Below are 72,089 nucleotides of genomic sequence, written 5' to 3' on the forward strand. Positions count from 1 at the left end.
CTTAATCACCCTCCACATTCACCCTCTATCCTAGTAAGTCAAATTGTTATTTGTTGCATTGTTTATACATAAGGTGACCTTAGTACAGACGTCTAGGACAGCCCAAAGAACTTCCACTAAGGTGATTTTCAACACACAAGAGATGGGCATGTGTTTTTTAAACCAAGCTGAAAGAGCTATTTGATGAAATTATTGTCTGGCTTTTACTTGTTCAATCACTATTTGAGGACGTGCTTTGAGAGAATTTGCTAATAAGGCAACTTCTTACTAGATGGATCCCACATTTAGCAAGAGGATTTTGTGTTTAGTAAGGAAACATTGTGGTTAGTAGAGAATACACAGTGGTTAGTAACTTTTACAAGACTAGCTGTTAGTTAAGGAGAAGTCTCCTACCATACCTAAGAGTTTATGGATGGTAGCCGTGTCTCTTAAACATGGGAAAAAGGAACTTTTATTTATCCTAGGTATGTTAAGACTTTAGATTAGTTGTGATAGGATTTTATCTCCCATCAATCTGGCTTGTGGTGTAGAAACCTTACATTTACGACCGTGAAGGATAGAGTCCTCCCTCAATTCTATTGCTTCTCTGGATTGGAGTAAGGTGTTTTCAATGGAGCCCAAGAACAAAAGAAAGCCTAACTATCAAGTCAACATAGTCTTTGGGTTGGGAACCTTATAAGCGTTATCACCGCTACACGGAAGGACATTAAGAAATTCAATGGCGAAATATTCCACACATGGCAGACAAAAATTTCATGAAGGAAAATTTGTGTAGGGTCATAAGATTATCCCTAAATAATCAACCTAACTTTGATCCAACACAAGCTAGGGTTTCATTTTCACAGATCATCACTTCAAGCTAAAATGTACAAACACTAGGCATTATCATCACAGACTTGCATGCAATTATGTACACTATGAGTGCACAATTTTTAGCCTAGGATATTCTAGACAAAAATTTTGGGGCAAGTACAAAGAAGAATTAGTCTTAAAAGATATTTATGTAGGCTTATAATGGAGAGCGGGGAGGACATTGCAAGTCTTGCCATTAGACTTAGAAGCTTAGTCACACAACTCCCCTACATCAAGTGATGTTAAAGAAAAAGACAAAGTTGCACTATTACTAGAAGCACTTCTATCCCCATATGATCACATTGTCACAATCTTAAAAGATAAAGAGGCACCAAATCTTCAAGAAACTTCCAACTCTCTACAACAAGAGGAGAAGAAGCACAAAAACCAATCACAAGGAAATGTATCTAGCTTTGACTTCCAAAACCAAATGTTTCACATGCGAGAAGCTAGGCCACCAAGCAAAGGATTGTTACAAAAAGAACAAATCCATTGTGGAAAGATAGTGCCTCCCCCTATAACACTAGTCTGGTACCTAACAGGACATAAACGTGTCCTTTCTGGATTTTGGGAAAAAAAAATCCCAAAACCATAGTAGATCCACTCATTTTGAAAAATCCTTTTATGACCTTATATTTCAAGAACTACTACATATGGCAAAAATGAGAAACTTGTAAAATTCCTCATCTCTTGGTCACAACAAGCCTCCCATGCTGATGGACCATTGCATTTTGCCCAAAAAAAGCCATTCCTTACGGTTGATTGCATATAAATAAGAGTGGGGATTTTTGTAGGACATGAGATAAAATGCCCCGTTAACTTCAATGGGTTGGTGATCAAAACATATGGTTGATTTTTCCTCACTATGTTTTTTTGAGGAAAACAAAATAGGTACAAAAAAGTTGCATTTTTGCCATTTTGCGGACCTATCATCAAAGTTTCTATAGTCACGCTCAATATTGATACTATATACATGTTTTCTTAGTTCCTATTGGGCCTTTGGATTCAAACGGATCCATGGAGCATGTCAAAAGAATAATGGATCTATTACTAAGTGGAACCTTGAGGACAATGATAAAGTGCTAAATACAGCAAACATGACAAAACTATGTTTAGCATTATGACCTCTAGAATCCCATAGAAACTACTCAATATCTAGCCAAATTTGTAGTTTATGATTAGATATGGTTACTACCTACAAAATACACACAATTGACCTAAGATACTAGCAATATTGAGAAAGCTATACTTGCTACACTAAAATGTCTTGTATTCTCTAGCAATCAAAAAACTCAACCATCATCGTATACTATGCTATATAGCATATTAGGTCCCCCAAAACTCAAGGAAGACTAGCTTTATGCTATATATGCCACGTACACAAGCAAAATTGCATTTGGATATCAAGAAAGCCACCAAAAAAATCATAAAAGTGCTCAATTCTTGTAAGTTGGTCATAACTTTCAATTTTAACGCTTAGTTCTTCCTAGAAGAATCAAAACATGTTGAAAATGATGAAGGCTTATCCTTTAGTAATCCAAACCTCACAAACATGAAGTTTAGAGTGGTATAATTGCCAAAATTTGAAGAAAAAAAACTAAAAACAGGACTCGTTTTGGTGAGATAGATATTCAAAAAAAAAATCAAGTTTTTTTCAGCTCATAAGGAAACTTTGTGTATATATAGCACCTAGAAATTCATTTTCATACTCTTCAAATAATTCAAGCAAAATGGTCACTTAATAGGACACAAAAGTGTCCAAGGACATAAAAGTGTCCGTTACCATTCTAGTGATAAGGTGCTACTTTAAGGACCAACTAAAAAAGAAGGCCATCACCAACAAAAATAAGACAACCAAGAATGAGGTCAATGTTGCAGATGATGAGGATGTTGAGGATCAGTTGATCTACCCCTTTTTTTGTCGACTATGATTCAAGCATACTATAGAGCACATACAATTCCTATACCTCATTCTCTTGTATCCTTTATGAAATAGCCCCAGAGTTCTTGATCTTGGTTAAGAGCACTATTTTCGGGGGATTGTATCATGTGTATGAGTCAGTTTGGCACGTATGATTTCCCTATGATTTATGAGCCACCTTTCGTCTCTTATGAGAATGAGTATGAGCCTTGATAGAAACCTATGAGCATGACATGAGCCATTGTTAACATAAGAGGGTTTATAAATAGTTTAAACCCCAATGATGTAGATGTGATTTAGCCTATGAACGATCTCTTATCATATGCACATTGGCATGACATTACACTCAATGGCATCACAAGAACTAAAACCCGAATGAGGGTGCATGTACTTGTTGGCTCCCATATGCATATCCCCCTTTTGTAGCTTCAACCCATCATTGTAGACGATGATCTCACATGGTGTTTGGCCTCTATTGGAACGGTGATACCTTCTTCATTTCCACCTATTCTAGTGTCAAGCTCTAGGCTATTAATCAAGATCTTTTGTAGGGTTTTTATTTAGTTATATAAACAAGATTTTCTCTTTAATTACTTCTTGTAAAATTGCTCACAATTATCCGTCCTTGGAAGCTATTGAGATGAAGCCCGTTCGTCAAGGTGGAAGAGCATCAAAGATTGAATGTCCTTAGCCTTTTTTAATCACTGCGAAATCAACCAAAATTGGCACAGTAATTGCATTCTCATATACAATTAAAAAGCATATGCAGTTGTAGGTACACAAATTGATTGGTAACATAATATTAAACAATTTGTCATCAATAAACATTAAACTGTACTATAATAAAATTCATAAGCAGTTGTATAGGTCAAAAACTAAATAACTCTGGGGTCGCTAATTTAACGATCGAAAGGCACTATACATCAACTATTAATACCGTGGGCAAGCTTCTCAATTCCCTCTGGTCAATTAAGTTGTTTAATTGTGAGAGCAAAGTATTTCATGTTCGAGGGCTGACTAGAGGCTACACCTAGAAGACCTTGTAGTTGAAGTACGATAAAAGGAATTTCTTATGAAATCATCGCCTGAATTATTCCCTTTGTTTGACCCCCCAAAGTTTTTTCACATTGATTCAATTTTGATATGTGTGTTTATTTTGTATGTCTTGGGCTTTTTGCTTTTCAAGGAAAAGCACCCACACTGGGAACCTCTAGGGCTCTAGTACCATAGGCAATACATATGAGTGAAGTACCAAATCAAGCTGGGTTTTCTCTTCCAGATTAAGATTTTACATTGTGGCACTTTTGATTTTTTTGTTTGTTCGTTTTCAGCATTTCAATTTTGTAACTTTGGGGTGTCATATGACACTATTACCCTCCCTAGGCTCATCACACTAGTAAACTCCCTTTATAATACTCAAGCTAAAGGTCAATAGGGACTCCCACTAAAAAGCACTAGTAAACTCCCTTTATAATACTTAAGCTAAAGGTCAATAGGGACTAAAGCCACTAAAAAGCACTAGTGAACTCCCTTTATAATCCTTAAGCTAAAGGTCAATAGTGACTAAGCCCACTAGAAAGCACTAGTACATTGCACACAATGCTTCCTTAATTGGATTAAGAACCTAAAGTAACCTTTGACAATTACAAAGGCATTTTCCATGGTATTAGGAGAAGATCTCTAACGCCTATCTTAGTCAAACTAGCTTAGTCATACTGCTTGATTCTTAAACCTAGACAAGGAATCATGACAGAAAATTATACTAAGCAAATGTGATGAATATTATGCTATCAATCACAGTTAAAGCAGACAATCATGGATGCTAAAAAAGACAAGAGGCAATGCTAATGGAAAAGAAACACCTGTTCGTGTTGATGATCCTGCTCGATTCAAAGAGTGAGCGAGAGAAAGATTCCATGAAGTTCAAAATCCTAAACAATGGGAACGCGTTCTTGTACACTAGAAAACACAAGGAATACCTATAAGAGGCTTATCAGTGGGAAGAGGCACCAACCTTTATTGAACACAATCAAACAACATAAGGAACCCTAACCTAATTATTTGCACCTCCATAGAGAGTCAAGGGAACATGATATTGAATAGATGGGTGGGTAGTCCTAGGTCTAAACCCCTATCCTCGTCATCGTCGAGAAAAACAAAGTCATCATCCGTGAGACCATACATACCATCTATGTAATTATGTAACTCCTCTTCATCATTAGAGGCACAAATGTTCACTAAGAATGTCACTAGACGTCTACAATCATCTTGGTCAAAAGGGTAAACTTGTGTGATCTGAGAGATGTCCTCTACTAAGTATAGATCAACCGTGGTCAAGAGACGTATCAACCATTCTAATTCCTCAAAATTCTTCACACACGATCACATATCTACCAAATCCCATTCACAAGCAAGCGCCGGGTAGACTATGTCAAACACTTGTGAAAAGTAAAGAGGGTACCTCTCACCCAAGGTAGGAGTGGATGACTCTAGCGTACTAGCCATATCTGTACATACAGATGGATGATGGTTAGTGTAAAAATATTACAAGGGTCATGTCAAAAGGTTGTGTCCTTGTGTATAATGTGTTTTTATGATGTTTGGGTCTTGTATAGAATTTGTAGGTTTCCATGTTTCGTTTGGTGGCTCTTGCTCTTTTACTTTTTTATTTTTGTTTCTATGAGTATAGGGCTATTATATACATTCCCTAAGATTGAGAGATTGAGAGGTAAGGGAGGAAGGTTAAGAGGGGATCAAGTGAATGAGGGATGTCATCAAAAACTCCCCCCTTCCTTGGGTAGATCATACCTTTTGGAATGATGTCGTCAACTTTTGAAACTAGTTGTTCCAAGTTGTAATGGGTGAGGATTTCGACCAGTATTTTTTCACCACCCTAGACATTTCATCTAGTTGCAAGGGTGGTAAGGTACTCTCCCATGATTTTACTTGCAACGTTGTTGTAGGTGGTGAACTTACAACGGGAGGTGCAAATTTTTTCTTGCTTGTATGGATACAATGGTAGGTGGAGGTTCTGTTGAAGCTTGTGTTTCTGTAGAAGAACTGCATGAAGAGCAAGAAGCTTCATTTTTTTTCTATGATTGAGCCGAGCGAAACAAGTCGTTCTTGCTTAGGTACCCAAACTAACTCCGAATCAGGTGTATAGTATTTTGTGATCTTTCCCTTCACACGATCTTTGGTTGGCTCTATCGTTTTACAGGATTTGACTCACATGGGTCTATAGGAGATAGGTTAGAACACAATTTACGTTTTGGTACTCAGATTTGATCATTCCCTTCATAGTAGCCTTGGGCTTCCAATAGTCGTTTAGGAATCCAACGCAACATTTTCTTGCATTTCTTGGAGCGAGTGGGCGTCTCTTACAAGGTTTTTATTTTTTAGCATTAAAATTTGTCGCTAAAGAAGCTTTAAGGACCCATTTGCATGTTTTCTTTGTTATATTTACATTGAGTCTTGTGCGTCTCATAGTTTGTTTCAGCTACAGAAGTTGAAGCTCTAGAGGGTTGGGCTATAGTTACAGATGGTTCAACGTCTTGGACATGCAATGTTTTGGGTTTTATTTTCTCAAGAGGTGATATCTCGAGGACTATCACTTGAGTGGCAAGGCTAAGAGTTGGTTTCTGTGTTGTGACACTCTCAGTCCCCCAATCAATAGTCTATTTGGTCGCTATCATCCATATGAGTCCTAGGTTTATATTGCCTTCCATAGTTCCAGCAGGCATGACCAAAAAGTCTTGAGCTACAACCCTGTTGTCATAACTAACACAAGTATGTCAGAATTTAAAAATCGTAGTTTTTTTCTTGTTGATACCCTTGATTTGGATGGTACTCCCAGATAGAGATGGCTTTCCTACACTGACACCACACTCCATATGATAGTAGATTACATTTAGCACCTATGTCCAATAAGGCGTTATATAGCACTTTCCCATAGGCGCTATTTAACTTAATAGGGTATCCTAGAGGTGTGTCAGAGTCCAACCAATCATCCTCTATTTCAATGCGAAATGCATGCCCGGAGAATTCACTATATATACAAAATAGGACGCCACCTATGAGCGGGCAACTTTGATAAAATCCCTATATACGACTCATATTAAGGAATATGACCCCCCTTTCTACTCTTATACGATAATCAATGCAAAAAACTATCATACCCATATCTTATATATAAAATTTAGACCTCAAATGATCTAACTGGGTAAAATTATTCAAAAAGAGTGGTAGCATAGTGACTGGCAACGTACTATTGAACTACTGCTGTTGATAACTAGATGTACCCTCAATGTGTCTTAGTTTGACTTTCAAACTATGCGCCAGTTTAGCCTGCACTCTAGCTACTTGTCCAATTTTGACCCATCTCGATTACTCAAAAAACATGGTTATAAAGTTGTGTTAGGTTCTCCATGTAAATTTGCATCAATACAAACTCTTTATAGCTTTTATCCCTCAACAAATGAACTATAATCACAAAACAAGCAATTGATACAAAGTAGTGTTAGTTCTTGCATGTTCTTTGTAGCTATTGACTCACAATTTTGAGGAGAGAATCTTTTGGGAAGCCAAAATTTTGAGACACAAAAACTTCCTCTTATTTTCCCCTTTTCTCACACCCCCTCCCCCCCCCCCCCCCCCCATAAATATGATACCCCCTCCCTTATTTTTAAGCTTGGCATATAAATTATTGGGGGCCTACCCCTAACTTATACATTTATGTAACTTGTTTAAAAAACCCCTCCCCTGCACTTACGTGGTGCGGTAAGTTTTCCATGGTGAATCCCCCGGGAATGCATATGTGACTCCAAGGTTGGCCTCTCGTTGGCGTCTAATATGTTGTTGTCGCTCCTTAGCCTTAGCTTGAGCTTGTATCTTTTTTAGTTCTGCTTGTGCAATGTCAATGGGTTATGGACTACACCACATGACGCTTTGAAGGTATTCACACCAATTAGCTACCAACTTCCGATGAGCATCACATGCCCCCATATAATTAAACCATTCTGTGGTAGATTTCTTTTCATTTATTCTAGCACGCACATTTTCTCGATATCGTCGCCTCTTATATCTCTTACTCTTCTTGTCTAATTTTTTATTATGGCCGATCTCCAGTGAAGACTCACTAGATGCAATATGTGGCTCTTGAGTGGTGCCACCTTGGATTCCCGTTGAGAGCATAAAGCGTAAACAGAGACACTCTCTTTGTGATCATCCTCTACCACACTACCAGAGCGTAGGTGCATGTGATCTCAACACTCTAGAAGTGTTCGGGTGAGTGTCCGTGAAAGCCGCTCACCTAGTTTTTTGGGCGTTTGCAACCCAAATTTATCCTCAATTATTTTATTTTATTTTTTTTATCCCAAATTTTATAATGTACTGTACTACACTAATACTGATTCTAGGACTGGTACTGCTACTGATATTAGTACTATACTATACTGGTACTGGTACTATACTATACTGGTAATGGTGCTTTTTTCCTTTTGTTTTTTTTTGTCTCAGATTTTCTATTGTATTGGTACTAATACAGGTACTGGTACTTGTACTAGTATCGTACTATATTGGTATTGGTACAGGTACTGTCCTGGTACTGGTATCGTACTATACTGGTACTGGTACCGGTACTGGTAGTACTGGTACTGGTACTGGTACTGATATTGGTACTGGTACTGGTACTGTGTTGGCACTGGTATTGGTACACACACTGTCTAACATGGAAAACTGCACACTCAGACTTACTACACTAACAGATGTGCTAACACCTACATATTACAAACTTAACAGATCTAACACAACTCAACAAAAATCAGAAATGACAGAAGTGAATAGCTTCATAAGCTAGCATTGAGTGCTCCTCAAGCTTAGTGCAAGGTAGACCCTGGCAACGACGCCAAAAATGTGCGCTTTGCCGCACATGTCTGTGGCTGGGAACTTGCCAAAACACCGTGTGCGAGCCACGAATGGCTGTAAGCACACAACTAGATAGTCTTAGCAAGCTCAAAGGGGGAGGGATGAGTTACTCACCGCTCAATGCTCCCATCGTGAAGGATCCTATGCCGCAAAGAAGAAGGACCGTCGACGCCGCCGTTGATGCTGCCACAATGCTCTCTCTCTCTCTCTCTCTCTCTCTCTCTCTCTCTCTCTCTCTCTCTCTCTCTCTCTCTCTCTCAAGCACACACACACACACACACACACACACACACACACGTGAGCACACGAAGGAGAAGGAGATAGAGGTAGAGCAAGAGCACTTCTTAGCATGCACCTCCCAAAATGATGATTTTTAGGTCAAATGGACCTTTTATAAGAGTTTGATCCATTCACACATGGGCGCCTACTGTGGTCGGTCGTTGCAAAACTACTGTAATAATAACATAAGTGGTGCGTCTCTCATCGGTGATCACTTACACACCTATTGGACCGACAAGCCCAGTCCATGACTCAATCAAATAAATAGTGAGGCGTCCGATGAAGGTGATAGGGTGTACGTGAGGGTTAACAGTTCACAAAGGCATTGCCTTGTGAGATCAACTTGGCTTTAAATGTAAGAGGCATAAACTTGGGTAGCATTAAAGGTTATCTAAAAAATGTATACAATCATTAGGGTTTCTACATTGAGCCATATGAAGTTGCAAGAGTTAAGTGAAGCAAGACATTACTAAGATAATATGAGCTTGGTCAAGCATGCAAGCCAAGGTTTTCATGCAATCTAACCTTAAAGACTTTAATGATGCTTCCAAAGGTTTTTCCCAAAAACTTAAAACCAAACACAAAAGAGATATGGCATGTCATGAGCTAGAAGATATATCTATCATTAAGAACCCTAAGGATATGTTGATTGTATGCCAGAAATTCTTCCATGACATCCTGAATGTTTTAGGTGAAGAATCGTCTACTAGGGCTAAAGCTTGTGACACTTTGCTTGATACTATCGAGACTTGTGTTAAGGAAACCAGTGCAAGAAGACTTGAATAAATTTTTGAAGAGAGAGAAATTTTGGATGCCTTACAAAAACTGGGTAATGAAAAAACCTGAGGGATATGTGGCATTTATCAAATGGACACCTAAACTACGTAATGAAGACTCTCCAAGGAGACAACCCTTGAGATATAAAGCCATGCACTCTTGACTGCACAACCATCTTGTAGAAATGGCCTCCGCTCAGCAAGCAACAGATGTGCGAGAAAAGGAACAATCAGCATTTGTCATGGGCATGTTCTATTGTAACTAAGTTGTGGAAGTGTTGTCAGCATTGTTGGTTTACTCCTTGGGGCGTTAAGGTCACTAAGTTCAATGTCACCTTTTATCATGTAGTTTGTTGATGCAGATATGGAATTTTGCTTGATGTTATTCTTATGGCTTATACAAGAAGCTAGGAACTATGTCATGTTTGAGGATCAAATCCACTTCAAATCCTCATTCCCCTATAAACTGATTAAGGCTAGGATACTGCTAGATATCTCTGCTAAAAGCTGCCCTAAACTAAAAAAAATAGAAGTGCTTTATGATCTTTTCTACTATGATAAAACTCATATCTAGAAAACCCTTGAAATTCAACCTGAGCACTAATCATCATCATATGCTCATCATTCAATCAAACTTGAAGGAAATTGTCTATTGCAAAGCAACATTTCTTTTTCAAATATCAAAACATCAAATCTATTACACAATGAAGGCTCCTAGATGCATATTTTCCATTTCTTTTGTTTAGTTTCTCAGCTTTTAACCTTCAGGAAGAGCTAATTCCACATCTGGGATTGCCACACATGTAAGTTGTTTGTTGGCATTTATGCCTAGAATGTCAAAATTTGACTTACATCGAGGTAAATGAAATTATGACCAGGGCATCCAATAATTTTACAAAACAAAATAGCACTATATGAACTAAACAGATACTTGCAAAACAAGACACATTCAATATATGACCCATTCACACATGGGCGCCCACTATAGTCACTCGTTGCAAAACTACTGTAAACATAAGATAAGTGGTGCGCCTCTCATCAGTGATCACCTACAACCTATTGGATTGACAAGCCCAATCCATGACTCAATCAAATAAATAAATAAGGCGTCCATCAAAGGTGATAGAGTGTTCGTGAGGGTTAACAGTTCACAAAGGCATTGCCTTGTGAGATCAACTTGGCTTTAAATGTAAGAGGCATAAACTTGAGAATCATTCAAGGTTATCTAGAAAATGTATACAATCATTGGGGTTTCTACATTTAGCCATATGAAGTTACAAGAGTTAAGTGAAGCAAGACATCACTAAGACAATATGAGCTTGGTCAAGCATGCAAGGCAAGGTTTTCATGCAATCTAACCTTAAAGAGTTTAATGATGCTTCCAAAGGTTTTTTCCAAAAAATTAAAACCAAACACAAAAGAGATATGGCATGTCATGAGCTAGAAGATATATCTATCATTAAGAACCCTAAGGATATGCTGATTGTATGCCAGAAATTCTTCCATGACATCGTGAATATTTTAGGTGAAGAATCATTTACTAGGGCTAAAGCTTGTGACACTTTGCTTGATACTATCGTGACTTGTGTTAAGGAAACCAGTTCAAGAAGACTTGAAGAAATTTTTGAAGAGAGAGAAGTTTTGGATGCCTTTACAAAAACTAGGTAATGAAAAAACCTGAGGGATTTGTGGCATATCTATGGAGCTTCACTTTACATTTTTGGGATCAATAAGTGCTCCTCTTATCAATGCATTTTGGATTTCCTAGAACATGGATCCTACTATCAAGCAAGGTGTTATCAAACTGACCCCCAAGAAGTTATTCCCTAAGACATTAGATTAGTGGAGATCTATTATTCTGATGGGCATTCTATACAAAAGCATGCCAAAAGATATCTCTATCAAATTGAGCCCCATCCTTGGAAAATATGTTACAAATATCAATTTGGATTCGTGAGTGGCAAGTCCATTTACAATAGCATTCTAACTATCAAATTGGCTATTGAGGATGCCCTTAGGTCCAAGCAAGATATTGTCCTCATGCAGATATATTTCAATAGAGATTTTGATATAGTTCAAATGGGACATCATGACCAAAATTGGGCTCGGTCCGAGGATGAGTAATAGCATTTACCTTTTAGAAGATATTTCTTGCTCTAGACTTAACCTTAATGGTAGACTTTCAAAGCCTATCCCCATTGCTAGACTTATAAGACAGGGCTGTCCCATCAGTCCCTTATTATTATATCCACACCCCCTTTGTAACCGATGTTGAGGACACACATAAGGATTGGGCCCTTCTCCATATTATTGCAAATTGGTGAACCTTCACTACTTAGCAATTTTATGTACTACTTCCCACATCTGTGATTTATGTAAATTGCAATAAAGCCTAGTCTTTGAACTATAAACTTGAATGGTGGCTGGCCAAATTATCTATTGTGTGGCACCCTCCCTGTAGTTGTCTTACTACAAAAGAAGACCGAGTATAATGGTAATGCCCAACTTCTCGTATATTTCTCGGTCTTCCAATTTGTCAACTTCCTCATCCTCAGCTTGTGTCATCACTCGGGTAATAAACCACCGGTATGCGCACCTTTAGCGGGAGTCCCCCTCTTAACTTGTTGTATTGCTTGGGCTACACTACCTGTGTACACTACTTGTGGGCTCTCACCCACATGCCTCTACTCCTATTGGGAGGGTACAGGCAAGGGGAGCCTAAGCCTTAACCAGCCCCTTTTCTGAGTGTCCCTCTGGCAAAGGCCTCAAGGCCTTCCTCATCTGCACCTCTTGTTTCCTCCCCCTTTAGTATTGTAACCAAATAAGGGAAGAAACACGAAATTGATGATGAAAGAATGAAATTTTACCAAATGGACACCTAAACTACCTAATGAAGACTCTCCAAGGAGACAACCCTTCAGATATAAAGCCATGCACTCTTGGCTGCACAACCATCTTGTAGAAATGGCCTCCGCTCAGCAAGCAACAGATGTGCGAGAAAAGGAACAATCAGCAATTGTCCTGGGCATGTTCTATTGTAACTAAGTTGTGGAAATGGTGTCAGCATTGTTGGTTTACTCCTTGGTGCGTTAAGGTCACTAAGTTCAATGTCATCTTTTATCAAGCAGTTTGTTGATGCAGATATGGAATTTTGCTTGATGTTATTCTTATGGTTTATACGAGAAACTAGGAACTATGTCATGTTTGAGGATCAAATCCACTTCAAATCCTCATTCCCCTATAAACTGATTAAGGCTAGGATACTGCTAGATATCTCTGCTAAAAGCTGCCCTAAACTAAAAAAATAGAAGTGCTTTATGATCTTTTCTACTATGATAAAACTGGCATCTGGAAAACTCTTGAAATTCAACTTGAGCACTAATCATCATCATATGCTCATCTCATTCAAGCAAACTTGAAGGAAATTGTCTTTTACCGAATACTAACAATTTCTTGAATTGCAGTAATTTGAGTGTATTTGCAAGCATTCAAAATGCTTCACAAAGTCTCTAAAGTTATTGCGAAGCAACATTTCTTTTTCAAATATCAAAACATCAAAGCTATTACACGATGAAGGCTCCTAGATGCATATTTTCCATTTCTTTTGTTTAGTTTCTCAGCTTTTTAAGCTTCAGGAAGAGCTAATTCCACATCACACATGTAAGTTGTTTGTTGGTATTTATGCCTAGAATGTCAAAAATTTGACTTACATCGAGGTAAATGAAATTATGACCAGGGCATCCAATAATTTTACAAAACAAAATAGCACTACATGAACTAAACAGATACTTGCAAAACAAGACACGTTTGCCCAAATACAGACTTCGTTCAGTGCACAAAATGGTTTTCAAGCGAAAATTCTCTACATAACAGTGAACCTTGACGCAGGCAATTTGAAACAGAAGTCGATGTGCCCCTTCATGAAAAGACCCATTCACAAAATAAGCAAAGGCACACAAAAAGTTTTGTTTCGTTTTTTCATTCCAAAACGCAGATGTTTGTTGAATTGCTGAGCAGTTGAGAGCTTCTTTAGTACCAGCAAAAATCTATCGGAACATTACTACAACCCAAATGAGTATAGATAAGAAGAAAACACTCACCAACCTTTGCTTATGATGTCCCACTAGTACATTTCTAATCGAGCTGTTCTGCGATTTTAGCGAATAGTGCAGGCATGTTTATGCGTGCACAAAGACATGACTCATGAATATCTCAAAAGACTGCACATACGATCAAGTGCAAAATACCAATACCACCTGTTGACTAGAGTTGGTGAACACAACTATGACAGGACACCCCATCCTTCTAAGGTCTAGGGTTATCACTCATCAGAATGCCATTGCAGGCCGGTGCAGGGGGGGAACTGGCTCACAGCAATTTGTAAAAATTCTCTACATCAACACAACTGCTTGGTTGCTCACAGCATGAACATCGAGGCACACATGTGAAAAACGTCTCTCTTGACCTGAACAGTGAATGCTTTGGAAGACGAAATTGTGCACCGGATAGTACTGGGCCGTGATCATGCTCTTGACCAATAGCCATGTAGCTTGTGCTATTTGCGACCATCATGGGATAGAAACCTTTCACTAAAGGTCCATTTTCCAGCCTCCCCAAGAAGGCCATCTCTGGCACCACCACTGGCCCTGCTGCTGCTTGCAAACAGCATGATCAAGACTTGGTAGTGCGTGGAACTTGTCCATACTTTTCTAGAACTCCAGTCATAAATGCTCTCTCTGTCTTTTTCAACCTGCAGAGAAGTGGACAATATTAGGCACTGCTTTGTGGCAACCAAAAAAACTTTGCTACTTCATAATCTATGAGTGAATGCTTATTCACTTTTGCACTCGACAACACCCAACTCCTTGAGAGATGCGGATCCAGCTCTTTCCTAGCCGGAGGTTGTTTTTGACATGAGCTACTGGGGAGCACTTTGACTACTCCTTCACAAAATACCTTGGTGACTCAGAGGCAGATGATTTCGCACACAACCAAAGGTGATGAGGTTATTTTCTGTTCCTCTGTGTGGGAGACATCAGCAGGAGTGGTCGCTGGACAGCATTGGTGGCTGCTATAGGAACCAGGTCTTGGAGTTTCAAATCATTAACTGACCTGGGAGTGACAGACTCGATAAAGACCTTCTGGCATTTGGCAAGCTTCTGCTCGTCAGTTCCAGATGGTTCAGGGTTGCATCACCTGGTTATTTGCTTGATTGTTGGCCCACTCTGTGCTCCTTGCTATGAAATCATTTATGAGGATCTTTTGCCTAAGCTAGAGCCATGGCGCGTTCAAGGGATCTTGGGCTTTGGTTCGGCAACCTGCCTATCATACTCGTCTTCGGAGGCCAATTACTCCCCGTCCAAGCCACGAATTCAACAGTGTCCCAGAAAGCACCTCATTCAACCGTGTAGGGCAATGTGTGGTACATATCAGACAGAAACTACACAGAACTTTTTTGATAAGCATCCAACTGATGAGACTCAGCTAGACGCAACTGTGAAATTCTTGATTGGTCCCTGCTACACGTACGCTTCTATGACTGTTTTGGCACTTACAGGAACGGGCAATATAATATACATTACTTTATCTGCTCACCCCCTTGTTTACAGCCATGGATAACATGAAGCATTAAAAAGCGGTTAATGTCCCATACAAAGGTGATTTAACTTGCCCACAAAAACAGCGAAAAGACCTGCTACTGAGGTGCTTAGAGAACCATATCCATGTGTTACAAAGGTGATTACAGAGCCTTACCCATGTGTTACTGCTGCCACATTGTTTCCCTTTGGTAATGATTGTTTTGAAGCTCCAATTCTTTTTGAGGTAAAACCTTTTCCCTTCACTGTTTTTTCTTCACGCTTGCTTTTTTGAGCTCCATGACCTGCATCCTCGAGTTTCTGTCTAAGTCGTTTTTCTAACTCCTCGATCCGCTTTTCGGCATCCGTTGTATCAGAGGTTTCATCACCTTTGGCCTCAGCTCTTGGAGCATTATCCTCAGAAATCTCTAGAGTTTCAATAGTGATTTCAAAATCTGGATCATCATCTGAGTCAAATTCATCACCACTGTCTTTTTCTTCAGAGGAAGATTCTCCACTCAACCTCAGCAAACCAGCAGCTTCTCCATCCTCTACCACTTCTACTTGTGGCTGGCGTTTCTCCGTGTTTCCTACCTCTTGTTTGCCGTCTTCTGATACATTTTGACCCAAGGAATCCATCTCTGTGTTTGAATGAGATTCAACAACTTTTCCTGCATCTTTGTTTCTGATTCTCAATCTCCCCACCTCAGTTGGGCTCTTCTTCTCACATGGGACGACTTCAGCATCGTTGGCTTTCACTAACTTTAAAGTTAATGTCTTTTCAACTTTGCCAAAGCTTATTGGTCGACCCTTGAAAGTTGAAATAAAGCTTGCCATAGCAATGGACAAAAAACCAAAAAGAAAACTCAGCAATTGTATCAAGGAAAAATGGCAGCAGCATTGTATAGAAAAATACCTTACGGCATGATCCAGCGTATCAAATGTTAAAACTCCAAAACCTTTGCATATTGGATCGCGTGTCTTCTCATTCCCTTGCACAGAGGGTGATACATCAACAAGTCCCGGGACATGTCTAAATGCAGACTGCAAATCTCGATGTACATTTTTTTTCTTGGGAAGATCACCGACCCATACCTTGACACCATCCACAGTTTCTGGAGGTTTTGATGCTACAAGAAGGGCAGATACTGGGTCAAGGGCCAATTGATGGCACTTACATTTTCCATTTAACAAGTCACACCAAATGAAAATTACTATTAAAATATAATATAGAAGTCTTCTCACTCTAGCATTGCTCTTGAGTCAACAATTAATTATTTTTATGGAAGTTCCTGAAGACATCTACTGTTAATGACTTCAAAATCAGCATAGACACGTACTTGACTTTATTTTGGAGCTATTTGTCGACCTGTCATTAGTCTTTCGCTTTTTACGAGCAGCTGCTTTTTCCGGTTTTTCCTGTTCTATCTCTTCTAAAAGCTTCTCTTCCAGTAAAGTATCATAAACTTTTCCGTGACCAAAGCCCAAAGGCTTGTACTGCAAATCTGTTTCTGCTACAGGATCCTCATTGTCTAGATCTGTAGTTTTATGAGACTGACCACCTTTCTTGCTTGAGAAAACCGTGCGAGTTGTAATACCTTTGTCTGCAAAGAAATGCAAATTTACAATTGCTAACTAATGAATCCCCTGTCCCCCTCTGGTCGGGAAGAAAACAGCAGAACAATGACGTTATTGTAAAAGAAAATACTACTGTGCTAATGCAATAGAAGCTAGTACTTGTGTCAAAACAGTTTCTTGATTGTCCTGCGTAAGTGGTCCCTGAAAATCCAGAAGACGGACGTTGAAAGACAGACGGCACATCTGCTAACCTACAAGATCAGAGGGTTGTTAAAACAACATCAACCTGTGAAGCACAAAGCGAAACTGTAAAGCAACCACCTTAGGATGTTTGTTCTTATACAATAAATAGAGAAAGTAAAATCGACTGCCACCTCTTTAACAAGTGGCATAGGACTGCACAAACTTCTAAACTGTAAACCCTCAAAACAACACTTACCAGAGATGAGGGGAGTAAAAATTTCCTCTGAACACAGTAGGCAGCGCCCTTAGCTGTATTATTTTCTTGTTTTTTGTTTCCCCCCCCCCCCCCAAGAAAAAGATCCTTCCATTAGTTAAGAAAACTGCCCAATGGGCTACAATCTGCCCCTGCTGGAGAGGCTACATCAACATGTGGGGAGACTCCCCCAATGAAAAACAAGATATGTACAAAGATGGCTAAATCAAGAGTGGGAAGAGGAAACAACCACACTGGTGGACGGTACTGCTATCTAGGCGCACCATGGACCATGGTGAAGAAGGGCCCTGGACGCCAAAGTCGCAAGAAGGCCTCATGGCCCTCCCGCATGCACTAAGAGCTGCCCGGGAGTCTCTCAAACTGGGCCCAAGTGTGTGGATCAGCTCCAGCCAAATGTCACGGACAGTGTCTGCCAGTGGGACGGGTCAAGCCTCAAAGATTGGGCCCTACCTGGTACAATAATACCTCTGTCCACAATGACCTGCTGCCACCCATGAGTCCGCAACAGTCATACATACACCTCATGAATGCCACTAGGCCCAAAAGCAGCTGACTAAAATGTCTCATACCTACCTGGCAGAACGTATCCACATCGCCGAATGCGGCTCTCCACATCACCGAATGCAACTCTCGCACAGATGATGCTCCTGTAGCATAAGAATATTATATTAATAGGTCCTGGAACCGGCCCGTAGGGCGGTAGACATAAGCTTTCACCCGAAACTTTACTATAGAGTTTAGGACATAGAGAAACTTTGCAAATAACCACCTATAACGAGAATTGATACTTCAAACACACACGGCTTGGAAGCTAGAGCGCTACCAAGCAGCCGCCCACACCTGTTGGCCCCAAAGATTGGCGCCCCTTTAGGTATTTCTTTGCGAATAGACGACCCAAACACTTTCACCATCTCTCACTTAGCTGTCCAAACCTGTCCATAGCTGTAATTGCAGGTTTTTGACCCAATTTCACCAACATAACGACACAAAATCCTCTGTAGATCAAAAGTACACGTCAAGGACACTTTCCCTTGCGGCTAGGAAGCTTTCAAGCGAGCTGCAGGTCAATTTCAGCGTGCTGTAATTCCCTGTTTTGTCATTGTCAGGTGCCCAAAGCCCTGTTTACGCATCCCAAGGCTTTCACGAGGCTCCCCCAACAATGTCCTGCAGTTTAGGTGCGAAACCCTAAACCTGCAGAAAAACACAGCAGGCTGTAATTCTCTGCTTTGGATCGTTGTGGGCGGAGCGAGCACGCCTGCACGTGTCTCAAGTGCTCCCGCACGCAATGGAACAGTTTCCCTTTGAAACGGACGAATTTCCACGCGAGAAAACTTTCTGTTTTCGCAATCCTTTGTGATGGAACTGTGTGTACGTGTGGGGAGTAGCAATTAGCGAATCCGGTTTCTGTTCAGAAGGCTTGCCTTGGCAAACGCGCATAAACCCTCAAAACTGTACATGGTCAATTGAGTAGCCCATCTAGTTGGGCCTTACTATATATGCCAAAGGGGAGAGAGATGCGCGAGAGCAAATCATCGCGCTACATAGAGCAAGGGAAAAGGCAAGCTTTCCATTAAAGTTGTGAACACCTACACCCACTACTCAAACACACACACTGTAGTCACTGTGAGTTGCAAAATCTACCCCTCTCAAACTGGGCGCCCCCTCTAGCTGATGGATCTGGCAAATTGCTCTGGAGGCGCCATGTGTCCAATTTGCCTCTTTAGAGTTAATTTCTAGTACCCACCGACTTAGAAGCGTAGCGAGGGGGCCCAAATGACTTTGAATTGAGCCTAGACACCCTTTTACTGCTCGGATTCCAGTGCCGGTCGGCCAGACCAACTCGTGGCAACAAGGCCTCCCTGTCTACGGGAGAAACTCTCGGCCATCGACTGTTTCACACTGGCCACACAATGTCCGGCTATTTGCAACTTCAAAAAGAGGATCCCAAAAATTAAATAAAAATAATTGGAAAGAAACCAACAACTAAGGTTAGCAATTGCCACATCCTCGTGGCATACCCCCCTCTTGAAATCACAAACGTCCTCGATTGCATGCCATATATACATGCCATTGATGATCTTGTGTTGTTAGCACGCTTTTATCATCGCATGTACCCGCAAGAAAGGTCATAACAGATAGACATAAATGACTTAATGAGACCTTCATACTTTTGTCATTTCCATCTATGATAGAAGTGAGCATTATATCATTAACACTTGAGGAGCAATGCACACTTCTTTTACACTGAATCCATACGTACAATTGATGTGCTAGCTATATCATTACCCCTCCTTTGAACACATTCAATTGGGGCATACATAGGCTGTAGCCCAAAGGCCTCAAGGTAAAGCTGCAATACAATTGGTGACTCTGACAGTTCATGCTCTTCCATCCACTTTGCATCCATAGGCGGGTAGTTCTTGAACTTCACCAAATAACGTCTTGCAACTTGTCCCTTAACTTTTCTTTCCTTATGTGCCAAAATCTGCTCAGGTACCAAGATCTCATCAAGTTCCTCAACTTCTGGTTGATCCTCCTGTGGCATATCTTCTGGCACATCACCCACGAAGGGTCTTAGAAGACTCACATGAAACACATTATGAATCTTCAAGGTGTCAGGCAATTTCAGCCTATAAGCAACATCGTTGATCTTATCAAGCACTTGAAAAGGCCCATAGTAACGCATGTTGAGTTTAGGAAACAGGCGTTCTTTGACCCTCATTTTCTTTAACCTTGCTTTTTCAAACCGTAAAAGTACCCAATCACCAAGTGAAAACAATAATTCACGACGGTGACAATCAGCAACCCTTTTCTGTTTTGCCTGAATCTTCTCCAAGGCAACTACGATTTTCTTATACATTTCATCCTTGTTCTCAACATATCGATCTGCCTCAAAGATCTTGTCCTTTATATGCAAAATGGAAGGAACTTTCTTGCCAACTTCAACAATCTCAAAAGGTGCCTTGCCAGTTGATAAATGCACCGTGTTGTTGTACGCATACTCAAGCATAGGCAAATATTGTTCCCACTTGCCCTTATTATCTGACACATAACATTTTAGCAGATCCAAGACAGTAGAATTAGCCTCTTCTGACTGTCCATCAGTTTGTGGATGAAACTAAGACAAGAACTTGAGCGCAGTGCCCATGTTCTCAAACAATCCTCTCCAAAACAAACTTGTCGTGCGAGGATCACGATCACTGACAATCGATTGTGGCATACCATGGTACTTAAACACATTGTACATGAATAATCGTGCCATCTGGTCAGATTTTATCTTCTTCCTGACAAGAATAAAATGGGTATGCTTGTTGAACCTGCAGATAATGGTCCATATACCATCATTCCTTGTCGGTGTTCTCGGAAGATCAAAGATAAAATCCATAAAAATGCTTTTCCATGGCTTAACCGGAATCGGCAGTGGCTGTAATAACCCTGGTACCTTTTGCCTATCAAACTTGACCTTTTCGCAAATCACGCATGCTCGACACAAAGGCATCCATCTCTCTCCTCAAAGTAGGCCAATAAAAGAATGTCTCTACCGCTTTAACTATCGCATCAATTCCACGATGCCCTGCATACGGTGGGACATGACTTTCTACCATGACCTTATGTCGCAATGGCCTAGTGACACAAAGTCTGTCATGCATCATCATAAAACCGTCTCTGAGGAGCTAGTGCTCATGGCGTTGCCCATCTTTCTTGCAACTGTTCAAAAATCCTTGCAAAATCTTCATCAACAACATAATGTTCCTTCATGTCATCAAGCTCGTGATAATAAGGAATTGACACAGCTGAAATTTGTGGCTTCCTTGATAATGCATCAGCCACCACATTTTTCTTGCCTTCCACATGCATAATCTGGAAGTGGAACATAGAAAGAATGTTTGCCCATCGCATATGCTTTTCGAATAACTTTGACTGTGTCAAGAAGTATCGCAAGGTCTGATGATCTGTCTGGACTACAAAATTAGCACCTAACAAGTAGTGCTTCCAACTAGAAAGCGTATGAATCACGGCCAGTAACTCTTTCTCATAGATTTGCACAGTCTTTTCTGGCCCTTGCACGATTCTGCTCTGATAAGCTACAACCCGACCATCTTGCATTAGCACTGCTCCGATGCTATTGCCACACGCGTCACACTCGACCACAAATGACTTCATGAGATTTGGTAAAACAATCACGGGATCTGAAGTCAACTTTTCCTTTAAGAGACTGAAAGCTGAAATCTCTCTTTGGGTCTATCTGAAAGTCACCTCTTTCTTTTGCAAAGCGTGAAGAGGTGAAGCTATCGCTCCAAAATTCCTGATAAACCTTCTGAAGTATGAGCACAATCCCAAGAAGCTTCGGACATCATGCACAGTCTTTAAGTTTGTCCATGTCTTAATAGCTTCAACCTTGGATCCATTGGAACACCTTCCTTTGACACTATGTGGCCAAGAAAGTGGATCTCTTCCAAGAAGAATTCACTTTTCTTAGGATTGACAAGTAACATGTGACTACGCAGATCTTCAAGCACAATGGCCAAGTGACGCCTATACTTCTCTTCATCTTCGAATAGACTATCATGTCATCAAAGAATGTGCCAACAAACTTCTGATGCGAGCGGAAAATCCGGTCCATCATTCTATTGAACGTAGCAAGAGTATTTGTAAGACCAAATGGCATCATTAAGAACTCATAAAGACCGAATGTCGTTCTAAACACAGTCTTGTGCACATCCTATGGCTTATACGAATCTGATGGTACCCACTCTTAAGGTCTATCCTGCTGAAAATTGCAGCACCCTCTAAACGGTTAAGAATATAATCCATCCTTGGGATAGGAAACCTGTTCTTGATGGTATTCTTGTTCAGCGCACAGTAACCAATACACATGCGCCACGAGCCATCCTTCTTCTGCACTAAAGGCACTGGGGAGTAGAAAGGTGAAGAACTAGGCTGAATCACGCCCTTCTCTAAAAGCTCCTCTACCTGGCCCATAATCTCTTTATGCTGCACAGCACTAACCCTGTAGGGAGGTCTGTTCGGTGGGCTACACCTTGGCACCAAACTCAAGCCTCTCCGACAGCGGCGGTGACGGTAATGAATCAGAAAAACAATCATTAAACTCTCGCAAAAATGATGACCTTTCTTTATCTAACACAGATAAATTTGACTGACAATTATCTGAAACATCACGTGCAAAAATCAAGTACGCAAAAAGATGATTTTTAATTATAGAAGTGATAGCCGAAGCAGATACAATAGGAATAGAATCCCCTTAGAGCTATACATCCAAAACAAGAGTTTTGCCCCTATGTTGAAGGGTGATTATTTTGCCGAAGACATCCAGCACACCATGTACTTCGAACATCCATGGAATTCCCAGTAGCGTATCACATCCTTCCAATGGCATGATATAGAACTCTTCAATGTCCACATACGACTGAATATGTAGACGCAATTTTCCAATAATGGAGTCACACACTCTGAGTGGCCAGGACATGCCAACCCTGCCTCTGCCGTGTACCCCATCTCTTCAGCTCTGAAGCCCAGCTTCATAGCTAACTCTCGTGAGATAAAGTGTGCTTTGGCACCTGATCAAAGAAAATAAGCCTCGTCTGGTCTCAGACTTTACGCATGCTCTGCATAACTCGCTGGCATCCGTGCTTGGCCTGTGACCTGTCACCCACCATGTCTGGCACTAAACCTGTCGTGGGCTTGGGCTTCTTTCCTTTCTTGTCCTCTTTATCATCTGAGTCAGCTGGTCTTTTCCTTTGTGGACAATCTGTAGCAAAGTGACTAGCTACTCGTACATAAAGTATTTATTCTCAGCCATCAAGACCTTCTTTTCCTTGAGCGACTTACACACAAAAGGCTTTCGTTTCTATTTCTTTGCCTACGCTCCAGAAGTCCCAGCTGAGTCCTTATCTTTGTTGACCTTTATGACCCCTGTTGTCACGATTGTGACGTATTCTTCATGTTTGTATTACCTTTCTCGCTTGGTTCTCTTGCAGATACGAAGACGTACCAGATCAGAGACCCCTGTTCTCAAAAGGATGTGCCTATTCGCCCAAGAGTCGCACCTATTCGGCGAATAGGCATGCCTACACTCCACTGACTCCAGAGCTCGACGAAATCGAGGATTTCACGGACGACGATCCAGCATTTGCCGTGTTCGCGGAGCCATTACACACACCGCCTACTTTGCCTACAGGCTGGTCTTTTCTTAGTTCTAGCCTCGCCTCACTACGAGCTGTGAGCTCATCATGTCGGACTTAGGGACATAGCAAGGACAGGTGGACAAAGCCGCACTCTTTGCCTATTCAGCAACAATTTGAGGCCCTAGCTTCACGACATGCCAAGTTCGAGTACATGCTCCAATCCGTACGCAGCGAAGATCAAGCCATGCCGGATCCACCTGATGAGGTTAACAATCCTGAACTTAAATATTTATTTCGATTAATCACAGAATCTAAGAAAAAAAAATTAGACATAAAACCCCCGAACCTTATGATGGTCGATGTAATAAGCGGGTGATTGATATTCAAAATGGACAATTATTTCAATAACCTGGACATAATGGAACAAAAAAAAGTAGCTTTAGCTACTAGCCTCCTGAAAGACACTGCCTTTCTTGGTGGCAAAATCGGGTTGCCTTAGGGAAATAAACGCCGACGTGGGCAAAATTCAAGCGCGCAATGTGCAAAGCCTTTGTGCCAGCAAGTTCAGATTTTCATGCACGTTCTGCGCTACGCCACTTAAAGCAAACAGGCTCTATGGCTGCTTACATATCTCAGTTCCAACGATTGAACTTGCAGATAATGACCATTAGTCTCGACGATAAATTGTACTTTTTTGTCGATGGACTTGCCCCACCCTACGCGATGATGTACACAAGGCAAACCCCCCTACAGTTGAGAATGCCATTTCACATGTGGAACGGCTAGGTGATTTTCGCAGAGACCATTTTCGCTTGGTCGAGCCAGTGATCGCTCCTTTCGCCACGGATCCCGTGCCCATTTTCGAAACCAACGTGACGTCTCTTATTCAGGCAACAGATCACACAGTGGTTCTATTGTTTCACAGTCCCAATCAACTGCTAGTTCCTTGTCCCGATCTAGTGTTTGGAGTCCAAGAGTGCAGAATAGTAGACCAAATTTTCAAAATGATCGGTCTAATTTTAATCAACATCATCGAGACCGACAATCTTTTCGGCAAAATTCTTATCAGGACACGTTTATATGGGAATCAAGCGTCAACTTTTGCCGCTCCTCCACAACAATCCAGCTCGCAACCATCCAAAGATTGATTATGTACGCTTCGCGATGGACCTCATCGATCGTGCCAATGTAATAAACAGCCTCAACCGTCTAATCTGCGACGCAACGCTAATGCGTAGACACCTACAGTGTTGCCTTTTAATTATGACCAATGTGCAGATTCTACTTCACAGCAAGACAAAGGCAAACGTGTTATTTAACACAATACGCGTTTCCAAGGTGGCTACATTTTTAATGAAAAATGCCAAAAATACTATGCCCATACCCAACAGTTTGTCTAATCAAGTCTTAAGTCTCCTTGGCTTCATTCATGGCAAACCAATTAACATTTTGGTTGATAGCGAATATTCCAATAATTTTGTGAGCACTAACATTGTGCATCGATTAAAATTGCCTGTTGTCCAGAGTACTCGACCGTACAAATGTTGAGTTAGCAGATGGGTCATTTTTAACGTGCAATACAATTGTTCAACAGTTGCCCTTTGATGTCCAAGATTATCAGGACAGTCTTACTTTCGAAGTAATGCCATTATCCACTTATGATATGATTCTTGGCCAATGTTGGTTTATACCAATATGATCCTCTAATCAGCTTGCGAGGACATACTATAACCCTTTGCAAAGGTGGTCAGCTTATTACTTTGAATGGCTTATTTCGCGTACAACCGGTGACTGTCGTTTCGGCACTACAAGTTAAACGGATGGTACGGAAACCCGATAACTTCACAGCACTTTTAATGATACATAGCATCGAAGATGTCACAACTGATACAGTTCAATCCAAACCAGCACCAAAGCCAGCAGCTTACCTTGAGCAACCTTTCTATAAACCATACTTGGATCTTTTTCCTGACGATTTGCCAAGCATCTTACCTCCTCGTAGATTGATCTAATTCCTGCTAGTGCTCTGCCTACACGAGCTCCGTATCGCGTCTCATATTCTGAATCTCAGGAAATTCAGAGACAACTGGCACAATTGCTAGATAAAGGTCACATTTGTCCAAGTGAAAGTCCTTTTGGTGCTCCAATCTTGTTGGTTTTAAAAAAGATGGTTCGATGCGCTTGTGTATTGACTACCGCGCATTAAACAAATTAACAATTAAAAACAAATTTCCTCTTCTACGGATTGATGAATTGTTTGACCAACTTTTGGGTGCTAAAGTATTTTCGAAGATCGACTTGAAGTCTGGTTATGATCAAATTAGAATCAAAGTGGGTGATGAGTATAAAACGGCATTCAGAACAAAATATGGACATTATGAATTTCTGGTAATACCTTTCGGATTAACTAATGCTCCTGCATCATTTATGACCTTAATGAATGAAATTTTTGATCCATATCTGGATAAATTTATCATCATCTACTTGGATGACATTCTGGCTTTTAGCAAGGATATTGCAGAACACAAAGAGCATCTTCATTTGGTGTTTTTGGTATTGCGGACTAATGTGCTTTATGTCAACAAGAAAAAGAGCGAATTTTTCAAGGATCGGATCGAGTATCTTGGTCATGTTATATCAACTTGTGAAATAGCAGTTGACCCTCAAAAAATCAAAGTCGTTATGGAGTGGCCTCTTCCAACAACAATTTTTTATCTTCGCTCATTCTTGGGATTAGCAAATTTCTATCATACCAAGGTTTAAAAATTTTCAGATATTGATGCTCTTCTCTCAGAACTGACGAAGTTTGACAAGCTTACCTGGTCTTCAGAAGTCTTTAAATTATCTCAAACCGGCCTTGACAACTACTCCAGCCGTGGCCATTGCGTGATAACAAATGCTTCAGATCGTGCTTCTGGTGCGTATTAATGCAAAATGACAAAGTTATTGCATTCGATAGCAAGAAGTTTACTGCTATACAGATCCGATATCCAATCTATGACAAAGAGTTTATAGCCATTGTCAATACATATCGTACATGGAAACGTTACCTTTTGGAGCTGACTCTGTTGTCAAGACAGATCATCAATCATTGCAATAAATTTTTACACAACCAGTTATGAATCCTTGACAAGGACATTGGGTGGAATCCTTGGCAAATTTCCACATGGTCGTTGAATATGTGCCAAGACTTCAGAATTCAGTAGCAAATGCACTTAGTAGAATACCTTAAGCTACGAATATGGCAATATCTACAATTACATTTGATATTCCCGATTGTTTTAAGGATGAATACTTGACTGATCGAGATTTTGCTGAAATTTTTCGAGTACTTCGAACAAATACTCCTACACAAGCAGAAATGAACATGGTTGCAGCTTATACAATGCAAGATGATCAGTTGTATTATGAGGACAGAATTTGTGTACCGCATTTGCGAAAGATGATTATTCAAGAACATCATGAAGTACCTTATGCTGCTCATCCCAACATCAACAAACATACAAACTATTGACACTTGTCTATTATTGGCCTTAAATGAAGCAAGACGTGGTGAACTTTGTCAAAGCTTGTCACTCTTGCCAAACTATGAAGGCGTCACGACAATTATCACAAGGATTGTTACAGCCTTTACCAGTTCCAAATGAACGTTGGGAAAGCATCAGCATGGACTTTATTACAACGTTCCCCAAATCTTCAAAAGGCAATAATCAGATATTGGTGATAGTGGATCGATTTACCAAAATCACACATTTCATACCTTGCAGAATTACTACTTCAGCACCATATATTGCTTCACTATTTGTGCAACATATATTTCGAATCCATGGATTACCAAAATCAATCATTTCAGATAGAGATCCAAAGTTTACAGGACATTTTTGGACCTCCTTATTCAAATCATTGGGAACGAATCTTTTATTCAGTTCAGCTTATCATCTACAGACTGATGGGCAAACTGAACGAGTAAATCAAACAGTGGAGGAAATGTTACGGCATTATACAGACTCGACTGAATTCTTGGGAAGAATATTTGCCATTGGTGGAGTTTGCTTACAATAACTATTTTCACTCAGCAATTGGCATAACTCCTTTCCAAGCAGCCTTCAGACATACTCCATTGATTCCTACAAATTTTGTGATATAACACAAGGTTGCTTTGGCAGATCAATTGGTAAATGAGATGCCAGATATTCTTATTCAGATCAAGGACAAGTTGGCACATGTTCGACAGACTTATCAAAAGCAAGCAAATAAGCGTCGTCGCCATACAGAGTTTCAAGAAGGTGACTTGATGTTACTATATGTTGCTTCGCATTGATATAAGGCAGTGAAGTCTGTCTTTCCAAAGTTACGGCCCAAATATTATGGTCCTTTCAAGATTTTGAAGAAATATTCTGCAGTCAGATACAGACTTGAACTTCCACCAACACGGGGAAAGATTCATCCAACGTTTCATATTTCTTTGCTTAAGAAATATATTCTTGGAGATTCAATTATTCTAGATGTCTCATCCTATGTTCCAGAAATAGAGGAAGAACACTTGATTCTAGTTCCAAACTTATTCTTGATGTTCGTCAGAAGGAGACAAGATGGAAGATTACTACAGAATTTCTAGTCAAGTGGATGGATCATTATGAATCAGATTCTACATAGCAAACGGATAAAGAGATGCAACAATACCCTCATATTCTACAAGAGTTTTTTGATAAACGAATGTCTATAATTTAATACACAAGGTTTTATTTTAAATGGGAGGGAATGTCACGATTGTGACGTATCCTTCATGTTTGTATTACCTTTCTCGCTTGGTTCTCTTGCAAATACGAAGACATACCAGATCAGAGACCCCTGTTCTCGAAAGGATGTGCCTCTTTGCCCAAGAGTCCCACCTATTTGGCGAATAGCCATGCCTCTTCGGTAAATGGCTGCACCTCTACGCCGAATGGTCACGACTCTACAGCAGAAAGACACGACTATTGGCCTAGAGTCATGTCTCTTGACCTATGGTCATATCTCTTCATCGTATCTCTTCAGATTTTATATAAGAACACCCTTGTAACACATTTCGATCAATCAAACACATTCAATCTCTGAGTCTCTTGTTTTCAAGTTCTGTTCAGAGTTCAACTTTCATCTAAGTTTAAGTATGAATAAACACACATAGTAAGCGTGTTCTTCACACATGTGACGCTTAAGGAGCCGTTTTCACGAAGGGCTTCTTCGCTGAATTTTTCTTTTGCTCCCCCCCTTTCACGTTGCCCAGAAACCCACCGTACTCTCCCTTCAACAAGGCAAGACCAGTGTTGGCAACTTCCATAAGGTGAGTGAGAGTAGTCACTCTGTTCTTTGTACAATAATCTCGAAGCCCTTTAGGCAACCCACCAAAATACTTCTCAATCTGCTATGTCAATGGCACAAACCTGTAGGAGGTTACTAAGAGCAACGCTTTGCAAAACCTCTGATTGTACTCCTGTAGGCTCTTGCAAGTAGCCACACTGAGTTGGTGCCAATCCGTCATGACATCGGCTTCAAATTCATTTGACAGCCACGCAGATGCAAACATTTGTTTGAAGTATACCCATGTGGCGGGTGCCTGTCCTTGCATTAACAATGTCGTCCACCATGTAAGCGCATTGTCTTTCAAGAAAGTGGCAAGTTTCCTGACCTTAGAGGCCTCTGTAAAATTCCCTCCTGCATAAGTTGTATCAAACTGTTGAAGGAAAGTAAGAGCCTTTGCCTTATCCTTAAAGCCGTTGAAAGTGCTAAACTTTACAGGTGCACCACCTTCTTAATAAGCTTTTGGCTTTTTCAGTGCCCCCAAATTGTCATAAGGAATTGTCTGCAACATGGGCACTGTAATAAGGGTTATCGGCATTCCTTGGCCATTGACATTTTGCGTCGTAAGTGCCATATCTAGCTGCTGTCCAGAAAAACCAACCATGCCAAAATTGCCTTGTGGCACCCCAAACTGGCCCTGATTGCTCTGAAAACCTTGTTGCATGCAAATATTACCATACAGGGGGTTTCGCATCATGCCTTGCATACCCCCAAACACTGTTCCTCGCATATACTGCTGGTTTCCAGGCCCATAACCAGCCATACTTTGGAACACAAATCCACCCCCGAAATACCCAGGATGTACAGTGGGTGGTGGAAAAACCTGATGCATTGCCTGGAAACCAATTCCCTATCCATTTAATGCAACATGTGGACTCTGCAAGGTGGCGGGCTGAGCTGGCAAAACCTGTGGAATTAACGTCCTAACCACCCGTTCGAGAGGAACCTGTCTTGGAGCCCCTAACTCCGCAACGTGCGAGTGCTCCGTATCCTGTTGGGACGCATGAAGTACCTCCCAACACATGAAGTACTTGGGCTTGAGCCTCATCGGGCTCTACTGGCTGTGTGAGTTTCCTTGTCTGCTGTGGTACCGGTGACGCTTGCAAAAACTCCATAAACCTTGGGTTCTGCACCAATCAAGAAAACACATTCACACCGGCAACCAACTGAGTCCTGAACGCATCATCTTCAAGTTGCTCAGTCATAAAGCCCTGCACTGGTGGAGCATTCACATCAACAAGAGGTACAGACTGGCGTGGCCGTGAACTCTCGCCAACCTCAAACACTGTAGGAATTGCTTGCCTATCCTATGAAGAGGAACCCTTTGTCGGCCATAGTATAATCCCGCGATCCTGTACTTCGTGCCTTCGCCACAAACCAACCAAGGCTCACTTCTTGAGGAAAAAATGATTCTGTCCCGACGACGGAACCATGGAACCGGCCCGTAGGGCGGTAGAAGTAGGCTTTCACCCGAAACTTTACTTTAGACTTTAGGACACAGAGAAACTTCGCCAATAACAACCTGTAACGAGAACTCATACTCCAAACACACACGGCTTGGAAATTAGAGCGCTACCAAGTAGACGCCGACCCCTGTCGGCCCCAAAGACTTGCGTTCCTTTCGGTATTTCATTATTCTTATTACGAATAGACGACCCGGACACTTTCACCTATCTCTCACCAAGCTGTCCAAACCTGTCCATGGCTGTAATTGCAAGTTTTTAACCCAATTTCGACAATATAGAAGCGCAAAATCCTCTGTAGGTCAAAAGTACACATAAAGGACACTTTCCCTTGCAGCTAGGAAGCTTTCCAGCGAGCTGCAGGTCAATTTCAGTGTACTGTAATTCCCTGTTTTGTCACTGTCAGGTGCCCAAAGTCCTCTTTACTCATCCCAAGGCTCTCGCGAGGCTCCCCCGACGTTGTCCTGCAGTTTCAGTGCGAAACCCTAAACCTGCAGAAAAACACAGCAGGCTGTCATTCTCTGTTTGGATCGTTTTGGGTGGAGCGAGCACGCCTACGCGTGCCTCAGGTGCTCCCGCACGCAATGGAACAGTTCCCCTTTGAAACGGACGAGTTTCCTCGCAAGAAAACTCTCCGTTTTCGCAATCCTTCACGATGGAATTGTGCGTACTTGTAGGGGATTAGCAATTAGCTAATCCGATTCTTGTTCAAAAGGCTCTTGAATTGGTGAACACACATAAACCCTCGGAACTACACATGGTCAGCTGAGTAGCCCATCTAGTGGGGCATTACCATATATGCCAAAGGGGAGAGAGAGATGCGCGAGAGCAAATCGTCGCGCTACATAGAGCCACTGTAACAAGGAACGGGGGGGACACAGCCCAAACGTTCCGAAATGGCGTTCCGGACAAGTCTCGTTCCCGAAACGGAGATGGGAACGGAATGTCGTTCCAGAACGGGGTGTAACCGGAATGGGCGGAACATGAGGCGGGGGCAAAAGTAGGCATTTGGGTGAAAAAAAGTGGGCTTTTGGGGACAGATTTGGGGTTGTTCGGGGAACATATTTGCTACAGTTTGAGGGCAGGTTAGGGGACAGATTTGGGGGCAGTTTTGGGGTTGTTTAGGAGTTTATTTGGGACTAAGCTGAATGGAGGTAATTCAATCCTTACTTTAAGTTGACCATTCCAGCCCCGTTCCCGTTCCCGTTCCCGTTCCGGCCCCCCCTCCTCCTCCCCGTTCCCGTTCCGGCCCGGACCCTCCAGTTCCCGTTCCGGGTAACTATGCATAGAGCAAGGGAGAAGGCAAGCTTTCCATTAAAGTTGTGAACACCTGCACCCACTACTCAAACACACACACACATTGTAGTCACTATGAGTTGCAAAATCTGCCCCTCTCAAATTGGGCGCCCCCTCCGACTGATGGATCTGGCAAATTGCTCTGGAGGTGTCCAGTTTGCCTCTTTAGAGTTATTTCCTAGTACCCACAGATTTATAAGTGTAGCGAGGGGGCCTAAATGACTTTGAACTGAGCCTAGACACCCTTTTACTGCTCAGATTTCAGTGCCGGTGGGCCCGACCAACTCGTGGCGACAAGGTCTTCACGTCTGCAGAAGAAACTCTCGGCCATCCGTCGTTTCACATTGGCCACACAATGTCCGATTATTTGCAACTTCAAAAAGAGGGTTCCAAAAATTAAACAAAAATCATTGGAAAGAAACCAACAACTAAGGTTAGCAATTGCCACGTCCTGGTGACAGTAATTAGCAGGTGCCATGTCCTCGTGATGGGTCCACCCACAAGGCATCTCTGGAGCTCTCGTCTCCAATGACACCCATGGCATACAAACTGTAGTCCTCCAAGGCCCTCGTTATTCGAAGAGACAATGCTCATGGGGTCCATGAGAGAAAACAGATGCTGCTACAGCAGCCAGGCGAGCAATCTTCGAGGCCGATTTGGATGGGGAGTAATATGCATTCGGTCGACCTCGAGATAGGCAAGTCTGTAACACATGTCCCACCCACACCCAAGAGGCCCGTACAATCCTCTGAACCAAATCCTCCGCCCAATAGTCCTCACGAGTGTATATATAACAAGGGAGCTGCGCATCTACAAAAAAGTGAATAATGATGTGTCTGCACCATGTGGCATCAAGCAAAGTCACTGTGAACTTGGCCAACGGCCACAAAGTCTACACTAAATTTGTGATCCCAAGGTCCCCCGTGTGATGATAGAACTCAAGGGCCTCTATCTGTAGCCAACCAAGTGTCAAATCTAAGGTCCAATCCTGTTGGTCCCGACCACAAAGTGGAAAAGAGTATCCCACTGTAGAGTCTAGAGCATTTGTACCACGTGCCGCAAGAAATAGGACATGAACCCAAAAACAAGCCGCCTATGAGTCACCATGGGGGTCACTAAGAGATCGAGTGAAGGCGTAGCTGAAGAGGTCCCATCGTTAGCTAATGTCGAAACTTGAGAGGCCCCCTGAAATAGCCCCAAAGGCCGAGGTTTCAATTAAGAGGGGAGGATGAAGGAGGGGCTGCCTCTCCCGAACCACCCTACTCACAATGGCAAAAGAGTTGCCCAAGGAGTGGAGTGCAGCACGAGTGTGCTTACAGGCAACTAGAAGAGGAGGAGGAGGAGAGAGGGGGGGGATGTCTGGCATAGGGGAGCAAGGACGGGGCGGAGATGGGTTGGAGGAGGGGGGGTGGAAGTGGTGGGGGGGGGACCTCTTGCATAAAGAGGTGGAGGCTGAGAGGTCTGAAGGGGTCTCTTGTTGCAAAAGCTCGAAGTAATTTCTCGTAGGCACCCACTTCTGTCGAGGAACAGTGAAAGGGCCACCAGGGCGAGGAGGCTGGTCCAATCAACGCTGGCCTTGGACCTGGTGCCATCCCTCCTCTGTCTGGCCATCTGCCTGTGCCGAAGCTAGTCTCTCTAGGGATTTCCGAAGCCCCTCTTAGAGGGACCTCGGAGCTCGAAGAAGAGCCAACCCTAGGGACTTGCGGTTCAGGAGTTGGCCAAGCTCTCTTGCATGACAAGCCCTCACAAGATGGCCCCTCCATTTGCAAATGAAACACTTGTTTGGGAGGCCCAAATACTCCACACTATCGGATCTAACCACCACTCACCCAAGGCAGTAGAACCATCTTAGGGAGTGTATGTGTGTCCCAAACAAGAACCCGCACAATGGGTAACCAGGTGGCCTTGGCCGCAACTAATGCTAAAGTGCGCGGGGTCTCCAAGACCGTCCCAATCATGGAGCCAATCCTATAGAGGAAGGAAAGATACTCTCGCCTCAAGCCTGGAAAGCAAAATGAGATGGGAAGATCTACCTTGTCACGTGCACATCTAACCCTATATGCATGTGGACAAGCTACTTCATGTCCAGGGTTCAGATCAACTTAGGAAGTGTTCTTGCACCTTTGTGAGCATGTGAGTAAGCCATGTCCAGGCACTTAAAGTAGTTGCATATCCTCTGGTTGCACACAGCATGATCATCAGCATTACAGTCAGAACCCATCATGAGCATTTTACAGTGCACAGAACTCATTTTTCCCTATTTTATCCATTTTTCACTAGTGACTTTGTTGGGAAACTGGGTAGGGCAACTTTGCTAAGATCTATAAAAGAAACCTAGCACTAGCACTGTGGCAAAAGAGGACGTAGAAGTTCCTACACTTGCAGTGCACCTTCTCAGCAAGACCAGCAGAATTCCTTAGCGTTTTCAGCCATCAAGACCAGCCAGCGTTTTCCTACAAGAGATCAGCCTTGGCATTTCTGCAGCAGAGTACCTAGCGTTTTTGCAGATCCCCATATCAACCTGGGCGTTTTTGCAATTTGTAGATCAACATCGGTGTTTTGCAGATTCCCGACGACAGAATCAGCTCTAGCATCAACGTTTTCTATTTTCAGCACTTAAGACTCCGTAATAGCAGCCCCAAACCTCGCAGATCTCACCTACCCGCAGTAGATCCTCGCCGCACGGTCAGATCAGCCAGAGTTTTCAGTTTCAGCCCGTTGTCTACAAATTTCAGCATCTGTGTTTTCAGCGCATCGTCGTCGCGTCGTCGCCGTCGCCGTCCTCACCAACATACAGTCAGAATTCGACAGATTTGCAGATTTTAGCCCGTCACATCGTCTTCGTCATCATTGTCGTCGACATCGTCGGCAAGTCCATTGCATCTAGACCATTGTACCATATTTGTGCAATCAATAGCATAGCCCTCTCTCGCCATAGAGAGGGGGGCCCTTGGAGGAGGGTTTAACAACAGTCTGGTGTCGTATTCTTCTCTCTCTCTCTCTCTCTCTCTCTCTCTCTCTCTCTCTCTCTCTCTCTCTCTCTCTCTCTCAGCACCTTCATTCATAGTGTCATTCACTTTGTTTGTGATAATTGCACTCTCTCACTAAAAGAACGGAACGCTCTCCCTTCCGTAAGTAAAAGGAACCCTTGAGCACAGTTCGGAGCACTCATCTTGAGCAAAGTTCAACATTCACTTCCACTGCACCTTACGTTGGTATCAAAGCTTTGGCAGTGTTTCTGTATCACTCAAGGAAAGAACCACAGAAAATTTTTGCTTGTTGCAGTCGCACGTAACCCAAGTCCACTTGGGCGTGTCAATTCCTATTCGTGTTTTTGAAGAGTGATATGTAACCCAAGCAAGAAGGGCTTGTCTGGCCTCACCTTGTGCCTCTTTTCACTCATTGAGAGCGGACCGTGCACTTAGCGGCCGGCCAATCGACGTGAGGGTGTGAGCGCAAGGCCGCCAAGGGGTGCACCCGCAGGGAAGAGTCGAGCTCGGGTAAGAGAAAAGTTTTCTCTAACACAGATTGCAAGCTAAAGAAAGACCTCACGAACTCAAGAACTCAAGAACCCAAGTTCCTCGTGGACTTAAGTACCCAAGATCTCAGTGTATGGTCATCACTCGAAGCGGAATGGATACTTTGCATGAAGGTGATGAGCATGGAGGTGGCGAAGAAGAATTTTCCCCACCATGAAGTTTTTCCGACCCTCCCTCTTCCCCATCTACGCCACGGTTTGCACCAAATCCTATGGAGGCTTTGGTCAAGTCGATGATGGACATGATGCTACAACAACGTTGCGCCACCTTTGATCGCGCGTGCAAGCAAGCACGCTTGGCGGCCGAACAAAGACGGTTAGCCTTGGAGCATGAGTGCGAGCAAGCGCGCTTGGCGGCCGAAGACAGAAGGGTAGCCTTGGAGCGTGAGCATGAGCAAGCGTGCTTAGCGGCCGAAGAAAGACGAGCGGCCTTGGAGTTAGAGCGTGACGCGCAAAGTGACCAACGCATGCAAGAGTTGGTCCTACAGGTACTTACCTCGAAGCTCGATCCGGTCAAAGATGTTGGTAGTTCATCAAGTAGCACAAGTAGAGATTCGGACTCCGACAATCCCATCACTGAGAAGTTGAGATTCAGTAAGTATGACGATAAGATGGATGCTAGTTGTCATGAGGACGTGGCAACCGCTAACCTTAGTTGTTGGTTTCTTTCCAATGATTTTTGTTTTATTTTTGAGACCCTCTTTTTGAAGTTACATGGTCGGACATTGTATGGCCAATGTGAACGGTAGTTTCACCCGCAGACGGGAAGTTAGTCGGTACTGGAATTCCTATAGTCAGAGGATGTCTAGGCTCAGTGCAAGATCATGTAGGTCCCCCCGTCGCACTTAGCAAGTTGGTGGATACTAGGAAGTGAACTCAATAAAGGCATAAAGTCAAGATGGGATCATTAACAGAAAGTCGGTCCCAATGAGGATAGATGGTCAGATGACCAGTGGGAGCCCAACAGAAGCATCTCCTAAAATTTAGGGAACTGCTATTTTGGGCCATGAAATGTGTTCGCGTCATTACCCTCGGTATGACCAGGGGAACATTTTATTACTCTGCTGCAAAGTCAACTGATGCGCCAGTTGCGAGATTTTTAAGCAAAAAGCCAAGTGGCACTTTGGTCAATTTACGAAGTCTGGGAGAACAAAAACTCGTAACTGACTTTTTGGAGCAGTTTTGGAGGCTGTTAACTCTGATTTTCAGTCATTTCTCTCCATTTTTGAGCTTCCCATGACTTTGCCTAGGTCCACGGAGCTCATTTTTAGCATTGGAAGGCATCAGATGCGTGTTTATAGGGACTGTTTTGCTGCGTTTTCAGCAATACGCAGGTTTTGGCAGCCATGGAAATCTTCCCCTTTTTGCATCTATTTGTTCACAAAAGCATTACAGGTCAAGGGCAGCAGAGCGGGCGCTCGATTTATGCTAAGGGGATGCTTCATTGAGAACCTGTCACGGGTTAAGAGCTATGGAGTGCTTTCTTTCCCTCCCATGTACAGTGTGGTGCTAGGAGTGATGCCCTGCACGCTACACACTGCTCTCTCCCCCCCCTACGTGCAGTTATGTGATGCCCCACAAGAGGGCTCTTCATTTGACTGATGTACAGTTGTGTGGATTCATGCTTTTGTGCTGAGGCAAGAGCCTCCTTGAGCAGGAACAAGGGTAGCTAACTGCTACTCCAAAGCAGGCACCGGTGAGGGTCATAACCTCACCGTACAGGAGCGTTTTCAGCGCTGTGTATGCACTGTAAATTGATTGTTTTTCAGCCATACGGACGCCAGAACATTGGGATTCGTGCCCCACTGGCAGAGGACAGTTAGAGGACTGTTTGGGGCTGAAAACAGGGCAAAAACCAGTAAATACAGCATGCTGAATTTACTGTTTTTGGGCAGGAATCAAAGGGTTTATGCCAATGGAAGTGAGTTCCAACAGGGGAATTGGTTTCGCACAAGTTTTGGGGCTGTTATGCTGCCAATATTTGGCCAAATCAGGTACTATCTAGTGTGATACTGGTAAAGGATTCCCAGGACTCTTCTTTGTAATTTACCCTCCTAAACAATAAAGAAATACCGAAAGGGGCGCCAATTTTGGGGCCTACATTGTCGGCGTCTGCTCGGAGCATTCTAGCTTCCGAGCCGTGTGTGTGATTAAGTGTTAATTCCCGTTACAGGTTACCTTTGCAAAGTACTCTGTGTGTGTCTAAAGTAAAGAATTTCGGGTGAAAGCCAACGCCTACCACCCCACGGGTCGGTTTCACTAGTGTTATTCATTCTTGGTTGCATCAATTTAATGCTTATTTTGCGACAACTAAGAAGACCGGGAATAGCAAGGTTTTGACGACAGCCATGTACCTTGGTATCACGCATGGCAAGAGGCACAGTTGACCGTGCACCTAGAGGAAGCCGAAGAAGGCATGCCCCTTTCCTTCAATTGGGCCGACCTCCAAGACAAGCTCAAGGCGCAGTTTATGCCTCCTCAATACCTAGCACGGTTGAAAGAAGATTGGCGCAATCTCAAGCAAAACAGCATGCCAGTCATGTCTTTTTCTAACCGTGTTTTGCAACTCGGCACCCAATTACGCAACTCGGATGATGAGCGCAAAGAGGCATTCCTTTTAGGGTTGGACAAATATATCAAGTTTGATGTAGAAGTCTTCGACCCCGTGGATCTCAACAAGGTGATATCAATTGCTCTCTCCCAAGAGATGAAGCACAACAAGGGAAAGCTTAAGGAGAACAAGTCTTCTCACAGTCCCTCTCAGACTCCTCAGAACGGTAAGAATGGTAAGAATGGTAACTCTTCTAGCCAATCTTCCTCTAGTCTTTCGAAAAAGAACACTCAAAATGAATATAAGGGTAAAGCTAACACACTTGCTAAACCTAAGCTCAACGATAAAAAAGTTGCACAAGGAATCATAGGAGGATACATAATGGCAAAAGAACAACTCCTTTATTCTAAGGAAGGTCGTTGTTATCACAGTCACAACAAGGGTCATATAAAGAAAACATGTCCTAAGGTTGAATCTAACGAACCTAAAGAACCCACATTCTTTGTTTATGAAATAAATGAGAACACTTGTGTGTCCCAAGTTTCTCATGATCCTCTCATTGATTAGTCTCTCATGAAGTGTTATGGTCATGTGAATGGTGAACACATGGTGGTCTTGTTTGATTCTGGTAGTATGCATGATGTGATTGGTGACTCTCTTGTCGAAAGAGCCCGCTTGGAGGTTAGCAAGACATCTCCTCTCGAGGTGTTGGGCTTCGCTCCCTGTATGGACTCTCTCATTACACGAGAGTGCCTTGATGTGTCGTACTGTTCAACAAGCGTCCTTCTGCAGAAAATTTGTAGTGTCTTCTCTTTCAGGATGTGATATGATTCTAGGCATTCGATGGTTTCATGAGCATAGCCCTCTCATTGATTAGGCGAACAATACTCTCACTTTCAATGCCAAAAGTGACTCTCCCATTGTCATTCGTGGAGAGGCAGTTGTTCATTCTTTACCTCTCATCTCTAATGTGCAGGCGAAGTTTGAAAAGACACAGGAGATGGAGACTCTCTCAGTCTTTTCTTCTCCAAAGCACGACACACATGTTTTGCATGATACAGATGTGATTATTCACAAGGATGATGATTTGCATGATAAAGATGTGATTGTTCACAAGGAGGATGGTTTAGATTATGGTTTTTCCAATGAAGCTATAACCTCATTGCAGATACACTCAATTACGCAGAACCGATCTTGGCTCTAAAGTCAAGGTCCAAAGAAATCACTCAGGAAGTATTTTGTGTTCGCATGATTAGTCAGCACAAATTGTTCGAGTGTTTCATTCGTGACCGTTTCTTGTATTTTCGTCACAGTCTTTACGTGTTCCCTTTTCATAGGCATGCCGTATTGTACGATGCACATGATTCACTCATGAATGAGCACGGATGTATGCGGATCACTATCGAAAAGAAGAAAAGTTTGCATTCAAGGAATTCACATTCCATGTCTCTTCGTGGCATGACACAGTCTCAGAAAGAGGACAAGAAAGATTGACCATCAAGCATCGGCATTTCCATTATGATTTGCCACAGTTGATAGATTTAGATCATAAGTCAAGATTCGACCCCATTTTTTCCGTGTGTTTGATGAACAGTTTGACACTCAGTCACTTGGCTCATCTCAATTGCATGCACAGTCATTTAGGAAGCATAGTATTTTTCCAATCACTCTACATGGAATGGGTATGTTCATGATTTTGTGTTGGAAGTGGTTTCAAGAATTTTCCTCCTCGGAGATTCTTGAAGAAGGTGGACCAACCTCCATAGCCAAAGTTGGAACATTGAAGCAGCCACAGATCCCTTTGTGTCGCTTTCGGTGCGGCCCAAAGAAGCAAGCGTTGCAAACCTTTATGAAGTTCAAGTATTGCATGACCCACACATCATAGTGGGCCGGAGAAGAGTCCTTTCCAAGATCCCAGACATTCTTGGCACTCTCCCTCGACACCATACAATTCGGTACCAGTACCTCTCTTTGAAAAGGAGGGGATGTCACGTGCACATCTAACCCTATATGCATTTGGACAAGCTACTTCATGTCTAGGGTTCAGGTCAGCTTAGGAAGTGTTCCAGTACCTTTGTGAGCCTGTGAGCAGGCTGTGCATGTCCAAGCACTTAGAGTAGTTGCATATCCTTTGGTTGCACACAGCATGATCATCAGCATTACAGTCAAAACCCATCATGAGCATTTTATAGTGAACAGAACCCATATTCCCTATTTTATCCATTTTTCACTTATTATTAATAAGTGACTTTGTTGGGAAACTGGGTAGGGCAACTTTGCTAAGCTCTATAAAAGAAACCTAGCGCTAGCACTTTTTGGCAGAAGAGGCAACAGAAGTTCCTACACTTGCAGTGCACCTTCTCAGTAAGACCGGCAGAATTCCTTAGCGTTTTCAGCCATCAAGACCAGCCAGCGTTATCAACGATCTTGTGAAATGACCGAGATGGCATGAAGCCGTTCCACCTCGGCCATCAAGCTCACTTGCTCTTATGGAGCAAGGGCCACCACTCTATGTTTGTTGTTTTAAAGAAACGGGAGAAGACCACGAAAACAGCCACCAGTAGGCTAGAAACAGCCCACACATAGCGCGCCCCACTAGGCTGCATACATGCCCCTGGAAGTAACTCCTGGTCCTTATATATAGGCACCAGCCCCTAACCCTCCACGACATGGAAATAAATACCAATAGGGGAGAAAATCTAGAAGAAGAGGCAAAATGGCCCCTAGGGCTCTGGGAGATCATTGAGCCACCTAAGTATAAATACCCTAAGACTGCAAAAGACAGAATGGCCATGGAACCAAGCCAAAACCCAAGGCTTAACATGTCTAAACACAACCCGACATGAGAAACCTACCTCACACTGGCCTGGCACAGCCACACAACAGCCCTCACTCCCTAACACCTGTCCCTGAGGAGAAACTAGGACCAACTGGACGAATCCAGAGAGATGCCTAAACTCTTAACAACTTTTGCCACCACCTCTAGTCACCTCAGCTAGACGGGATGGCACATGCCTTCCTGACTTGTCTATTGATGTTCGATCTTGTGCTCAACTGATTGTGTTGATGCCTACCTTCAAACAGCTACTTCAATATTGCCTCCTCAACATAAAGCTGATTCCTGCAGCACCATTTTCACTAAACATCAAGCCTCTATCATAATCTTTGCTGGCCTCTGCTAGGCCTGCAACCCTTTGTGCTTTCCCCTTGTTTAGTGTGCACAGTGCTCTCAACCACAACGCAACCCTATTTCTGTTGCTACTATTGGCCCTTCACCACAACATTCGGCATGCCTGCCCCTGTTTCAACGACTTTTACAGCTCTCATGCCTCAGTCAGAACCTGCATTGCTAGCGACAAAAGGCATGGGTGATCTGTAAAAAGAGTACTTCCATGGCTTTGATGCCATGAGTGAGGTTTTCCAGCGTTATGCAGAAGTGCAGCTTGTCAACCTCCATCTGATAATGCTGCACTCCATGCTCACTCGGTGCTGATCAACGACCAGCAATAGATCTGCAGCTGCGAGCACAGGTTGAAGTGCACAAACTGACAGAGAAGAACATTCAAGAAAGCATTTGAATGGCAGAATGCGTCGCTCTCTAGTCACAAATTTTAGAAGCCAAAAGTGCTTGGTCTTCCACCAACACCACCCTAGTTGAAGTGCACAAACTGACAGAGAAGCACATTCAAGAAAGCATTTGAATGGCAGAATGCGTCGCTCTCTAGTCACAAATTTTAGAAGCCAAAAGTTCTTGGTCTTCCACCAACACCACCCTAACCCAATTGCTGGCTGCAGCAAAATTGTAAAGAAAAAGTTCACCACGCAGGTTGTTGCCCATATATCTAGACGAAACTCTTAAAACATACTACGGGACGTACTGCTTCTTGGGATCGTACCCACCACATGTCCCCGTGCACCTTTCTAATGGTTCATTTTACACTCCTCATACACACCACCTTGATGTTTACATAGCCTAGACTTTGTTATCTCGCTTTTGTACTTCCTCTGTGTGATAGACCATTGAGCATCTCCAGAGGTCTCTTTTGTACACAGAATACAACCCCTTTTCTTGCCAAAAAAGAAAAGCACTACATACTGCTACCAAGTGTCTTCTTGTTGACACTCCTATTCTACCTGAAGTATGTGCCCTTTGCTCCAAGTTTCCAACGCATGATGAAAAACAAGGCAATGCTGGCAGCACCCCATTGCTGAGGACTGAGGTTCCTGTTCAAGCCATGGTTGCACGGCAATCTGCCACTATGATGGAATGAGCTTGTAGCCAACAAGGTGACACTCAAACTAAGAGCAACTCTACGATGAACAACCACCAGGCTAAGCAATCCAATGCTGCCTCAAAACACAAAAGTTGGGTTTGGGTGAGCAAATCAATGGGCACGAGGTATTGCTAAGAATACCATAAACCCCGTCTTGCCACAATCGCAACTGTCCACAAAGACACGCTGCTGGTTTGCAAAATAACACCAACTTACATCTTGATATTATGTCGCACACTTTGTGTGTGTGTGTGTGTGTGTGTGTGTGTGTGTGTGTGTGTGTGTGTTTTGTAGTATTAAACTTAATACATATACACAAAAGAACATATCGTTCAAAAGACAACTGGCTTTAGATGATTAGACAAAGATTTGTGTTACATATGCACAAAAGAACATAACGTTCAAAAAACAACTGGCTTTAGATGACTGGATAGAGATTTGTACAAAAACGACTCAATCTTAGATTCATTTTCTTACAATATAATAAGAATGAGACATCATTCCAATGATCCTATACAAAAAATTATAGAGTTGTGGAGATTATCCAAGTTGAGTCAACAAGGTTCCTCAAAGTTTGACAGCAGCAAAGCCAAAAAACTCTTAAGTAAAGACAGAATTCTCATCTGCATCTATATAAACAATATACCTTCATAAGTTCAAAATAGTCTGAACTCACGAATTATAAGAGGGAGTAAAGCACTCATAAAACTATAAACGCAAGGGACACAAGAAAAAAAGAGAAAAGAAAAACAAAAACAAACAAACAAACAAACTAAATCACTTTGTTTGCTACGAAACAAAACTAGATAAAACAAAACATTATTAACTTAAAAAAGGCATGTGTAAAATAAGTTTACGCAACTTACTTGACTTAAAACAAGTACTCAACTTTAAGCAAAAAAAGGATGAGACATCTTAAAAACTTAATCCTAGAAATCAAACTTCACACAACAAATGGCTTGAGAAATATTCAATCTAAGTAACCAAATTATGCTCACGATTTATAAATTTTGTTCATTCTCCCCAACTTGTTGAGTCCAGTATTTTGCTAAGCCCAAGATAGGTCAGCACCAGGTTTTGAAATACAATTTCATGTAAAGTTTATTACCAATGCTCAAGATTTTGAAAGATGACCTAATAGTTAAGTAGACAAGCACTATGATTTAAGTGGGCAAAGAGGGAGGACCAATAATCCCCTTAAACGGTCAAATCATCACGCTAAAGACAACTAGATTCAACCCCAAGGTTAAAATGGCGATACAAAATTTTGATAGTGCCAAAAACATCTATGTCGAGCACTATTTACATCAGATGTTTCAAGTTTAAAATTTCATCTATAGACATTTGTTTGGACAGTCAAAGCATGTAACCATCATTACGTCAATCAAGTATACAAAAGTGGGTTTATAACTGCCTTTGGTTATCAAAAGCAAAGAAGTATTCACGGAAATGAAAGGTAGGTAGGAAGGTCACACAGTTTTAGTAAACCGGAGCATATACCAGTAATTCGGCTAAGATACCATTGCCATAAGAAGTCACCAATAGCTTTTGATGAAAACTGATCATGGCTACAACCATCAACTAGCCATATAATCCCACAATAACCAATAAAATCAGTAGCACAGGTTTTTAAAAAAATCATATTCATTTGACAATTTGCAGGTCCCATCAATAGTAACCAATAATAACACTACACAATCTTCATTAACAGGTTTAATTTTTTTGTTTTGTTTTCGGAGTCAGGTAGGGCACACCCGGCCGCTCCCCTCATACACAAGAAAAGTATACAAGAAGAACGACCACGACTATGCACCCAGAAACCGAAGGCAAACGCTTTTGTCACTAGGCCAGACTTATCTACACTCTTCGCGCCATGACTATTTCCTTGAGAGAGCCATTTCGCCAACTTGATTTGGGCATGACAACGACCAAGTACCTCTGTTCAGAGGCCCAGGTACTGCGGGACTTGCTTCGGTCTTCCCTTTGGAGTTGCCTCCTCCAGGTAACTTATCGCTCACCTCACTAAACTGCCTTTGTAACTCGACGGTTTTCCCTTAGGAAATGTCATACCCGCTTGGAAGGGCGTCGACTCACAAGTGGCGTCCGTTGAGGTTGGTGGTGTCTCCCTTTTGCACCTTCCAACCCCTTTTAGATGGTTGACCCCCTTGGGGAGGAGATGGCTAGACAGATTCAACTCCACCTTCAACGCAATCGACCCTTCGTTGGACCCTGAAGAAAGGACCATTATCCTCCTTCGTGGGGAGGCTCGCGGGAAGCGGATGCCCTTCTGGGTACGCTGTGACCCGCACTCGAGGGACGGAACCGCAAGGCACATGCCTGTGGCGAAGTTCCTCGGTGAAGTTGTATCCCAATACTTGAGTGCTCAGCATAGGCGGATGGGAAGATAATGCTCCCCTTCCTATGCTGATATTTTGAATCCGATCCCTTCCGGGGGAAATAACGTAATTCTCCCCAAGCGAAGCCAGATGAGCTGCAAGAGGTTTAGTATAAATCTATCACTTATGTCAGCATTTCTCAGGCTTATTAAGAAGCCCCATTACAGCATCATGAAAAGGCCACCCAGAGTGTAGATACTTTTTATTGTCATCAAATAACGCTGCACAATCCTCCTCATCAGGTTTAGCAAAAAAAGAGACTGCTCGCTGCTGATGTCCCCCCCCCCCCCCCCCCCCCCCCTCTCCCTTCTCTCTCTCGCTCTAGCCCCTCGCGCTGCCCACTCGCTCCAGCACACCCCCCCCCCCTCTCCCCGGCGCTCCCCCGTGCTCCATCCTCAACGTTCAGCTTCTCAGACGTGGCTACTACCAAATAGGGTTGAGACCCCCAAGATGGCGTCCAAGGTCATTGTGATGAGCCCCCTCGCCAATTGAGCAATTCGAGCTCATTTTCAACAGTGGCACTGAAACCGGCCTGTGGGGTGGTAGGCTTTGGCTTTCACCCGAAATTCTTTACTTTACTTTAGACACACACACAAAGCACTTTGCAAAGGGAACCTTAACACTTATGCACACACACGGCTCGGAAGCTAGAATGCTCAGAGCAGACGCCGACAACCTGTAGGCCCCAAAATTGGCGCCCCTTTCGGTATTTCTTTATACTTTGAGAGAGTAAATTACAAAGTAGAGTCCTGGGAATTCTTCACCTGTATCCAGCTAGATACGACCTGTTTTGGCCAAATTTCAGTAGCATAACAGCCCCAAAACTTACGCGAAACCAATTCCCCTGGTGGAACTCACTTCCACTGGCATAAACCCTCTGAATCCTGCCCAAAAACAGTAAATTCAGCATTCTGTATTTACTGGTTTTTGCCCTGTTTTCAGCCCTAAACAATCCCCGAGTTGTCCTCTGTCAAAAGGGCACTGTTCCCAATGGTTCTGGCGTCCGTATGGCTGAAAAACAGTCAAATTACAGCCCATACACAGTGCTGAAAACGCAACTATACGATGAGGTTATGACCCTCACCGGTGCCTGCTTTGGAGTAGCAATTAGCTACCCCTGTTCCTGCTCAAGGAGGCTATTACCTCAACACAAAAGCACGAAACCACACGGCTGTACATAAGTCAAATGAAAAGCCCTCTTGTGGGGCATCACATAACTGCACGTAGGGGGAAGAGAGAGCAGTGTGTAGTGTGCAGGGCATCACTCCTAGCACCACACTGTACATAGAGTGGGAAGGAAGCACTCCATAGCTCTTAACCTGTGACAGGTTCTCAATGAAGCATCCCCCCAGCATAAATCGAGCGCCCCTTCTTCTGCGCTTGACCTGTAATGCTTTTGTGAACACATAGATGCAAAAAGGGGAAGATTTCCATGGCTGCCAAAACCTGTGTATCGCTGAAAACGCAGCAAAACAGCCCTGTAAACACGAATCTGATGCCTTTCAATGTTGAAAATGAGCTCCTTGGTCCTAGGTAAAGTCATGGGAAGCTCAAAAATGGAGAGAAATGGCTGAAAATCACAGTTATCGGCCTCAAAAACTGCTCCAAAAAGTCAGTTACGAGTTCTATTCTCCCAAACTTGGTAAATTGGCCAAAAAGTACCACTTGGCACTCATGCATGCAATTTCCCCGCATTGGCTTCCTGCTTAAAAATCTCTCAACTGGTGCATCAGTTGACTTTGCAAAAGAGTAATAAAATGTTTCCCTTGTCATTCTGAAGCTAATGACACGAACAGATTTCATGGCCCAAAATAGCAGTTCCCTAAATTTTAGGGGATGCTTCCGTTGGACTCCCACTGGTTATATAATCATCAATTCTCACTGGGACCGCATCCAAAAATGCAATGTAGCCCAGCTGTCGAGTACTTTCCTTTGGTGACCCCACCTTGACATTGTACCTTTATTGAGTTCACTTTCTAGTATCCATCAACTTGCTAAGTGCGACGGGGGTACCTACATGATCTTGAACTGAGCCTAGACATCCTTTTACTTTACGAGTTCCAGTGCCGACCAACTTCCCGTCTGCGGGTGAAACTACCGTTCATATCGGCCATACAATGTCCGACCATTTGCAACTTCAAAAAGAGGGTCTCAAAAATTAAACAAAAATCATTGGAAAGAAAACAACAACTAAGGTTAGCAGTTGCCACGTCCTCGTGACAGGCACCATGGTTTCGACCCAACTACCGATGTTTTGTCGAGGAGGCAGACCTTCCCATCTCAATCTGCTTCCCCAACCTGAGGAGAGAGTACCTTCCGCTCCTGACCAGGATTGGCTCAGAGATTGGGACTGTTCTGGAGACACCTCACACGGCAGCCTCTGTAGTTGCCAAGGCAGCTGGCATACCCACAATATGTGTTCTGGTTCGGGACACCCAGACCCTCTTGAAGATCATTCTACTACCTCGGGTGAGTGGTGGTTAGCTCCGCCAAAGTGTTTCATTTGTCAACAGATGGGCCATCTTGCAAAGGCCTCTCCATGGAGAAGGCCCCGACCTTCACCTCAGACTCAACCTCAGTCTCCTAAGGCTACCACATCAGCCTGGCCCTCCAAGTGGTAACCAAGCTCCACACCAGTAGCAATGGGTTCCCACAAGGAACCGTTTCGACCCTCTTCAGTAGGACGAGACCCGAGCTCCACCCTCCACCTCAGCCTCACCATCGACAGGCCCTCCTCCCCCGAGCCTTCCTCCGCCGCCGCCCCCCCCTCTCCCCCCCAAATCCCCACCCACTAGCCCCCTTGCTTCCACATCTCCTCCCGCTCCTACCCCACAGCCGGCCCATGGGACAGGACCTTCCTCGACTACTAGGAGATCTCTTGGCAGCGCAATGACACATTTTCCACAAGTCGCTCAGCAAGAGAGGGACAGCCTTTCTTGCGAACCCCCCTTCTGGTGCAAACGTCTCCCTTTGCAGCACTTCCTTGTGGATTGACGAGCTTCGACATCCATCGTAGGTGGGACTTCTTTGCCTACGACTTCACACGGTTTCTCGACGACTCTTCACCAAACTTTGAGGCGGCTTGTTTCAGAGTTCATGTACTGTTCCTTGCAGCTAGATGGATAGAGGCCTTGGACACAACAGTTGGATTCTCTTTTCCCTTATGTGGCAGGGACCAGTCTGAGTGGACTCTAGACTCAGTGATAGATTGGCTGCAGGCACAGGCCCTCGAGTTCTCTCACCACACGGGAGACCTGGGGTTTACAAATCTGGTACACACTTTGTGGCCGTTGGCCAAGTTCTCAGTGACACCTCCAAACACCGTAGGATGTGGACACATTGTGGTACACTTCTTTGCTGACACGCAGAGCCCACCATGCTATGTATACATACATGAGGACTCCTAGACACAAGATGTTGCCGTGCGTACAGCACGCTCTTCTTGGGCTTGGGCTAGATAGTCTTTGCAGTCACGCCTATCTCGATGACGCTCGGATGCGGATTATTCCCCATCCAAGCCAACCTCGAAGATAGCGCGGTTAGCTACTATTGCAGCATCGGTTCTTTCTCATACTCCATGAGGATTGTCTCATGGAACGTGCAAGGATGAGGTGGGCCCCAATTTCAGTGCCAACGGAGTCGATTGTGTTAGGAGCTTTAGCGATGCCTTGTGGGCGGAGAGATTGATCGCAGGAGCATCATCTTTGTGAGACCCGCATTAGACAACCGTCAGCTTTTGCGTGGTCGATATGAGACATTTTGGTCAGCTGCATTGGTACCTATTGGTATCCAGGGAGGGGTATGTATGACTATTGCGGACTCTTGGCAGCAGGCCATTGTGGGCAGAGGTATTATTGTGCCTGGCAAGGCTCAGTGGATTACTATGCAGGTTCAGGGTTGCCTCATGGGCTTCCTGAACATCTATGCGCCCAATGTGTCAAGTGCACGTGCAGAGTTTCGGTCTCACATTGTAGAGTCCCTGTCGCATGCAGAGAAATGGTGCATTGGGAGTGACTTCAACATGTTGGAGGACCCCTCTGACAGGATTGGAGGTAGCCATGCTATTGTGCATGGGGCTGAGTTGGCAGCTTGGGAGAGGTTATGTATGACCTTCAGGTTTTCAAATGTTTGGCAGCATTGCAGCTTTGTGAGGTCCCCAGACAGCATAGCCTTCTCTCGCTCGGACCACAATGTGGGAGGAGTGAATCTATCTTCGTAGATCGCTTATACGCCAGTGACCACATCTGTGACATGGGTGGATCTGTTTGCATTTTGGCTGGGACACCTTTTTCGGACCATGCACCAGTGATCCTCACTATGACAGATAGACAGAGGAGGGGGAGCACGATGCTACGCATCCTTGAGAGGATCTTGTTGGACTCAGAGCTCAGAGAGCGAGTGGTGGCTCTTTGGACAGAGGGCTTGGATACGCAGGACTCCCCTGTTGACAGAGTGGCCTTTGGACTTGCTCAGCTTAGTTGCTTCTACCTCCAGGAGTCTACGACTTGCCTGGCTGCAGCGAGGGAGTAGGAGAAGCGTTTCCGATGAAGCGTTGCTTCCTTGCAGAGGATGCAGGAGAACACCCAGACAGTCCTTGGTTGGAGGAGCAGTTGTAGCAGGCTCGTCGGGAGCTAGCCAGCATATAGGAGCAGCACCATGAGTTTGCTTTCCATCAACAAGCATCTCAATGGACCCAGGTGAATGACAGAGTGACTGGGGCGTTCTTTGAGACAGTGGGACCCCATCATGCGCACACCGATGTCAGCCAATTGAGGAGACCCGACGGGTCAGTTGCTTCAGAGCCAGAGAATATGCGTGCAGTTGCTACTAACTTTTATTGTGACTTGCTGTCAGCAGAGCCTCAGTCAGAGCGTCAGGATGCATGCAGAGAGCAGCATGCAAAGAGCAGGTTTGGCCACAGATGCCTTGTCTTGTGACTGAGGAGATGCGCCAGAGGCTTGAGCTACCTCTACAACTAGAGGAGCTCCATGAGGCCCTCAGAGCACTTCCCCGAGGTAGTTGTCCTAGTGAGGATGGTTTGACTCCCAGTTTTTTCTTGGAGTACTAGGACTTGCTTGGCTCAGATCTTTGCAGCGCTTTTCAGTACATCTTGCACACAGGAGAGATGCCTGACAGCATGAGTGAGGGCTTGATCTACCTCATTCCCAAGGAGGGAGGCTCCTTGGACGAGATTCAACAGTGGTGGCCCATCACCATCCTCAACTCAGCCTACAAAATTCTGGCCAAGGCCCTGAGCTTGAGGATTCAACCACTTCTAGAGAACATTATACATGGGACCCAGACACGTTTTGTCAAGGAGCACAGTATCCTTGACAACATCTTCACTTTTTGGGAGGCGTCTGCCTTGCGCACCTCCGAGGTGAGGATTCTTCTTCTCGATTTTGAGAAGGCTTACGACAAAGTTGACTGGGACTTCTTGGAGGGCACTTTACACAGGATGGGTTTCTCAAACGCTTGGATCAGAGGTCTGTCAGCTCTCTGCAGATGTGCACACAGTCACGTGCTTTTGGCAGAAGGTAGAGGGAACCCGTTCATGCTCACACGTTTGGTCAGACAGGGTTGCCCTCTAGCCCCTTTCCTCTTTTTGTTCTATGCTAAGGCGATAAGTAGATTTTTAGTTTCACAATAGGTTGGTCTGCATGGCTTAGCGCTCCCTATTTGGAGCGATGAGCTACTGGATGTTGAGTTTGCCGACGACTCAGCTCTGTACTTGGAGGGCCAAGAGGCCAACCTACACAGGTGTGAGAAGGCTCTAGAGACGTTTTGTTGTGCATCAGGCGCACTGATCAACTGGAGGAAGATAGTGGCTTTCTGGGTTGACAGTGCTCCTACACCTGATTGGTTGCCAGGTGAGGGCTTTAGATGGATTCCCCCAAGGACTGCATTGGGCTGTCAAGTTGGCCTCGACTTGTCTCCAGAGCAGCAAATTGCTCCCCTCCTCCTATCCATCGGGAGGAAGTTGCTACATTGGAGTTGGGCACGACTCTCTTTGGCAGGCAGAGTTGTAGTGGCCAACCAGGTGTTGTTGACTACTATGTGGTACATTACATCTTGTTGGATCTTTTCGAGCTCCTGTATCAACCAATTAGAGAGGCTGATCAAGAACTTTCTTTGGTCAAGGCGTGACACCCAACTAGCTCGGGCCAGAGTAGCGTGGCATGTCATCACTCTACCATGTTCTCAGGGGGGGTTGGGGATCATAGATCCAACACACCAGAGCAGATCCCTTCTTGGGAAGTTTGTTGTCAGAGGACTGCTTTTAGGGAAGGAGCCCTCGAAGGAGTTTTTGCTTCAACGGCTTAGAGCTCGAGTGCCTCATGCGGGAGGCCCTAGATGGTACAGAGGAGCGCTTGAGACAGGTTTGGAACCCCCTGGTTAGCACTCAGAGAGGCCACTTGGTTGGTAGTAAGCCTCATATTTCCTGGGGTCCCATGGCAGAGGGTCCAGCACGCACTCTAGGCGACTGGCTTCAGTTCTCAGGATTGCCAAAGAAGATACAGAGCATCCAGCTGCAGGGCATCAGAGAGGTGCAGAGCATGTGCCACAACACTTCGGGGGCAACAGCTTGGTCCACCCTCACGGGCCCTGCACTATAGTTTGAGCTATCTTCCACCAGCAAGATGATAGTGATCCACGGGGGTCGACCTACACTCCAGTCTGCTACAGAGCTTACCCCCCAGGAGTGGTGCAGTGAGAGAGAGGTGTGTTGGAAGCTCGTTTGTGGCCTGACACACTGGTTCATTTGGCGGACACACTGCTTCCGCATCTTCGAGGCTCGCCCTGTCCCACCGCCGAATACTGTTCGTGACCTTTGGCTGGAGTTGATACATACTCCCAAGGGACAGTTCGAGAGACTTTAGGGCAGCTCCGACCACATGCGGGAGCGCAGAGAGGCGTTCCTACGAATCTGGCCTCCCCTGTGCCTTTCTTCACGATGGTCCGGGGTGAGCCCAAATGGCACTACCGTTCACCTGTGTGGTTTTTCCCTCCTCCCATCCCTTGATTTAGCCCTCGTTGTACATATGTTGTTTGTTTTCATTGGGAGAGCCTCCCCTATGGTAGATGTGGTCCTCTCTCATAGAGGCGATTGTAGCCCTATAGGCAGATTTTGTAACTAATGGAAGGATCTTTTTCTCTTTAAAAAAAAAGTAGAGAACCATTGCCACAGCCACTCACTTTCTTAAAATTGCAAGATGAAAAGATGCACAGCAAATCACCATATTCATTCAATTTAAATAATATTGCAAGGCTAAGTGAGGGAACAAACTCCTTACCTGTAATATAGATGCTAACAATAGGTTGAAAGCCGATTCCAGCTGGACACAAATCCCAAGCAACCTCGGGCATCCTCGTTTAGTAGTGCTTAGAGGGGAGGCCATTCGGCACCAAAGGGCGGGAACCTAGGTTGGTAGCAAGCTCGGGTACACCAAGTAAGGGTGGGAAGGAGTAGCGTCAATTCAATAGACGGAGAGGGACCAGAGCCAGCTCATCAACTGCGCTACAGGCTGGGACAGGGGACACACACACACACACACACACACACACACACACACACACACACACACAGGTGAATATTGAAGCAATGGTATGCACACAAGGGCTGCAATCGAAGCGAGGGTGCTGGAAAATTCAACGTTGGAGAAGAGGGGGCGTTTTAATGCTTGACCAGAGGCCACGTATACACCACAATAACATCGGGTGGTGGAGGGGCGGTTCCCACCAAAGCAAATCAAATTCCAAGGGGTGAGGTCCCACCAAGCAGAGAAAAAACCAAAACCATCAATAAAATTACAGCCTTATATTGAGAGTGCCATGCCAAAAAAGGTTATTTTACACTGCCATAAGAGTGTGTGTGTGTGTGTGTGTGTGTGTGTGATAGGAGGTCCAAAAATCACCCACAAGACAATGTAGCCATCAACTCCAATAGGCATAGCATGAGACAGAAATACCCATGGAGATTAGTGATAAGAAAAGACTATTGGTAATCACCCACTGTTACATCCATTTAGAAAAATACTAAGTATCGACACATGGTAAACACCTACAAGATCTTATATTCATCAGCTCATTTACGCATAGCAGACACCACCAGTCACTCCCATAGAGAAAAGTGCAAGATAGAGACTCAAGGTAATCACCCACAAGACATTATAACCATCAGCAACATAAGTGTAAATGTGTGTGTAGCTCGATGAAGCAATCCCAGCTGGATGAAGTGACCAAGTTACACTCAAGGCAAAACTTAGCTACAAATTCCATACTGGCCGGGGATTTTTGAGAGCCCCACTAAACTTGATAAGTTGGACCCACTAGTCATAAAATGATCAACAGCAACGTAAGTCCCATTCAATCTGAGGAACTCACGCAAGGCAATCACCCACAAGACAGCATTACTAACAACCATGGCACAGGCAAGCCTTAGGTCAAGCCAGTTACAGATTTAGGCATTAACCCGTAAGTGATTCCTAGTTAAACAGGGGTGAATCCGAAAAGAGTGTCCAAGATGAAGCAACCCAAGCTAAGTATAGTGACCAACTGTGTGTGTGTGTGTGTGTGTGTGTGTGTGTGTGTTGTGAGAGAGAGAGAGAGAGAGAGAGAGAGAGAGAGAGAGACTTACCTTGAAATTGTTGTAATCCAAGTGAAGGAAGCTACTCTAGCCATCGGAGGAGCAATTCTCAAGTTTGTTTTTCTATCTAGCCCACAGCAAGCTGCATGTTGTATTATTGCCCTCGTATCCATTACACAACAGCGTGGTCCACGAACATCTTCACAACGATGCAAACAAGTTAAAATAAAAATCTATATCTTCCCTTTACATTTTAGAGAGAGAGAGAGAGAGAATTAAAGTATAAGCTAAAAAATATTGCACAACCAAAAAACAAGGCGTCCGAGGGATGTACGACACTGTCGGAGAAGAGTGGTTGGTCTTAACGATTGCTTGCATCGACATTAAGGCAAAGACTAAAATACTATATTAAAGGTCTGAACTTACTCAAAAAAGCTGCAACAAGGCCAAGCTGCAAATTGCAATGACCCACTACAAAGAATTTGACTACCAAAAAAAAGTATACTCAATGATTGCTAAAAGAGAACGATGTAATCCAAGTACTGAAGAGTTTATATTGGTGTTTTGATGTTGATGGGATCTTGTTGTAGGTGCTTGGATTTACGAGGCTTAAGGCTGAAAATAGAAAATGCTAGTGGAATCGATGGGATCTGCAAATAGCGATGAGGCTATGGGCCAATCTATTACGGCTGATGCCAGTGGTGTTGATGACGACAATGAACATGAGCTGAAAATTAAGAACGCTGGCAGAACTGTTGTGCTTTGGCTGCTGGGATCTGGTAACACTGGCTAATCTGCAATACTTGTGTTGAGGATGCAAAAATGCTAGGACTGAAGTGTCGATATATCTTCGTAAGTTCAGAATAGTCTGAACTCACGGATTATAAGAGGGAATAAAGCACTCATAAAAAAATAAAAGCAAGGGACACAAGAAAAGAAAAGAAAAAACAAAAACAAACTAAATCACTTTGTTTGCTACGAAACAAAACTAGATAAAACAAAACATTATTAATTTAAAAATGTTTTTAGAAAAGGCATGCGTAAAATAAGTTGACGCAACTTACTTGGCTTAAAACAAGTACTAAACTTTAAGCAAAAAAGAATAAGACATCTTAAAAACTTAATCCTAGAAATCAAACTTCACACAACAACTTCTAAAGGAACACATTCGTAAGTCCTCAGGTAAGCTAACTAGTCTTGCTTGGTGGGCCTTGCTATATAACATCTATAGAATACACTAGGACATATGCAAATTGACATTTAGTATCTAGCACTGAAGGAAACAAGAGCATGACTAATTTGGCAAGGGCCATGCTTCGTGAAAGGGATATACATTTGAAATAATGTTTATGGGAGGAGACAAAGTTAAGTGCATCAATTATACAAGATTATAGGGATAATTGTAGTTGAGATTATATACAGGCGAGGTTGTCTACTGATGATTTTTTTTTTTTCTAGTATACGTGCTACATGTAAATTCTTGCAAACGGAAAGTATTCCAAAAAGAAAATTTTCATGGAATGGTTGGTAGCATAGAAGGTCGATGTTGACTGTGTTTCTCCTTTCTTCTTTTGTAGTTATTTGTGTTTTGCCTTTCTTCTTTTCTAGTTAATATGAGTACAATGAATGAGGACAGCGATACATGTAACCTCACCTTCTTTGTTTTGTGCTATGGCATCGACAAAACATGTTGCACCGTTTGCCACACCGATTGTTAAGTCCGTGTTTTCAGTGATCATGTAGCACATGCCAATTGCGATCAAATCTAGCTCGTTGAACTTAGGCTCTAGGAGCCACTACTGAAGAACATTTATGTTAACCCCGTTCGTCTTTATTTCAACTTTTTTTAAGTCAGTTTAATTGTACAACTTATTCAAGGCCAGGTTTTTATAGTATTGGAAGTCTCATCTGTGAGTACAAATTATTGGAGTAGAGTTGTTGATGTAGTCATGCATATGTGCTTCATCTATAATACATGAACCCAAGGTACAATTAATCTCATCTACAACTGGTTTTCTTTCACGAATAATGGTCAAAAACTGAAGCAATTCAGGGTCCTATAGAAAGTTGCATGTAGAAAGTGGACCGAGCTTGTGATATAGCATGTGTTACAAAGCTCTTGTACGTGACTACAAACTGGGGGTAGTTGGGTAAGATCACCGAGAAAGAGAACACATTTGTTGTTGAAGTGATCTGCCAATGTATTCGTTGTTAACATTTTGTCTTACGATAAGGTAGAATGTCGTTTGGATTAACATGGATAGCTCCTCTCTCTATAATTATAATATATGCCCCTTTTCTATCGAAATATCACTCATTGGTTTCATGAATAGTTACTGTTGATTCGTGGTTGGTATCTTGAATTGGTAATGTATTTTAGATGCAATGCTGCTAAGTCTTGTTGTTCTCGCTTCGATGGCAAAGCATCCAACAATAATACAGAAGTGAGGACAGTAGGAGTGTCTATTTCATTTGTCTGTCGACCTCGTTTATCGCTATATATGTTAGGTATGCCGCCATGCAGGAGGGACATATTTCTCGATTGTGAGCAAAGATGTCAGATTGCATGCTCCAATCTTTATACAACGCAATAATTTTAAACCGTGATCTAGCATATGGACGGTAAGCTAGTTTCAAGTTGGTTACAATTTGCTCCCTAGCTTATTGAAACTTGGACTATAATCTTCTAGGTCTTGAGAGCTTCATACTGACACCTAGTACGAGAGAAATGAGGACATATATAGTATGATATCAATTATTTCAACACCTAGTATGGTATCAATTATTTAGAGCTAAAGTAAAGATGCACAAGGTGAATTCACTATTGTGATACACTACAAACATTCACTATTGTAATACATCACATGCATTGGCTAGCAACCGCATGTAAAGAGTTGCGTGTGTAACTAGCATGTGCAAAGATCGACATCAAGTGTATAGTCTTGAAAACGAGATCTAAATAAACCGAAGCAAAGGAAGTAATGCAAAAAGTTCTAAAACAAGCAAATAGATAAAGCATGAATTACCTACAACAATAAATGAGGTGCTTTACTGAACTGCAATATTGTACTGCTGCTTTTCGATTGTCCAATCTACAGGCCGATTTTTGAGTCGAGCTACAAAAAAGCAATGTGAATAGTTAGACATCTCGTCTTGCAATGAAATGTCATAGATTGAAAGTGCAAAGTATATAGTGCACGTCATATAGAGGTGCCATACAAAAATATGGTGGAGAGTTGGCACTGTGGTCTCTCCAAAAAATTATAAGAAACGGAAGCCATGCCCTACCCCGTAGCATTTATGTGTTGCTCCAAGCAAACGCATGCGCGTGGAAAATTGGATGCAGATAATGAACCTTGCAGTGTTGTCGAGCTGAAGTCGTGCTTGCTATATGGGGTTTCTACCTCAACCGCTTGTTGCACAAAAGACCTTTGAGAAGATGTGAATAGATTATCACTGCCCCAAGGAAAAATGAGGGTTTGTGTTGGCTACAATACCAAACTGATGTTTGTCATTTGCAGCCATCTGAACTTGATCTGATAGCTGCTACATACATGGACCTTTTCTCATAGGATCTGCCACCAAATCATGGTTATTAGCAAGAGAAGCTCTTTACAGGCCGCAATAATGGCCATATTGTCTATAGAGTTTCTACTATCCCACCTAGTTGTTGAATGGACAACAGTGAACTGCTCCTGAAGGCTAATAGGTGCTGACATATTGGTATGATTGTCTCCAAAATTGCCATTACTTCGCAGTCCGTGTTCGTCAGCTTCTCCAGCATCAAATCTCTATGTATGGAAAAACGAATTAGCTTCTGCTTCTGCTTCTGCTTCTGCTCTTTGACTATTCTTTTGATCCTGATCAGCAGCGAAGGCACCTGCATGATTTACTACTTGACTTCCACTGCAATGTTGTTGCATCTCCTTGGAGCTACACATTAACCAACTCCTACGGACACCATATTCTACGTTGAATTGGTCATGAGAGATGTTTTTGTTTGTCTACAGATTGTTCCGAAATGCTTGCCTCATCAAATTTTCAGATAGGCTATCAACAGAGTTGGACGAGGAGTGCGACTGAAGTCAACGGCTCATCAAACCATGACTTGCACTAGTGGCAATATTCCCCAATGCCTTTCCCTCGACATTGAGCTGTCAGCCACTAATCCCCTCACACTCTCAGCTAAAAGCGCAAGCAGCTAGCACTGAAGCCACTGGCTTATAATTACTTGAGGATAAGCATCAGAAGCTTTTGTGTGATCGATCCTGCTAAGCTTTTCTGCCCTCATGTCCACTTTGACATTTACTCGTTCCATTTCTTCTGCCTCTGCTATCTGCATCGCCAACAACCTACACATAGCATCATTAGAAAAATGTGTTGAGCGGGCTTGGGAAGGCAATGAGTGTTGGTGATTCGACTCCAAATTAGGCCAACTGATCATTGATTGAAATCTGATATTTTCTGTTTCAGTAGCACTAGAAGGCCGCGAGTCCTTTTGCAGAGCCAAGGCTTGGAGAGCTGAGTCCTCCTCCTCTGCTTCTTGATTGTGGCGACCTTCAGAAAGGTAATATATGGCGGAACTACTGATTGAAGATGAGCTCGCTAATAGTGAGGACTTCATCAAGACCTTCGGGCCGATAATAGAGAAAGTAGACAAGCCTTGGCGACTGCAGAGGCGAGTTGCAAAGCGACGGTAGTCGTTGACGAGCAGCAAGACAAAGTTCAGGATATTGCAAGGGAACCCGATGACGAGCAGAGTACGGGGAAAACTTGAAGGAAGCGAAGAGAACGAGAAGTGTCGATCAGTAAGAAGGGCTGAGAAAAAAGGAAGGCCAGAGGCGTCGCTTACAAGCCACAACCACCTCCTTCTCCAGTTCAGAGTAGCATACCCATTGAGAAGCTCTTGAAGAGTAGTGCTGCTTTGCCCTCACAAATTTAAGGAATGAAAAAACGTGCTTACACAATCAAGATATAGAAGCATTAATAACCTGAGTGGGAATTGATGCGGAAATAAGCTCCTGATTGAGACAGACTTCTTCTTTGTGCGTCGTTGACTGTTGATCTTCGAAGCTAGAATAATATGTAAACCATACAAGTTTCTCCAAACAACATGCTATTTTGGCCTTCTAGCATAGAAAACATGCTTCTTGCAGTGATGCACCTAACAATAGAGTCTCTCTCTCTCTCTCTCTCTCTCTCTCTCTCTCTCTCTCTCTCTCTCTCTCTCTCTCTCTCTCTCTCTCTCTCTCTCTCTCTCTCTCTCTCTCTCTCTCTCCCTTCTTGTGACTGCCACGACTCTTTCAAGCTGGGATTGCTAGTTGCTCTCTCTCTCTCTCTCTCTCTCTCTCTCTCTCTCTCTCTCTCTCTCTCTCTCTCTCTCTCTCTCTCTCTCTCTCTCTCTCTCTCGCTCTCGCTGCCCTAGCTTCTTCCCTTCCTGTGCCTCGTGTGCCTCCCTCAGGGTGAGGGGCGACCCTGTGGGGTAGGCGTTAATGCCCAGGTCAGCCCTAGCAAGATCGAGGAGACCTCGCTTCTACACAGAGGCTCACCAGTTCAGCCCGTAGCTCACGCCACAGGCAGTACTCAAGGTATTCTCAACTAGAGTGCTTCATTAGCCTGCAGACTGCAAGGGCACTATTGTAATTAGTATTTTCTTCTCATCCAAGCAGTGAACAAGAGTAAACAAGAATATAGAAGTGAAAGGGAAGAGAGAGAGAGAGAGAGAGAGAGAGAGAGAGAGAGAGAGAGAGAGAGCACGTGCGTGCGCTTATTATTTGTTTTCCAGAATGTTTTTACCCTAAGTGAGTAGAAGTCACTGATACATACAAGATTGTATTTACTATTTTGTTCTCATGGAAGCACTGAACAAGAGTATACATCTGTAAAGAAGAACGTAGAAATGAAAGCTGTGTGTGTGTGTGTGTGTGTGAGAGAGAGAGAGAGAGAGCGCTTATTATTTGTTCTGCACAAATCTTGTTACCCTAAGTGAGTATAAGTCACTGAAACGATTTGATGTAGAGAGTATGAGAAAAAAATGTTGATGAATTAAGAATGGAACTAAACAAGAGAGAGTTGGGAAGACCTTGAAATGTAGCAGGCAATGACTGCTTTACTATGCAATGGACAAAACTTTTGTGGAGAAGAGGAGGACAAGGTAACTACACATATCAATGGGAGTTTTTGATGTAGGAACAGAGGGCTATATCAGTAAGATGCTCTTCAAAGTTGCACGTGTGGTTAGCTAGTTGTCGTGTGGTTAGCTGGTTGTCAAGAAAGTAGCGTGAAATGAATTGTTTAGCTGACTGAAAGTGGTTGGGGATCACATTAGAGTAATTTATTTCTATAGTCTCGAGTAGGCGAGCACATCCGCAATCTGTACGAACAACATACAATGGTGTTTTGTGGAGCAACTAGCCAGTACGGCGATGTCGATGTGGTGATTTGTCGACTGAGTGTATTCCAAGTGATGTAATGTGGATGCCATGGGGTAGGTGGTTGAACTGGCCATGGAATGAACTCACTCCATTTATGCATGTAGTGTCTGAGCAACTGCTCTTGAAAATTTGGGTAAAGACAGAATTGCAACTTATACATTACAGTCTCAAATTCTATCTGCTGCTCAATCAGGTCAGTTGGAATTGGCCTACCCATTCTGAACGGAAAAAGAAAAAGCATGAAAAAAGATCAACCACCTGCTGTATACTTTAGAAGTCTCATGCTTTGGTGATTTCCTAAGAGGTCTCACAATATCAGGTTGTTTGGGTGCTCTGTTTGATTTAATGTTAAGCTTTGAAAATTTTGATTTAACATTTGTGGCATCTTATGTTATTTCATGAGGACATAATGTTGCAATAACTTGGTCGTGAGTACTGTCAATGATGCTCTTAGCAATATCGGCAAGGTTAATAGGACATTACAAAATCATAGCTGGTCGTAGCAACGATTAGCACATCGGCAAGTTGTAGGCAAAGGTATGAAAACTAAAGGGATGATGGATCGAGGGACTGCTAGATGTAGTTGAGGTATCTCCGGTCAGGCCCTCTAGTTATTTAACTGCTCATATATCCCGAAGATCCTAATCTCGACAGCCTCCTTTCCCAGCCAGCCTGTCGGCCAGCTTAGTACTGCGCTGGGCGAGATGATCATGTGGTTGCTGCTAATTAGCATGCATCATTGTCAATGTCGCTAGCAGTGAGTAGCACTTGTATCAGATACATCAGATAAGCTTGCCATCATCATCAGATACGTCTCTGCACTATCAGCTCCAGCAAGTAATTTGATCACTACTAATCAAGGCCCAGCTATAATGACCCGCCGGAATCGAAAGGTGAATAAGCACAGCTCTGACAAGCAGCCATCCAATACTGCTCCGATCGCTGCCAATATACCACCAATTACAGTCAACAACCGTAGTTCGCGTGTCCACGACCAAATCAAAGCCAAGACTGTTGGTTGGATAGCTGCAGCAGCTTCTGCACGTGGAGTATTCCAATATTGGGTGGTTGTAACAGTACGAGCTGACGGCCATGCAGATCAGGACTCCCTTGGTTGTAACCAAAGAAGCGCAGGAATGGCCGCCCTTGGAGACAGCATGTAGTAGTATTGATAGTACGAGGTTGTCCATGGTCACCATATCCAATCTGGAGATAATAGGATCTCTTGGTGAGGGAGGCTATGGGCAAGTATTCAAAGTCAGAAGGAATCACCAAAGTAACAGCAGGGGGCGGCGAGTTAGAGCTGCGACCTTGCGGGGCAGAGCATATCATGGCCTGCAAGATCTTGGTCAAAGAGCTTTTTGCTCATGAAACGCACCGCAAGCACCAGCTTCGGCTGGCTGGGGTAGAGATCTGCATCATGCGGCGCCTATTCACTCACGCGGTCGTAGCAGTAATGCCGATAGTGAGGCTGCGTAGGGTGCATCTGACAAATGGCGATGAGAGCTGGCCCTGTGTAGCGATGGATTTGTGCGAAGGTGAAACGCCACTTGACATGATGAATGGGAGGAGGAGGCAGGGCCATGACGTGCCATGAGGGGGCGTTGGTGGTGAAGGCCATGGTCATCGCTCTAAGGTTCTGCCACCAGGAGAACGGAGTGTCGCATTTGGATGTGAAGCCAGATAACATTCTGCTGCTGCAGCAGAGGATAGGGAGGCTGAAGCTGGCGGACTTCGGCCTGGCGAGAGAGCTGACTGCGCTTCAGGGAACCTGCAAACTGCTTGTGGAGAAGATCGAATTGCTGTTGAGAGTAAAAGATGCTACTAGCTTCATAGCCTTCTCTCTCTCTCTCTCTCTCTCTCTCTCTCTCTCTCTCTCTCTCTCTCTCTCTCTCTCTCTCTCTCTCAAACAGTGGCCAGAGACAAATCTGCTGAGAGAATGCTTTTTTTATTTTATTAACTCGACAGTTGGTAGCTTTGGACGGCCTAGTTTTTTTCAGAGATTTTCAGCCACGTAGGTTAATGAGAGAGCAGCATTGAGATTTTGGCTGCTACGCTAACGAAGTAATCAGAGGAGGTTCAAGGTGTTCTCAAAACGGGCACTCCGAGCATATTCTGGAGGAACACTTAAAGCAGAGCAAAGTGAGCACAGTATGGAGATACGTATTTGGAGCAGAGTCTACTTAGAACAGAGTCTTGAGGCACATTGGAGGAGAATCTATTCGAGTTTAAGGATGAAAATTCTCCGAGGACCCCTCTCACGACCGACTTTTGCCACAGTGCTAGCAGCCCCTAGTAAACTCAATCGTATCACTCAACTTCAGGCAACTCTTGATCGAGTCATGGAAGAAAACCGTGACCTCAAAACTCGCCTTAGCGAGCTAGAGGCACGCTTTGATTCCATGGTCGATCTCGCCAACAACAAAGTCAAGCAAGTCGAAGCGAAGGTGTGCCAAGCTCACTCGGCGACCATTGCCAAGGTGCAGACTTGTGTGACAACGGAGCTTCGCGAGCAACGACTACAGGAAGAGAACGTCCTCAAGGTCCGGATCGGTGGGCTACCCTCACCATGGTGCACCACCAAGGATACCCTCGAAGAAGCACCTGTTAAGCTCAACGACATTATTCAACTAGTTAACGTCAAGCTAGAAACCATCTCTTGGATCAATGATACACATAGGCATGTTCCGCCCGAGCATTGTGTTCGCACTTTCAAGGATAAAGAGGAACGGATTAAGTTGCTACGCCAATCGCACGCCCTTAAAGGAACAAATGTCTGGATCAGTGAGGAACTGACTACAAATCAGCTCAAGTTTAAAAAACAAGAACTCAAGAAAGTGCACGAAGCGCGCAAGGAAGGTAAATGGGCCGTCTATAGAGGTGGTAAAGCCATCATTCAGGAGTTTCGAACTCCTAAAGGGACTCCCCCCTCACCTGACTCCCCTTAGTCTTTTCTTTTCTTTTACCCTCCTAGCGGACCCTCACTCCTTAACTGATATGTATCCGACCAAAACCCCTTCACTTAGAAGGAGACTTTGTTATGTTTTGTATGGTCCCAAGGGTCATATCTGACCTCCGTGGATGATAATTCTCTCTCTCTCTCTCTCTCTCTCTCTCTCTCTCTCTCTCTCTCTCTCTCTCTCTCTCTCTCTCTCTCTCTCTCTCTCTCTCTCTCTCTCTCTCTCTCAGATATGGAAAATTTTCAATTTGTAGATTACCTGCCACAATCTACAAAATAAATGGGACAAGGATAGATCGACAGATATCCACAATGTGTAGACTGTAGGTTTCCATGGAGATTTTTGAAGCCCTTCAGAGACACTTTTACCCTTCCACCACCATAAGGAAGGTACAACCGAAGAATCATATCGCGGCAATCAATGGAGGCCTTGAGGCCACCTTGGAGCTGGACATCAAGCGCGGACGAGGGAGGGCCCTGTGATATTAGGCTATTGTTGATACTCTGAACGAACTCCAGTTGGCATGTTGCTAGATTTTGATAATTGTGCACGTCAAAGGTGACCAACCCTACACGCTTTCTCCTTCGCCAAATTTGCAGAGAAAAATTCAAGTGGCCTTGCCTTTCTATTGACTCATTGAACCATGATCTCCATGACGATGACGGTGGGTGTATGTATTGCCAATTCAACGCATCCCTTGGCACAAAATTTTTTGGTACATGATAAGGTCAAGCATAGGTGAAGTTGCACCCTATCTAGCCATGTCCACCAGATGCCCTGACGCTTGAGCACCTCTCTCAGACTACCAAACTTAACTCACAAGCTAGCTACTCTCTTGTGCTACTTTCAAGTGGAGCGTGTAGCAATAGCTGAGTTTGAGCCTTGCTCTGTGGCCAGTTTTGGGAGGCTTGGATCTTGCACCCATGGAGTTGAAGCCCAAGACGGGCAATAGAATGTGAAGAAGGCAAGTGGGTTGAATATGAAGTGAGACATCAATCAGATTGCTTAGGGGACTATGTAAATGACAAATTGGGAAAAATTGCCTCCGTAATTTAAGCATAGCGTCAGCTTGACCTCTTCAAGTGTAAGGTTCTTCCCTTCTTTACATAGTGTTGACAGTCGTTTGAAGGGAAGAAGGGCGTCGAATATTGTTGATGAAATTTTGAAGGGGCTCTTATTTTCATGTTCTTGTCGCAACCCTTGGCAGAGATACACACACGGAGAGAGAGAGAGAGAGAGAGAGAGAGAGAGAGAGAGAGAGAGAGAGAGAGAGAGAGAGAGAGAGAGAGTCTCCTTAGGCTGCTCACCATAGCCATCACATGAACATTGCAGGTCCTCGGCTTGGGTGTGGAGAGATAGGTAGATTTTATTATCGTCCTGTGGATCGAATGGAGATCCCTCACCGTGGTTGGGAGAGGACAGTGTGTAGGTCTAAGTCATGGCTGAAAATGCGAGGAAAACAAGTTTGGATGTGAGAAAAAGGTGAGCACTCTAGTAGTGTATGGTACTCATACTCTCAAACTTGCACGCACACACGCAAAGCATGTCATTTTAAATTTTAAAACCACTAAGCAGCAACATCTTTAGACCTTATTTTCTTCTAATAGAAGAAAAAATTGGCAAGGCAAAATACAACCTTGCGTTGGGTGATGCTTTGTTTCACATGTAAGATTTTGATGTGCTTCATGTGCAGGGATATCAGCTCTTTAATTGCTCTTATTGTAGGGGATATCATCTCTTCGATTGCTTCATGTGCAAGTAAGAGCTGCTAAATAATAAAAAAAAGAGACTCTTTTAACGTATGAATAGTTACAATGAAGCTCCATTGGGATCTAAAGCTAGTCAAGCATCAAAAACTGCTATGGATACATACCCATAAAAACATACCCTTCTTTTTAAAAACTTTGGGGCATTTTGAAAGTTTAGGTTGAAATTTTCCAAATTGATAAAGTTTTGAGATTTGTAGGTTTCTCCCTCCCTCCTCCTCTCCTTCCCAACCAGCCCTCTACCTACGATAAATATCAAGAAATAAATGGGGGTTACTCCTAATGTATACGCTTATGGGACCCCTATTTAAAACCCCTCTTCTTTACACTCACATGACACCATAGGGAACTACATAGTGAATCCCTCGAGAGGCATTGAGCATACGTAGTGTTCTTCCTCTCACAGTGCAAGTGAAGGAAAGAGAATGGTAGTGTGCACAAAGACATTATTTCATTGTTGCACTCACAAGGCAAGAGTGGTTGATGATAAAAATTCTTGTAGGGAGAGATGATAGGCAAGGCCCAAGCATTAGTCAAGATTAGAGGCAAGTGGATCTAAGTACGATCGAGGCAGACTGAGTTTCTTTCGTAATGCAAGTAGAGATACCATATGAGGGGTGTTCTATTTGTGAGAGATACCCCTCCCCAAGGGTCTATGCAAAAATTATACAATTTACACTTTTACACAACTTCAATATGCATCAGAGTTGCGGAAGTGTTCGCATTAGGGAGGGGTTCTCAGTGCCTCGTCTAGCACGGAGTTTAAGCCATGAGCCAGACAACATCCAGAGGCACCTAGCCCCCTGACTGTGATATGAATAAAAGCATACTCAAGAAAATGACAAATTGGAGGGTGAATATATGTGTACACCGCATTGCGGGAATAGAGAGAGAGAGAGAGAGAGAGAGAGAGAGAGAGAGAGAGAGAGAGAGAGAGAGAAGCGTGGAGAGTGAAATGGAATGCGTACAGATACATGAGAATGATAAAAGAGAATCTTTAAATGCCCCATCTAAATGAAAAAGACAACCATGAATTAATGCAATAACAAAATTTGGATATACCATAACATAAAAAATATAAATGATTAGCGGAGCACCAGACCCTGTGTAGGGATTAACCAGTCCACCATCCACTCATGCTCTACTACAAACAGAGAGAATTCCAGCTCGTCGGGAGCGAACCAGAGCACCCCCCAACGTACCTAAGCCAGAATTTCAGCTTGTCGGGAGCGAGCCAGAACACCCCCAACTTATCTAAGCCAGACATAAGTTGAGGCCGCTTCGCCTCTCTCCATAAACTAGAGCTCTGAAAGGATTTCCAATACCAACAGGTGGTAGGAAATCAACACCAACCATACCAGTTTAGGCACCATGTTTCTTCGATGCCCAACATTGGGTGTTTAGGCAAAGCCAAGGCAAGATCACTGATGCGTTAGCCGTGTACATCATTGAACCCCCGATGCGCTAATCGTGTAGATGAGCCTAACAAAAAGAAGAAGAACTAAACAGCACCCCCAATCCAGCAAAGCCCCAGGTCATCGACCCTTTCATCTAAGGCTAAGCGATGTAGGTGATCCTAATCTTGTAGCGACGCTGTCATGAAAAACATAACACAAGAGTCCAATCAAAATAGCATCTTGCATATGTACAAACATGTTAAGTATGGAGCTTAATTTATCCCTTGTAATGTTTTGTATTAAAAATGCACATTCGTAAGGCCCCTAAGCCATCATGCATTAAAAAAAATCACTCACAAAAACCAAAATTTTCACGGTCCGAAATATTCCTTTTCATCGGAATATCATGGTCGGACGGTGGCCGAAAAGTGATCGAAAAATGATTGATCGATTGGCTGGTTGCCGGTGGCCGATTTCAAAGGTGGACTTGTCTTCTTAAGGCGGCCACACATGGGCAGATTGGAAAGTCCAATTTGGACTTGTCTACACAAGGGCCGCTACACACGGATACCTCTCATGAGAGAGGGCAGCCCTTTTGGCCTATAAAAGGAGGCCATTTCTATAGACATTTTGTAGTGTGAAGTTGATGCAACAAGGTGGGTGTGAGGTGGTGAGAGTGAAGCAAGGCAAGAGCTCTATTAAGGGTATAATCCCTTTGTAAACTACTTCTTGTTTTAAGTACTAAAGCCATGGAGTGGCTGCTTTTTCGTGGATGTAGCCCACATTGGGTGAACCACGTACATCGTGTGCTCTCTCTCTCTCTCTCTCTCTCTCTCTCTCTCTCTCTCTCTCTCTCTCTCCCCCCCCTCTATAATCTCTCGTGTGTGAAATTTTGTCTCTCTCCATTAAGTAAGCTACTCAAATATATATTTAGCTACGTCCTATTTCCTAACAAAACAATCCTTTCCAAGTAATAATATTGCACAAGGTTTCTAACCTTACACATCCACCATAAACCATCAAAATCATTTCATAATCCAATTCAAGACAGTAAACCATAATCCAATCCCATCATATGGGTGAACGCTCAACCCACCTCGGTGTGATGCACATCCATCCTGCAAACCACTTTAGCACATAACATGAATGCAAAAATTCAACAACATTTTGGCGGCACAACCATATCCCAAAAAAAATGTAAGAGCCACACCAGCCTCCACCATAAAAAAGTCACAACCATAATCCATGAGGGATCTCAATCAATGCTCGAGAAAAGTGTGCCTTAGCTTAGCCTTGAGCTAGTTAAAAAAACAAATCAGCCAATTGAAGATAAATAGATTGTTTTATCGTCCACGGAGGTCAAATATGACCCATGGGACCGGATGCAAAACATTACAATGGCATGTTGTATGTAAAGACATGAGATACATATCAACTAAGGACGGAGGGTCCATCGGGAGGGTAAAAGAAAGGAACAAAACCCAAGGGAGAGTAGTTGAGGGGAGAGCCCCTTCTGAAGTTTGAAACTCCTGGATGATAGTTTTCTCGATAGACTGCCAATTGACCTTGTTTGCGGGCTTCAGACATCTTCTTGAGCTTGTCCTTTTTAATTTTGAGCTGATTCATTGACAACTCCTCGGTAATCCAAAGCTTTGTTCCTTTGAGGAGGCGAGATTGACGTAGAAGCTTCATCCGCTTCTCTTTGTCCTTGAAAGTAAGGACACAATGCTCGAGACACACATGTCGATGTGTATCATTGATCCAAGCGACGGTCTCTGGCTTGATGTTCATTGATTCAAGAATGTCGTTGAGCTTGGTAATTGCTTCTTCAAGGGTGTCCTCAACGATGCACCACAGCAAGGGGAGCCCACCGATGTGGACCTTGAGGGCATTCTCTTCTTGAAGTCATCGTTCGCAGAGCTCTTTTGAAGAATTGCTACACAATTCTTCACTTGGATGATGGTTGTTGAGTGAGCTTGGCTAGCCTTTGCCTCAACCTCCTTTACCTTGAGGTCAACCATGGAATTGAAGCGTTCTTCTAACTTGCTGAGGTGAGTTTTTAGTTCAAAATTATCTTCCATGACTCGATCGAGAGTTGCTTGAAGCTGAGTAATGCGATCAAGTTTGCTAGGGGCTACTAGCACGGCTCCAAAACTCGATCAGAGCAGGGGTCTTTGGGGTAGTCATCCCTATGCTTGGGAAGGTCTACATATACGAGAAGAGCTCAAGGCAAACCCGAGAGGAACCACTGACAGGTTTGAAAAAACAAGTAGAACAAGAAAATGCAAACACCAAAGAAAATCTTTGAATTTGCTCAGGAAAGCATCATCAAAATATCGTACGCCTTGCAAACTTTGTGTAGAGCAAGGCTGGGCCCTGACGACTTGTTGCAGGGCGAGCCTACAAAGGCCAGACCTGTTGCTGAGTTGCTACCAAAAGCCTCAACCTATTGCTACCAAAAACCTGTGAGGCGAGCCTACAAGGATGCTGACCTGCTACCGAAAGCCTCAATTCACTAATGTTTTTTGTGGGCTTTGGTAGGGCAAGGTTGGATCCTAACGCCCTCCCACAGGGCCGCCCCTCGCCTAGGGGAGGACTACCTCACAGAGAAGCTTGTGAACTTTAAAGAAAGAGAGAGAGAGAGAGAGAGAGAGAGAGAGAGAGAGAGAGAGAGAGAGAGAGAGAGAGAGAGAGAGAGAGAGATAGATAGATAGATAGATAGTTCTATTATCGTCCTGGGAGGTCAAATATGACCTATGGGACCAAATGAACATGTCACGTGGTGTGAGTGGAGTTCATAAGTGACTCTCGATGCTCAAAAATGGCTGAAATGAGCGTCACAATAGAGAGTCCACATCGTGGTTGGGAGAGGAAGGTATGTAGGGAGAGCTCATGGCTGAATATATGGGGAAAAGAGGACCTAATGTGGTCAAAAGCTGAGCACTCAAGTAGTGTGTGGTACTCACTCTCTCGCACTTGACGAGGGCATAAGGTGCAAAGTCGATGACACTCCTCGCCAGTGCCCCAACGTCCTGTCTCGCAGCGTAGAGAATGGGAGCTAAGACGAATGGAGGCAATGGTGCGGATCGCACTCAACGGGATGGGCTCAAGGATGTAGGAATGGGTTCGGTTACCTCGTTCCGAGAAGAAGAGAGATTTGTAGTTTGGGGCAACGTGTGTGGTGTAATGGCTGAAGCGAGAACCTCCGGATTTCTCCCAAGCCATGATACATTGGCGTTGTAAGAAGGCCTCATTAACTTGGGAGTCGATCGACGCATCCTTGACCAAGTGACATGCATCCCATCTTCCAAACCATTTCTTGATATCAAGCATCCACCCCGAACTTAGTATTTTGCTCTTGCATGTCTTTTGAACCTTTTGACTTGCTTCATATGCGATTCTAGGAAGTCGATGCAAAGGGCTACGTTGTGTCTTACGCATGTACTCCACAACCCTTTCCATGCCCAAGACCTCAATGGGAAGCGATCCGGACTCAAGAAGTAAGAGCATGTAGGGTGTTTGTGTCTTGACTTGGAGAAAGTTGGTGAGAAAACGCTTTTGGACATTCTCAAACTCTTTCCAAGTAGACTTCCCGATGCTTCCACCCCACACCTCCACTCCATAAAGAAGCACCGGTGTCACCAATGTGTCAAAGAGGTACTTTTTGAGAGCCCAACACTTGATCTCTCCTGCATTGCACATGTTCTCAAATGCATAATAATCCCTCTTTCCGGCTTCCAAGCGACGCATTGCACAATCCTTCCATTTATGATTGGATGGAACCTCAAGGCCAAGGTACTTGAAGTGATCTACCACTTCAAGTTTCTCATTGTTGTATACAATGCATGGATTTTCGTCATTGAGGGTCTTTACAAGCATAACCTTGGTTTTGGATCCATTCACGATCAGCCCGCTATGTAGGCAAAAGCGTTCCAAGACACTCATAAGCTTTTGTGCATCTTCTAAGGTATGTGCCAAGAGCACTACATCATCGGCATAAAGCAAAAGCATGATCACCGCATTTCCAATCTTAACCTCTTCTATGCCTTCTTGCTGCATAAAATCAAGAACCATGTATTCCAATTCATCAATAAGTAGCCCAAAGAGGGTTGGGGAAAGTGGGCATCCTTGTTTGACACCAATAGTGCTTGCAAAAAATTCTGAAATTCCATCTCCCATACGTAATCGACATATCACTTTTTGGTAGATGCGAAAGACTGCATGCATAAATTCTCTCGGCACTTGAAGGCTTTGCATACGTCTCCAAAGATTTCCTCGCGGTACCATGTCAAAAGCTTTCTTGAAATCCACAAAGCAACAATACAACTTTTTTCCTTTCAATCGAGACGCTTCCATAAGAACTCGAAGAGTGACAAGGTGATCAATAGTGCTATGATGCTTTCGAAAACCTGCTTGGCCAAGCGCACGTTTGCCATTCTTTTCAGCCCATTCACTTATCTTCATCTCCATGATACATCCAAATAACTTTGCCATCAAAGAACCAACCATTATAGTGCGATAGTTGTTCACATTGTTTACATCTCCTCCTTTGTGCAAAGGTTTGATCCAATTTGCACTCCAATCATGAGGCATGCCATACTGAAGTGCAAGGTTAAACATATCGCATATCCAATATCGTGTTTTCTTGCTTGTCCATTTAATCATTTCAGCCTTGACACCTTGAAGGTCACCTGCCTTGCGAGTAGCAAGTTTCTCAAGCGCGCGGCATACATCTTCAATGGTAAAGAAGGGAGACATAAATGGAAGGGAGCTACAACCCTCCATCTTATCAACATTGGGTTGCTCATAGAGGTTCTTACAATGCATATACATATCCTCAAGAGTCAAGTCACCAAAGCTCTCAACGCGCTTGCCTTTTAGATTTTGCCAAAACTTGCCACATGCATGTGCTTTCTCTTGTGCTAAAAGAAGTTGTTTTTCGACTTCCCACCTTCTCCTCTTCTTTTGAACAAGTGCTTTGTATGTGTGTGAACATTCCAAGTAACCTTCCTTGTCTTTGATTGCATCCAATCTTAGCAAGTGTTTTCGGGCTTGACTACATTCCATGTCAAACCATTTCTTCTTGGTGCTACCCTTCTTAGACCTTTTGCAAGACATGTGTTTCACCGAAAAGCATTCCTTCGCACAAGAGAAAATTACTTCTTTGAAAACTTTCCACTTGCATTCTAATGTTGGGCTCCCTTGATGCTCTATCATGCTTAACATTTGGTCCACCATATCAGCATATATAAGTGCTCGTTTGAAGGCTAGACGTAGGTACAAATGATTCACATCATGATTGGAGGCTACATGCTCGGGCCGTTTACCACACTTGAGGTCAATACATAACATCCTATGATCCGATTCCGGATTCCATTCACCAAGTGTAAAGCTTTGTATGCATTCTAGAGTGGCTTCTGAGAACAACATATAGTCAATCACGCTAGCACCATTGTGCTTTCTACATGTAAAGTCATTGGTGCCTTGCCATAGAGATACACCATTTGCAATGAGCATTCCGGTACTATTGCACATATGTAGAAGTGACTTTCCATAGTGATCCACTTCTTTTGCATCATTAGAACTTCGATTATACATGTATGAGTCATCCACTCTTCTTGATACATGCGGCATGTCGACTTGTTGTGTGTCGTGTTGTAACATATTTGTGCGAGCATTCATGTCTCCAAAAACAATGACTTCACCTTGATCCTTGTAATGAGCAATGTCTTCCTCTAGTTCAACAAAGGGCTGATCTCTATCCATATTCAAGCGAGCATAAAAGTTGGAGTCATAGTGAGGAATGTAGCAGCCGGCCACAAACATGACTTGACCATTTGGTGGGCTGATTTTCAGCCATAAGTAGCGTTTATACTTATCTTCTTTGACAATGGAAACATCTTTCAAACCCTTTTTGGTCATACATGCTACGCCTCCTTGGCCTCTTCGTTGCTTTGCATTTTTGGCCCACATCAAAGAATGTACATTGTATTTGTCAAATCCAAGAATTCGTTGCGCATCATGCTCCCATGTTTCGACAAGAAGTATCACATCGGAGTCATTGGTAAGCTCATCAATGCCAATTCCCGCATTCCATGGATACCCGTTACAATTCCAAAAGCTTATTCGCAAGTGTGAGTTGGTCTCATAGATCATGTGTCCCTATTTGTTGGGTGGACTTGCATCCTCCTCAAGTGACTTTTCTTCTTGAGATGATACCTTAACCTTCTTGCTTCTTTCCTCGTATGCTTTGCGACGTACATTTTGTTGCATAAGAGTGCGATCCTCATATACATTACAACCCGTTCCTTTGAGGTAGATCCAACCATTGTCAAGGATGATCTTTCTCTTTACCTCATCAGCCATGGTACATACAATAGGTCTTTCTCCCGAGCGAGGGACTCCTTGTTTTCCAACTCGATGTGCACCATAAGCCATGATTCCTGACATGCCAAAGTGTGTAGCAAAAAACTCTTCAATAGCAACCGCAAGAGATTGGGGTGTTTCCATGCTTTCCTCCTTGATTCCACGAATGACGATGTTCTTTGAGCGTTTTTGTCGTTCTTGCAATTCTTGAGTG

General features: G+C 43.5%; 2 protein-coding genes across 3 annotated transcripts; one reads left to right on the forward strand and one right to left on the reverse strand.

Annotated features, from left to right (window-relative positions):
- Positions 1-13,700: 13,700 nt before the first annotated feature.
- Positions 13,701-53,493, reverse strand: LOC147446739 (RNA-binding (RRM/RBD/RNP motifs) family protein). 2 transcript variants are annotated; one of them, XM_086525920.1, is made up of 7 exons: positions 53,379-53,493; positions 53,004-53,151; positions 17,064-17,155; positions 16,667-16,930; positions 16,243-16,456; positions 15,505-16,155; positions 13,701-14,500 (listed from the first exon to the last, which is right to left on the reverse strand). In XM_086525920.1, the coding sequence occupies exons 2-7, from the start codon at positions 53,123-53,125 to the stop codon at positions 14,422-14,424; spliced, it is 1,422 nt and encodes a 473-aa protein (XP_086382046.1). In that variant the 5' UTR covers positions 53,126-53,151; positions 53,379-53,493; the 3' UTR covers positions 13,701-14,421. The 2 variants fall into 2 exon arrangements, with proteins under 2 accessions (XP_086382046.1, XP_086382045.1); XM_086525919.1 differs by having other exon boundaries at positions 53,259-53,391.
- An 8,235-nt stretch (positions 53,494-61,728) lies between these two features.
- On the forward strand, positions 61,729-62,334 carry LOC147446740 (uncharacterized). Its single transcript, XM_086526293.1, has one exon. The coding sequence runs from the start codon at positions 61,729-61,731 to the stop codon at positions 62,332-62,334; it is 606 nt and encodes a 201-aa protein (XP_086382419.1).
- Positions 62,335-72,089: the final 9,755 nt, after the last annotated feature.

The sequence above is a fragment of the Adiantum capillus-veneris genome, chromosome 12 (assembly GCF_014529385.1).
Source record: "Adiantum capillus-veneris isolate H3 chromosome 12, ASM1452938v2, whole genome shotgun sequence".
Taxonomy (NCBI): Eukaryota; Viridiplantae; Streptophyta; class Polypodiopsida; order Polypodiales; family Pteridaceae; genus Adiantum; species Adiantum capillus-veneris.

Coding starts and splice junctions, on each gene's coding strand:
- LOC147446739 (XM_086525920.1), bottom strand. CDS start 53,125: ATGGATACGAGGGCAATAATACAACATGCAGCTTGCTGTGGGCTAGAT. Junction 17,156..53,003: donor TGGATTACAACAATTTCAAG/GTAAGTCTCTCT, acceptor CTGATCTTGTAG/GTTAGCAGATGTGCCGTCTG. Junction 16,457..16,666: donor TAGCTCCAAAATAAAGTCAA/GTACGTGTCTAT, acceptor CCCTTCTTGTAG/CATCAAAACCTCCAGAAACT.
- LOC147446740 (XM_086526293.1), top strand. CDS start 61,729: ATGGAAGAAAACCGTGACCTCAAAACTCGCCTTAGCGAGCTAGAGGCA.